Raw genomic sequence first — 72,089 nt, forward strand, 5'->3', positions numbered from 1 at the left:
CTGGCTGACCTCTACTTTTCCATCCAAGGTAACTCCAAGGACACGCTCCAAAATTCAATAATGTTTATGTCGGAGAGAGTGTGTGGAAATGCAATGTCTAATGAAGGCTAGAACTGATACTCAACGTTGGTAAATCTTTCTGAGCTCTGCTCCTGGGGACTTCATCTCACACACACACACACACACACACACACACACACACACTATTATTTCCTTTCTTTCTTTCCTTCCTTTCTTCCTTCTTTCCTCTCTCTCTTTCTTCTTCCCCTTCTTTCTTTTTAATCTGCACAGCTGCTTCCACATTGCCCCTAGGACAGACTCTCCCTCCTTAGCGTGGCATTCAAGGCTCTCCGTGATCCAGCCCCACCCCACTTTGGGTCCTCATCTCCCATGATTCCCTCCACCCTCTCCTGCAGCTAAACGGACTGCACCTCGTTTCTTGAGCATGCTGCAAACGCTTATAACTTGCTGGCTTTAGTAATTCGTTTAGTGAGCGTATCTTAGTGAAGTCAATTAATTTCTCAGTCTCAGTTTCCTTTTTGATAAAACCTACCTTGCTGGACTTTGCAAAGAAATACAGGCAAATTGCTTTCTTATTATTGCCAAGCACATTAGACACACTTAATAAACAGAAACAATTCTTTTACTATGATGATTATTATTTCTTTCATTAACAGAACTGTTGTTTTACACAAGTTTTGGCTTATGGTAGAGGTTAGGAAAATATAGAGAAGGAAATTAAAATGCCCTCTAAATTCCATCTCTTTGAAATATGCTGTTCATTTCCTCAATCATTTATATAAAATAGCCATACACAAGTTGATGAGTTCATGCTGTACACAATCTTATTTCTTGATTTTTCCATATAGTATTATATCACAAATATCTCCCCACATCACTAAAAATTTCTTAAAAATAAGATCTTTGGCTGTATATCATTCTACTTCATGGATTTGTTTACTCGATCAATCCTGAATCCTTGACTATGTAGGCTCATTCAGAAGTTCCTGTATAAATAAAGCAGTGATGGCCATATTGTTAGGAAAAAAAACTTCTTAACTTTGATTATTTTTTTAGGCTGATTCATAAAAACCAAATTAGTGGATTAATTCATATGGATATTTGACGGCTCTTTATATATATATCGGAAATTTGCTTTCAGAGGAGTGAGACTGGTCTTATACCAGCTCCTACCTCTGTTAGGGATCAAGTTTCTCACCACCTCTCCTCCAGCCCTGGAACTCTGGGAGGACGCACGCCTGCACTCGGAGATCGTGGCCGATAGCCTCGTGTTTCCAGGGAGCACAGATTGGCCTTTCCGGATGCCTACACAATGGCATGGACTTAACTATCCCGAAGGTCTCCCCACAGACCTGCCAAGGAACCCTTGTCCTCCAGGACGTGATGGAAGAGTGCAGGCTCTCAGCCAGGGCTCTTCTCCAATGTCACGTCACCTCTGCTCCTCACTCTCCTCGTCTATGAAGTGAGGGTAATAATGTCACCTGTCCTGGGATTATGGTGAGGACTTTGAGAGCTAGTTTGAATGCAGAATGATCAGAGCAGCTGCATCCTCTGGAGCTCAGTTCTCTTATTGCTTCTGCAAATGGCCACCACAGAGCGACTTTCTAATGGCACATCCCTGTCACCGTAGCTGCAGCCAGTAGAAGAATGTCACAGACAAAGCAAATGCCACAACTGATGGGTAGACTCTGTCTGCAAGAGGATGTGTGCTCCGGAAAGGAGCAGGGGCTGCAGAAGGTCTGTGACAGGCCCTGTTCTAATGTTCTTTGTCCCCTGAAGCAAAGCTCTGAATCTAAAATTAAACCCCATCCCCACTACCCCGAGCTACCATGTGCATTTGAGTGTCGCCTGCATTAAGGAACAGTTTTTCATCTGATCTCATTACCATGGTTACACCTCCAAGAGCAAAAATTACATGGCCGCTGCCTTTGTCAAATCAGGCTCCCTTTTCTGTGATTCGGGCCATTGCTGCAAAGTGGCTGACAGCTGCTCTCCAGAGGGGCTTTCTGTCAGGGCAGGCCCAGAGGCCGACTCTGACTTGTAATGAGGCCTCTGATATGACAATCAGTCGGTGACAGGGACAGACACAGAGTCACTTGGTAGCACAAGAATGTCGACCCCAGGCCTTGCATGAATCCATCAGCAGGTGTGAAACGCCAGCCCGAGTTCAGCAAGGAGACAGATACATAGAGGGAATCCATGGAGGAAATGGGAGGGGGGCTCCAGAAGTAGCCTCTAACCTTAATCTCAGAACCCCCAGGATACAGACAGAAGAATGTAGCAGAGGCCAGTCTGTCACCTTGATTGCTGGCAAAGTGGTTTGGAGAGTTCGGCTAAGATGTGCCAGAACGTGGTCTCACTTCACCTCCCCTTTCCCTCATCACTGCCTCAGCTGGACCGCCACAGGCCCAACCCCGCACAGGGGAGACCCCAACATGCCGCCCCCTGGAATACAGGCTTCCTGCAGCCAAAGGGCCGGGGATGGGGGGAGACGGGGTGAGGCTGAGTGAGCCTGGTTTTCTCTTCCAAACCATCTGTAAGAGAACTTGTTCTTCAGGTGGAATTCAGAAACCAGGGCAGCAGAAATAACTTTAGTCCCAGAATCTGCAGACATTTTCTGCAAAGGATCAGATAGTAAATATCTTAGGTTTTTAGGGCCTCAAATGATCTGTTGCATAATCTTTTTTTTTTTCCCATAGCTTTTTAAAAATTTAAGAACCATTCTTAGGTCATGGGCCAACCTCTCCTCCAGCCTCTTCTCCTCAGTGGGATCTCGGAACCAGTGGCATCGCATCACCTGACAAGCCGCCAGAAATTCAGAGTCCCAGGCCCCACTCCAGACCTACTGGAGCAGACTCTCCCTTTTTAACGAGATCCCAAGTAAAGTTGGAGAAGCACTGCTGTGGAAAATCCCTCATGAGTTGCTAGGAACAAGCGTTTCTAACAGCAAAGCAACGTGGAAACATGTAAGTGCTGAAGGGAGGCCCCTTTGACAGGTTCTTCATGCCTCTGTGTCGGCATGTATTACAGTCTGCTCAGAACAGAGTGTGTGTGTGTGTGTGTGTGTGTGTGCGCGCGCCCATGCCCCACTCTCTAACTGGACGGTGAACTTCTGGAAGGCTGGGAACCAGAACTCACCCACAGCCGAGTTCTCAGCTCCTTGGACTCCCATGTGCAGGGAGAGCCGCACAGAGATGTTCTGTTTGCGTTGCTTCACATCTTCTGGAGGCTTTGTTTCCTCCTTTGTACAGTGGACTCTGCATCCCTTCCTCCCAGACTGTTGAGGGGAGTCAACCATGTACATGTGGGGCCCCTCCCGGTGCCGGGTTCATAACCTGCTCCAACTGAGACCAGGAGTCACTGCACGGGGGTGGGCCTTGTCTGAGGGGACAGTCCTTCCTCACTGATTAGAAATTTCAGGGACACACTATCCAAGTCCTAGGATGGCTGTGTCTCACCTTGGTACCAGGGTGGTGGACAATTAACTCACGTGGCAGCGTAGCAGGATTCTGTGAGCACCGGGAACAGGAGATACAAGCTCTTGGTCCTGCTATTGGAGACTTGTTGGGAATGAGCGCCATCTCCTGGACACAGTTAGAAACACATTAAAAGGGTTCATTAAACGCCTTTCTCCAGTACTCCTTGAGCATCTACCCCAATATACGGCTATTTATTGTTAAGTTATATACATTATAGCATCAGTAATATAATGTGAACTTTATATAAAATACAGTCATTCATGCAATCCATTTCCCAATATATATCAAGTTCCTGTTATGTGCTAGGCACTGTTCTGGGCACTTGGGGTATTTCTATAAATAAAAAAGACAAAAATACCTTCCCTCATGTAATCAGATAATCAACAAACTAAATCAGTAAGAAAATTACACAGTATGTTCAAAGGTAGTAAGTACTATGGGAGAAAAAACAATTTGCATAAGGGGGTTTGAGGGTGAGGGGTAATGGGGGCAGGTTGTGAAGATGAGATTTAAACATGAACTGAAGAAGGTGAGGGGGTTGGGCATGTTGGTGTCTGGGTTTCAGGCACTCTGGCCAGAAGGAACAGCCAGTACCAAGGTCCTGAGGCAGCAGTGTTCCTGCATGTTTGTGGAGCAGAGGTGCCCCTGTGGCTGGAGTGCAGTCAGCCACAGAGGGTTAGAGGAAAAGAAATCAGAAAGGAACCTCGCAATGGTGGCTTTTGTTGAGATGGGAATTCATTGGAAGGTTTTGAAAAAGGTGTGACTTGATCTCACTGACATTTAAAAGTGTCATCGCAGCTGCTGAGAAGAGACTGGTCTTGCAGAGCAGGGGGCAAGGGCAGAGGCAGAGCCTAGGAAAGGGGCCTTTGCATTTTCCCAGGTGAGAAACTAGAGTGACTCAGAGCAAGGCGATTGCTGTGGTGATGCTACACCATTTTTAAGTAACAGATGAGAGAAGAATAGGTAATCAGAAGCTCTAACATTTTCTTTTCACACCTTAACAGGCCAAGAGAGCATGGCTGCATGGGAGATCACACCCTATGCAAAGTAAGTCCTGAAGATCAGAGGCTGCAGAAGAATTTTGCCAAGTATTATACAAGAAAAGCATTTTGTGTGGAAGAGTATATTTTTAATGCTGATAAGACTGGCTTGTTACATAAGGAAGTTGGCAAACAAACCTGGATAACGCAAATGGCATCTGAGGTGATGAAAATACTGTGAACTGAGGCTCACAGGAACCTAACCCCTTGTTTCCCTTTGGAGCAATCATTCAACATTCACCAAGTCAGTGTTGGTGGTGACTTCACAGAACATCGCTCTGCTGTGAGTAACAAGAGTTGACTGTGTATTTTCTGAATGCAAGCGTGACTGTGCTCATCCATTTTGGATGCTGTGGTACACTGACTAGGGGATGACTCTGATTTCCTCTTCCTTGTGTTATGCCTTCCTTCCATCTAGAGGTAGATTCTAATTTCCCACCCCTTGAATCTGCACTGGGCTCTGTCCTGCTCTGGTCAATAGAATGGGGGAGAAGTAAAGCTGGGTCATTTACGTACCTGGCCCCAAAAGGACTTACAGCTTTTCCCTCCAACCCCTCGCCTCCAAGATCATCATAAGAACATGCTGGTGGAAAAGAGGTGGTTCAGCCAAGGCCATTCTAGATTCAGCCAATAATTTACCAATAACTCGCCACACTCCCGAGTGAGCCTTAGTTTAAACCAGAAGAACTGCCCAGTCAAGCTCACCAGGATCAGCAGAACCAAACCACTCCACCAATCTGTAGATTCCAGAGCAGTAAGAAGAGGGTGTCATTTTAAGACACTGACCTACGGGGTGGTTTGTTACACAGCGTGATTGTGGCAATGGATTACTGATACAGACACAGAGAAACTCTATTGGATTTTCTTGGTATTTTGTCTCAGATGTAACTTAAGACAGCCATTCATTCAGCACTATAGGGAGACTAGAAGGGGAGACTTGAGTCAAAAGTCAGCTTCAGTTTCCAGTTACTTTATGTCCCAAGTTTTTGTATATGTCAGATCTAGTCTCCTATGGCAGCTAAGACCCCAGATAACCCACCACTTTTCAGAGGTGGGTTGCAAAGGCTTTATCCTACTGAATGGACAATCAGCTCATTTGTTCTGAGCAGCTAACATTTGTGCACGTCGTCCCATAGTAGACTTTTCATTTAGATCAATAACACACAGGTTCTTTAATGGCGAGCACCTGTTCAACCATCCAGAAGTGTGCAAACCCAGGGCACTTTGATCACTGACAACAGTACACTAGCGGGATGCAATCCTGTTGTATGAATGCATGCCATGACTTCAACATTGAGTAATTATTCATACTTACTTCCCTTCTGTCAGAAATCCTGCAAATGCCCCGGTTTTCATGATGTAATTTTAGTGACATTAGACTTGAACACTTCAAAGTTGTGTAATTAATTATATCCAGCTCCAATAAAGATCACTAATTGATTCAAGGCACCAGCAGGACACCTGGCAGTGTCAGTTACACATCACAGGTGGCCTCACAGGGCCTAAGTATGATAACTAATTAGATTTCCAAACTTTTTAAAAATTAATTCTGTTTGGCTAGGGTCAGACAGTTCACATTTAATCTACCATTAAATGTTTAATGTCCAGTTCCAAGTTAATGTTCATTGGAAGACTTTTAGTTTTATAAAACTAAGTATAATTAAGAGCTAAAATGTATTAAGTATACTTCCAAACCTTGGTCATAAGGCAAAATGATAATTGCATAACCTTTCGGTGTCATCTCAGAGCATCTGATAACAAGTCTGCCTGAGGGTCATCTCCCTCTCTTAGAGACTGGAACTTCCTTTGACTCGTGCTCCGGTCGCAGCTGACTGGGGTTCAGACATCTTACAGAGTCAGAGGCTAACTCATAGAAAGTTGACAAAATTGAACTTGGATATGTGTCTGCTTCTGGTGTCCCTGTTTGTAGGAGAAGGATGGGCACCAAAAGGTTGGGCTGGGGAGAGAGGACTTCGTGGGGACATGGGGTTTTGAAACATGAATACAATTTGGAAAGTCGGAATGAAGCGAGAAGGGGCTTCCAAAAAGGCACAGTCTGAGAGATGACAGGAAGGCAGCGAGGATCTTCTTGAGGGCATGAGATGAGTCCACCGAATCTCTGTATTTATTTTTCCTCCATGGTGTCCAGCTCACGCTAGGGGTACAAGTCAGTGCTGAATGAATGATCTGAGTAAAGCACACAGAGAAGGGAAGATGTCCAAGTGGGAGGAGTAGCAGAAGCAAAGGCCCACATAAGCAGCCGAGTAAGTGGGTTGAAGCAGGGGCCGTGCGACAGAAGATCACATGGAGTCAGCACTTGCGTTTCTCATTTGAGGAAATGGGAGTGTTTTTCGTTTCTGTATTATTTCATGCAGACAGAAGGATTTATTAGGCTTATTAGAGAAGCTGCAAGGTGGAAATAACTTGCCTAAAATAATAAGTTGTAAAAGCGCATTAGTTATCTACTGGTTCATAACAAATTAACCCAAAACTTAGAGGCTTAAAACAACCCACATTTATTCTCTCACAGGTTCTGTTGGCCAGGAGTCCAGGCTTGGCTTAGCTGAGTGCCCTGCTTCAGGCTTTTTCTCAAGACTGCAACCCAGGTGTCAGCTGTGTCTGCAGTTCATCCAGAAGTTCAACCGTGGGGTCCACATCCAATCTCACTCATGTGATGTTTGGCAGGATTTAGTGCCTTGTGGATGCAGGCTGAGGATCTCAGTTCCTTACTAGCTGTCAGCTGGAGGTCGCCCTCAGTTCCTTGGCAGGTGAGATGCTCCAAATGGCAGCTTGTTTCATCAAAGCAAGCTGAGAAGTCACCAGAAAGTGCCAGCAAGAGAGAGAGTCCTAGCAAGACAAAGTCACAGTCATGCCACATAGCGTATCATGGGAGTGACACCCGTCCCTTTGGCCTTTTTCCATCCCTTAGAAGCAAATCACTAGGCCCAGCCTACACCCGGGGGAAGGGATTACACAAGGCAGGTGCAAGAAGATGAGGATGCCTGGGGGCCTCCTTTGAAGTCTGTCCACCACAGAAAAGGATCTGGTGAGAGAGACCCGCTCATGCGCCACCAATAAAATCGCAGACGTGCATACTCCTTTGGAAAGCTGTTTGGTGATGTGTGTTTAAACAGTAAATATGTACGCTTTATAATCCAAATGTTCTAATGCCAGGACTGTCCTAAAGAAATGACTAGAGTGCATACCAAAAATCTGAGGACAAAAGTCTTCATTCTATTCTTATTTGAATACATCAAACATAGGAAACCACATAACTGAGTCCCACTAAGGTCAGACTGTGGCATATGTAAGTTTGGGGCTGCTATGCAGTACCTGAATACTTGAATTTTATTCACTTTTCATCATAGAGACAATTACCCAGCAGGACTTTCAGTCCTGCTTTAGTCCTGTTGATGCCCATAGAATATTCCACTGCACGGATATTACATCATTATTCAACCCAGCACTTTAAAAAAATGGTTGTTTCCAGTCTTCTGTTTCTATAAACATCCTTGTCAATAACATTATTCACCAGTTCCAGTTTATGCGGAGTGTAAATCCTTAAATGTGGACTTGCTTGGGCAAAGAGTTTATATGACTTTAATGTAACTGAGTTAAGTGTGTGTAGCAACTCTCACAGCCGTCTGTCTGCCTAACACAGGGTGATGGCAAACGCTCACTCCTAATAGCAACCTGAGACTGTTCTTTGTTTCTCAGCCACCATCCCCACCCAGACTCCTGACGGTAAGCAGACGGAAGGGAGACCGAGCTGCAGGGAGCCGGATACAACTGAGCAGACAGTCACCCACGACGTGCGGATGTGCATGCATGAAGGGCAGAGAGGCGTCTGGTTGGTCCTGACTTTTCTAGGCTGCCATGTCTGCTGACCCATGTGGGTGCCGCCAGGATTGGGCAAAGGCTCACAGGAGAGGGACGGCACCTTCCAAGCAGGAATGAGCAATGATGAACCGGAAGTTCCCCCGGTTCCCAAGTGAAATGGCAGTTGGATGTTCCAGGATTCCGCTGCCTGCATAGAAGACACGCGGAGCAGATGCAGGCGGAGGTCAGAGGGAAGCCCACCCTGTGCCCCCAGGTGAGATCAGATCGAGTGTTCACACCAGTCTCTCCAGGGCACCTCAGACGCCAGGGGAGATAACATAAGCCAGGCCTGAAACAAGTCACCTGTGTGTCCACATCACCCACTCTAACCACCCTTCCACCCCCCCGAGTTCCACATCCACAAACCAGCTGCCTCTGCTCCGATGACAAACCTGAAACTGCAGATGCCTCCTGACGCCCCGCCCCCACCCCGGCATGAGCAGGACAAAGCACAGGGCTGGAAGAGGGCCAGGGCCAGGGATGGAGTGTAGACCCTTTCCTCTCCCGCTCTCTCACGCACTGGTGTTTGCCATCAATATTTCTGAAAGGATAAAAAGGAACAGGCGTACCTGTATGATTAAATATCCAGGACCCGACAGGATAAGCGGGCAGTATTTTTTCTCTCCGTTGTCCCTCCCACCTGCCCTGTGGGCTAGGTCTTTCCCTGCCCCCAGATGCAAACCCGGGCAGATCACAAAGCTTTCCAGTCACACTCTCAGAAGGATGTGTCCTCAGGCCACTTGCACACATAACAGGCTCGTTTTGATCATTAAAAAGACTCACCCAGAGTATGAATGAAAACCTTAAGTATTTATATATATAACTTTGATAAATCGTGGTGTCCCTGTGCAGACCTGGCCAGGCTTAGGGGCCCGGACGGGTAAAGCAGGGCCGTGATGGGCGTACATGCATGTCTGTGCCTCCGCCTGCTGTCCCCTTGGCATGGAGGTGCCTCCCCTCGCTGGGCGTGGGGGGTCCACCTCTCTGCCGGGTCTCGTCACCCTCGCCTCCACCTCCTGGCATTCTCCCGGGATGTAGCTCTCCCAAAGGACCCCAACTTCTCCATCCCATGGGCCCACTGCTCTTTGGGAAAAGTCACCTGTCTGAGTCCAGCAGGGGCAGGAGAGCAGCCTGTGCCCAGGGCAGCCCTGCCTCCTCAGCTCTACTGCTTCCAGCGCAGACTATTAAATTGCTAGTACATTTCTCAGGCATGTTTCCGATTCAGTGACCTCTGCCCCTCAGTCTCCCGGGGCACAAATACAGCTCCCCAAGCAGACCTTGAAGCTGAAGCCTCTCTCACTAAGGTGAGGGAAGAGTACTTCCCTTCCTCTTGCTAGGCCGAGCAGGGAGGGACAGTTCACAGCGTCCCAGCGACTCCACCTCTCAGCTCTTCTGAGAGTGCTTGCCTGTCCCGGCAGACTCAGTCTGCAAACTCTTAGCGAGCCCCGGGCAGGTGACCTCATGCCTGGCTCTAGGTAGGGTGGGGCTCCGCCCCTGAGATGCTGCTCTCAGCTTGGGGCCTCTGCTAACCTTGACAAAGACCTCATTTTAGCATCTTATTCAGCATCACTACACTCTTCACCATAGCAGGAAGGAGGACTGGGGGTCTAGACTGGGAGTGAAGTCTACTTGATACTACAAATCTTTTTGTTCTATTAGATTTTTTAAAATCCTTGTACTGTTTATCTTTTAATGAAACATAGAAAAAAAAGCTTTATGAAGAGTAAGCTTTTTATTTTTACAAGGGAGAAGTCTTTGGATATAACTATTTTTAAATTTTTAAGCAAATTAAGAAGTTAATTTTTGTGCAGATAAGTGTAAAAAAATTAAATACAGATAAAACTGTATTTACTTTACAAAAGCATAAAATACTAGAAAGAAATGACCTATGATGTTTTGAGATCATCCATTTTTTTCACTCATTGTGTCCTAGTGGTAAGAAAAGAATTTCATTTTGTAGATTTCATAATGTAAATCATTTTCCCATTTTTACAATAATTAGAAATTTCCAAGTGCTATTTAATAAAATGTTCTGTTCGAATAGCTAGAATATCTAGGTTAAAAGATAATCATGGCCTGAAGGAGAGCCCAGCCTACTACCACCGCTCAAGGGACTCATCAGAATATTTAGGGCAGAGTCAGTCACCCAGGATCACCGCTGTTCTGGAATGATTACACATGACAAGATGGCGGCCTCTCCCAACGGCCCTGAGGGCGGATGGCTGTCTCCCTCGGCTGTGACAGAGCTTTGCTGTCCTTTCTGTGGAGCATCTAACTGAAGACTCTTGGACCTGGGGTGGTTGCCCTGTGTGCACATCGTGAACAAATTAACGTCTGATTCAGAGTCGGTACTGGCTTTTTCAATCTGGGGGCCTTTTCACAAGATGAATACCAGAATTTTGGCCAAATTTGCTTTGAGCTGTTCTACCCAAAGCATTGAGCAGGAAAAATGATACTAAATGTGGTCTGGAAAAGAATGTTTTTATATAAAGTTATTTACAACCTTATTCTGAAAAGAAATTAGAAATCTTGGTGAAATGTTTATGTAATTTTCTGGTAAATTTCAATTGGACTAAGATTTTAACAATCTTTAAGCAGAAGTTTTTTTCTTAAATCTAATTTAATAATAACTACATGACCGTATGTATATTTGCCAATAAAATATCCCCACCAACATGGAAATTTTACTGAGGTAGTTAAAGATCTCTAGCCTTGCAGCAAGTTCCTGGAAATAAAAATATAAAGTTTGTAGTTGAGGTGTTTAGAGACTATTTTTGATGAGCTTTAACCTTTTCACAAGACTGTCTTTCAGTCCTGCTTATGTAATTTGCTTTGTACTCAGAGCTGAATGCATGTAACCTATTTGCTTTACCAATGGAACCAACCTCCATCTTGTTTGAGAAACATGATCAGTTGTTTAGTAACTGAAGAATAAAAATAAAAGACAGTAGAGGAGGAAAAGGGAAGGAAAGGCTAGGAAGAAGAAAGAAAGGGAGGAAATTATCCCTGCTGATGCGAAACCCGGGCCCAAAATCCACCCCAGAGGCTCAGCATCCTTCCTGCAGGCAGAGCCTGGCAGGAACGGAAGAGGGAACCAGGAGGAAAAAAGTCAAGTCCAAGAGGTCCCTGGAGTCAAATCACAACGGGCCCTAGAGGCTGCTGGGAGGAGCTGGGCTCCTACTCAGACCCTGGGCACAGAAGGGACATGGAAGGTAAGGGTGAAGGCAGAGAGAGCCCTTGGGAAACCGGGGCTGATGGAGACCGTCCGGGTACCAGGTGGTGCCGGCTGGGCTGGAGGGCAGCATGGAGGTGCTGAGAAGCGTTGTGCCGTGAAGGTCGAGACCCCAGCCCAGACGACGTACAGCCAGGAACTACGTGGGCACGTGCTGCCAAAGACGGGCTTTACTCCCAGAATTTCAAGTTCACTTTCCTGCCAAGATAATCGACTCTTCTAACAAATGAATCGGGTAGGGCGGGCATAGCTTTGCCATCAGAACCTTGTAAAATGCAGTGCTTACTCTTTACTTGGCTTATTTTTTTAAATTTGTTTTGTTTTGACTTAAAAGTTAACTGTGGGACTCTATTTCAAGAACTCCCTTGTCCCTAGTTCCCTGGTATAATGTTTTGCTCTTTCTTAATAAGGTTTCCAACATCACTCTGGCGTAGTAAGAAGAATGACCACAACCACCGTGATTTTGGATCACCACGTGCTCTTCTAAGCGGTCCCAGTAACCCAGGAGGTAGGTACCATGACCATTCTCATCCTAAGGTGGGGAAATTAAACACCGGGAGTCAGCTTGTCTACGGCCACAGATCTTCTCATGAAGAACTAGGGATCCACTCTCTTGACCACCGTGCCCTGCCTATGCCTCCCGACACAAACCTGCCTTGCGTTCGCACACTTGTAATTCTGAAAAGGGGGCAAATTATCCATATTTTTTTAAAAGTAAGTTTTAATTCGAACATGATGAGAAATAAGTTGATAGAGTAAACTGCAATGTGAATGTCAGTTTGCTATTCGTTTCTGAACGTTACCTCCATTTGAGGGACAGAGCCCAAAGAAAGATGTCATAATTCTATCATTATTGTGTTACCACCTAGAGCAGAAAGCTCACACCTGTGCACCCGGAAGACAAATCCCACACGGGGAAACTCAGACGCATATGAACAGGGAAGACACAGCCGATGGTAGGATTTCAGATACCAGCATGATCATTAAGGGCAATAGATTTGCTTTTGGATAAGGCCAGCTGCGCCCCCATGCGTGATGCCATTTGGTTCACATCAAAACAAAACAAACAAGCAAAACTAGAAAGAGCAACCCTGGATTTTAGCATCAAGCCAACTTGTATATGAGTCCTGGATTCGATACTTGCTCCCTGGACCACCCAGCCAGTTACCCTCTCAGCCTGACTATAAAATCAAGATAACAGCCCTGCCTCCTAGGTTCGTTGAGGACTGTGCTTGAAAGTCTGCTCTCGACTCAGCCCCACCACCTCTCTCTTCCGAGACTGGGAAGCAGGTGCACCAGAGTTGCCTCCCCTACAGTTCTAGGTCAGCAATCCCAGTGAGAGGAACTCCCGCGAGATTTGCAATGTGGCTGTGAAGTGTTTCCACCACCTGGGGAGGTCGTGAAGGTGAGACACGTGGGTTCCTGAGCCCGTCCGCGAGCTACCACTTTGGTCACTGGACTCCCCAGCGAGCGCTGGTTTCCCCACCCACCTCACTGCTTCAGGCTGAAGTCATTGGTGACTTTCTCCCATCCTCTGCCTGCAACCGTCCAGGCCTCTGTCCTTCAGCTCCTTTCATGTTCATTGAAGCCCTGATTCCCATCAAACTTGCAGTGGCTGTCTGTTCCTGACTGTAGTCAGGCTGGACACACGGGACTCGAGTAATAGACAGTACACACCAAAAGTAGGCATCAAAAATGTACTAACCAGTGCTGCGAAGCCCACCGTGATCCTGGAGAGGACACTCGAGGTGGTGACTGGTATCAGGGCTTCCCTCCTGCCTGGGATGGCAGAAGACACCACCTACTCGTCAGAATCCAAAGGTGGCAGAGATGCCGGAGAAGACATGTGGGCTTGGAGCCTCGCTCCGGACCTTTCAGGCTGTGTGGATTTACTGAGTTACTGAACCTCTTAGAGCTTCAGTTAACTTCTCTAAGCTCTTCCAATTAGTACAATTAAAATAATACTACTTATTTTGAGATTTCAAGAGCACATACATGGAGAACTATGCACATACCTGACACATAGTACGTATTGAACAAATGTTAGCAGTAAAATGAGAGGTGTGTTCACAGACCAGGGAGCTGTTTGTGGGGGGCTGGGGCATCAGGAGTGACATGGAGACTCAGGCAGACATGTGTGAGCCCCACTGAGGGAGATCCTTGACCACGTAGCTTCATCTTTCGCCTGTGAACGACGGGGAGTCTTTGAAGACAAGTCGTAAATAGAACTGAACAATTTCATTCTGGAATGGTCCTTTGGGCAGCAGTATGAAGAATGGCCTGCAGAGGACTAGGCTGAAGATCAGGAAACCAGGGGTTCTCAAATGACAGAGGTGGTAACGGTGGTGGAGAGGAAGGAAGGCACTGGTTAGATGCCTGGGTGGTAAATCAACTGGATTTAGCATCCACTGCACAGAAGTGGCACCTAAACTCCAAGGCATAGGCAGAAACTTTCAGAACAAAGTTCAGGATCCAGGCTCTTGGAAAAGGGATTTATTTCCTCTCTAAAAGGTCCAGAATTCAATGTGTCCAAGCATAGTGTAGGTGTAAGCCTGGGCCTGAAAACTAAGCTGGTTATTTCATACTCAGGGGCCAGGGAAGTCACAGAGGGGGGCGAGGCAGCCGCGTGGCATCATCGTGCAGCCTCGGAGATGAGCAAGCAGAGATACCTGACCAGTCCTTCCCTCCTAATATAACAGAGGCCCCTCAGCGGCTGTCTGAGACGATCAGCACAGAGGACGCTGTTACATCCTGTAGATGGGCAGCCTGAGGGTCTGAAAGGTGACAGGGCATTTTATCTTTTCCCCGATTTGGCTAAAGGAATAATCAAACCAACAAATCACCCTGTTTTCTTCAGCCTAGCCCTCCAACCTCACTACTTGAACCTCTGGCTGCGCCCTCCTTCTTCCAAAGTCTCCCCATTGCACGAGCAGCACCACCACCGCCAGAAGCCCGAGGGGATGCTGGGCCCGACCTTCCCCGTGGCAGCCCTGAGAGAACACCCAGGAACGATGTCTGCTATTTTATAACGTGGTTACTTTGCACCTGCCACTGTTAGGAGATATTTTACACACAGTGTTTAACTATGGTAACAGTTCCATGCAGTATGTGCTGTGTCTCATTTTGCAGACAAGGAGACTGAGGTATAAGACAGTGATTAAGTCACCTACAGCCGTGCTGTCACTGAGCGGTAAAGCGCGTCTTTGCACCCAGGCAGTGTTCCAGATCTGGACCCTCTACCACCGTCTCCTACAGAAGGAATTTACTGTCAAGGTAAAGTAGAAAGACACATAAATCATTCATTCTAAACGGGGTGGTAGCAGAGTGACAGTGATGTTAATACCAGGTCCCAGACCGAGAGGGGCCTCCTCAACCTGGTGGATGAAGAAAGACTTTCTGCAAGTGATGGGAAGGTGTTGGAGCCGGGGTCCTCAGGCACTTGTGAATGTGAGAGTTGTCTGTGGTGTAAATAAGATCGTGGCACTTTCTTGCTTAAACCCTCTCACAGTTTCCATTGCAAACAGCAGACACACCCTGCTCACCCCCGAGATCCATTCTCTGCTTCCTTCCCTACTATCATCATCCTCTACGCTCCCCTCCTGTCCACTAGCTTCCTCCTCCCTGGCCTTCTCTGTGCCTGGACCTGCTAGTCTCACCCAGACTCGGGGCCTTGGCACTTACTATCCCTTTTGCTTGGAATTCTCTTCCCTCCTCATCCTCCTTTGCAACTGGGCCCTCTCCAGACCACCTTCTCTGGTCACTTTTGCTAAAGCTGTTCACTCAAAGTCTTTCTTCATCACATTGCTTCATTTATCATCTTCAAAGCACTTATTAGTGCTTGAAACTATTTAGCCATAATCTATCCGTCTATGTCTGTCTGTCTGTCTGTATGTATGTATCTATCAGCTATCCACCCATCCATCCATCACTGCCCCCCCCACTAGAATGTAAGCCCCGTGAATGTAAGACTTTGTCTCGTGAATACTGTATCCCAGACCCTCTGTGCATATTGAATAAGTGACTGGCTGCCTGTGGCACTTTAGAAGGGAGATTTCCAACTGCTCGGGGAAGACTTCTGGAGGGAGGATGAATACGGTTGGACCCAACTGGTAAACATTTGGAAAAGAGGAAGAAGATGTATATTGCAATATAGAGGCTGGCTCTTTTTCCCTCTGAAACAGCAATTCAGAAAAATATTGGACATCACAATGAGCTGTCCTAAATTACTAAAACGAATGATTATTAGTCAAGGAGCCTGCAAACCTGGACTCTGGTCCTGCCTCTTCAGCTAATTCACCACAAGACTTCCCCTCCTTGGACTTGAAGTGTGTGACTGATTCTTGATTGGTCTCTAAACCACCCTTTAGTTCTCAGGTCCCAGGAGGAGAAATTTTCAGCATCCTTGCCCAGTCACTGCCCACGTGAGGCGTGGGGCTGCTTCCACTAGCGTGGCATCACGCATTCAGACCCGCCACCATCGGACAGGTATCTCAGGGACAGCAGGGCTTATTCTGAGCCTCCAACAGGGGCGCCACAGAGAACCTGCCGTCCACAGCCTGCGTGCTGGGCAGCGGGCCTGGTACTCGGCTTCCTCTGGACTGAGAATTCGGATGTTAAGTCCCTGTGGCCACCAGGTGGCGCCACTCCCCAAAGCACAGCGCTTTCCTGCTAGAAGGTCGTTTGAATGCCCTTGGAGCTGGATGATATGCAAACATAGCCCGTGCTGATGTTTGGTAAATATGTTCGGGTGCTGGTGCTGGTTCCCAAGGGATGAGAAGGGATTGGCACATAACCGGATACAGGGAAAAAGTGAAACGAGGGAAGGGAGCTGAGGAGAGCAGCCTCCCCTGAGAGTCTTTGCAGCCAGACGCAGGGTGGGGGTGCCGGGCCTGGGCAGTCCCTCACGGCTCACTCTGGCCAGTGGTCCCACTTCCCCCCAGCACCCCCTCCCCCGCTCCCGCTGTTACCCCGTACAGCCTCCTCCCACAGCCGTGAACTCAAGGCCATGAGGATGTCGCAATCCTCATTTTTGGAGAAAACACAAGACAGTTGTTTCTCTGACCCAGGGGCTCTGGCCTGTGGGCCCTGCAGCTGTCTCTATATGAGGCAAAGGCAAAGGCAGGCAGGGGCCAGGGGGAGCCCTGAGCAGACCATCTCATCTGAGGTCCGGGCTCACCCTCCGGCAAATTCAACAGGCATTCACTGAACCCTTAATCTGTGCCCTGCCTCCCAAGACGGTACTGACCCAACCTTCAGGAACCCCTGATCAGCGGGCAGACAGACACGTGCTTCAACGGGGTGACAGGGCACTGCAGGGAGCGACAAATGGTCTACAAAGGGGAGGGGGGCTCACTTTAATTCTGATGGGACCTGGTTGGCCAGGAGAGTCTCACGGAGGAGGGGACATGTGAGCCAAAAGTGAGGAACAGTCTAGGAGGTCAGGGGTTCCAGGAGAGGGAGCAGTGAGAGCAAAGGCAGAGCTGGGTCTTGGATTTGAAGTGAAGAGGCAAAGAGCACAGGGGCAGGGAGGAGCCTGGAGAGGCAGGCAGGAAATAAAGCCTGGGGGACTGTGTGCCGTGGTAAGGAGCCTGGAATCATTCAAAAGCAACGAACGGTCATCAGAAGGCTCCAAGCAGGAGAGTGACCCGGTCAGACCATCTAGAAGCACGGCTGTGGCTGCGTGCACCGCTGAGTTCAACTGCAGGGCTGAGGGGGCAGACCTGAGCCAGGCCGGCAGGTGGGAGCTTTGCGGCAAGATGGTGATGCCTGATTCGGGCCGAGGCCACGAGGGCAGGAAGGAGGCCGAGAAGGGAGCACCCCAGGAAAAGGAGGCCTCCACCTGGCAGCAATATCGGCTAAAGAAAAATATGCCCTTTTGGTTGGGCAAAAATCCTTCTTTTGGTAAAACCGCAAGAAAGAAATCCTCTAGATGTAATTTGTGTGTAAATCAGCCTGCAGTTTCACCGGCTACTGGTGGAGGACATTTGAACATCTTGTCATCTTTCTTTGTTCACTGATTTTCTCTGATGAAACTGTTTGAAAATCCCAAATTAAAATGACCCGGGATTGTCCAAACCTCAGCTTGTATGCACAGTGTCATTTCCCATTTCTCGGGAGTAGCTGGTCTCAATGAAGCATCAAAAACAAACAGATGAGCTGAAGCCAGAATCAAAAGGCAGAAAAAATGTGATGATGAAGCAGCGTGGGTCTGGGAGCTAGTTCCTTCACAGTTGTTTTTGCTTACCGTTTGCATCAACCCTCCAAGCAGCGAAGATCGTCCTCTGTCCCCGCCCACGCCACCCGGCCCAGAGGCAGCCTGGACGGGGGAGATGAGCCAACCCCAGACACTAGAGAAGAGTTCCTTCTAAGGCCCATGGCTGTGCGTGTGCTGGATCCACCTGCTCCCTGAGCTCTTTACAAGACAGGCGCACGGGTCACGGCTGCCCTTCCAGCAGCAGGGTCCTCCAGGGAGGAAAGGTGGCGTCCAGCCTGAAGAACGTGATTGCCATGCCCACCTCTCTCCACAGCACCGCCATCCATGGCCACGTCCACAGCTCAAGAAGGAGCAAAGCCATGAGCCTGGCGAGCAATGGAGAACATAGTCTCTGAAAGACTCAAAGAGCCAGTTTGTGATTCGGGAGCAGTTGCTCCCCCCGTCACGGGCTGGAAGTCAAGGCTGCTGGCTGATGATCCCAGATGCATTGCCAACGAGCTATGCAAATGTCAACCAAGTTGAGCTTCAACCTGAAGTTACTTAAATTCTCTGTGCCCAAGGCTTTAGTCCCCCCCTCAAGTGATAAATGAGACGGTTTCATTGATGGCTGTACGTTCCTTCCAGCTGTAGGAGTCTCTGATTCCATCACAACATTTTTACTTACTGGTTCAGTGTGACTGCTGGGCTGAGCAGAGAAGATTCAAACTCAGACCAGTCAGCTTCTGCACTGTGCCCACAATCCAGGAAGGAGATAGATAGAGCTGAGGCTATGAGCTGTGAAGACTGCTGTAGAGCAGAGGGACAAGGGACAGGGGAACCACACAGGACGGTCAGAGAAGGTGCATTAGAAGCAATGGGCTGTCCACACTGTTTTGAAGGATGAAGAGGGTTCTGATGGACACCTCGGCAGGCTGAGGACACAGTGCGCGCAATGGCAGGGACACGTGGAAGAGTCCACAGTGGGAGAACTAATGAATTATCCATGCAGGCCACAAGGGCGGAAGGGAAGGTGAAGTAGAAACTGAGGAGAAGAAGGAACTTACATACGAGCCTGAGAAATCATGGCTCAAGCGGCCTGGGACTGGCCTGGAGAGCCTCAGAACGGAAGAGGAGGGTCACGGCGGGAGGGGTGGGGGTGGGGGTCAAAGCCACAGAGACACAACGGGAGGGCCTAAGAGCCCTCAGTGAACACAGCTTCAGATGAGGGTCAGGGGTAAACTCCAGGTGGCACAGACAATGATGATTGTGAAACCGAAAAGAGAGATGGGGCTGTGGTCAAAGGTGGACACAAAATGGGAGCAACTTGAGTGACAGGAAGGCAGGGAGGGAAAGACTGGAAGGCAAGTGATGGTGAGGACAACCCGGGAAGGAGGCGGATCTGGGGCAGGCCGGTGGGGCGGGGCCTGCCTTCTGCTGTAGAGCAGGGGTCGCGGAAGGATGCGCGTCGCTGAGAGCCGTTGGGAGGTGTGAAGCCAGGAAGGAGAGGAAGATGGTTTTCTCTGCGAAGTGGAAGATAAGGTTATCCGCAGGGAAGGAGTGGGAAGTGGTGGGTAGGCAGTTTGAGAACCGCTAAGAAGGATTTAAATAGCTGTCATGGGAAGCCGACTTGACTCAGGAACAGAAGGGTTTCTTGGCAGCCTCGGGTCAGAGACCGAGAACGTTCTCGAGCAGCAGTCTGCAGGGTTGTGCAACTTTCCCCGGAGGTCCCTGTGTGGCTCAGACAGTGTCATGGGTGCAGAGTTAGGGATATCGGAGGAAAATGTGACAACAACAGAAGTGACAGGACAGGGACTGAAGGTTGAAGGGATGGGCCCCGAGAGCCCATGTCGATGGAGGAAGGAAGGACAGAACAGACTGGACAGGAGGGGAGTGGGCTCAGGGCACTGGCGGTTCTGATGGACAGGAGGGTCAGGGGAGTGGGAGAAGTGGGCAGACAGGAGTGCAGGAGGCTGAGTAGACAGTTATATGTCGAAGGATCTGAAGGACAGCGGCTCCAGGTGATGGCAGTAAACAGTGTGACAAGCCGCAGCCCCAGGTGCAGAAAGGATGCTGTCTCATGTCAGGTTCCCTAGAAGCAGAGCCTGAGGTGAGAACTCTTGTGAAAGTGTTTTACTGAGGCTCATGGAGGGGGTGCGCTCAGGGGAAGGGGAGTGATGGAAGCAGGATAAAGCTGGGAAGAAAGCCAAGCAAGGATGTGGCCCTGCCTGGAGACTAGCCCCAGCCAAGGGATCTCTCAGGCACAGATGGTGCCATCGAACTGGCTCCAACTTGAGGCCGGGGGCCAGCCTCCTGGACCCCTGTGCCAGTCAGCTGCTGTCCACTGGCACAAGGTGACCCCGTTTGGTCAAGAACAATTCTGTAGAGAAAGAGGCAGCTGTGAGCAGTTGGCCACACACGTGTACAGCACTTAGGAGACTGTGGTCCCAGTGTGAACAAAGGAGTCTAGGAACATCTGCCACAGCTGCAGTCCCACCTCCAGAGCTGCCGCAGAAGGAGACAGGTGGGGAATGGGTGTCCTCTGGGGCAATCAAGCTGTGACACTTGAGGATACGGAATACCTGAGGATGGGTCCTAAGAGGCGGGAGGCACAGTTTCCCATGGATCAGTAGTCCTGGAAGATGAAGGGGCAAGTCCAGCAGAAGAGGGAAGGGGAGGGTGTTGAGCAGCACAGAGTAGGTGATGTATCTGAGAGAAGACAGGTGACCAGAGGCTCTGAGCTTAGGTAAGAAACTTCGAGACAGAAGGGCTTGTTGGTTTAGCCGCTTCAGGCTCTCTAGCTGAATTCACGCCAGCCAGGACCTGCCGGGATAAGGGGACCAGGCGTCCCTGAGGAGTCACCTCCACCCAGATTGCTGCTGCTCTGATGGCGCCCTCATCCTCAGGAGCATCATCCTTGGGCAGCAAGTCAGTGATTGGTTGCAGGACTGCTGTCCAGAATGACTTCTTCCCAAGAACCACTCCGGAGCCTGACATTCCAACCTGGACCAGTACCCATCTTCAGGTGTGGAGACCTCCCTTTGGAAGGGTGCACAGGCGGCTCCAGCCACAGAGAGAAGCTGACTGACCGACTCCCCAGCCCATCTCTAAGGCTGAGCTCAGGCAGGACCTGTCTTCCTGGGGTCAGTCTAGACAGCTGAAGATTTGTGTTCTAGTCTCAGCAATCAGAAGTGGCAAGAAATTAGCCTGAGGATCCCACAGTGCACCGAACGACAAGAGTGCCATTGGATGTGTCCAACCAGTGAGCTTTACCCTCCTGGAGAGCAGCCAGGCACGTGGGGAGACACAGACATGGGAAGACTGCAAGGGTTTGGAGGTTGGTCATAATATTTGTCTTCTCAGCATTTGAACTTGCCTCTAGGATTTGTGAGTGAGCAAATTTCTCAATCACTAAACAGCTCCAGGTTTCACAAGTGTGAAACAGCACTGCTCTTGGCATCGGAGAACGAGGGAACTCTAGTGTGTCTCAGGCTGTCTGAAACTTACTAGGTAGCTTTGGGCAGATCCCGTCCCGGAACACCGTCTTCCTCATCCGCGCGGTGGGGCAGGCTACTGCCAGCCTCCGGGGGCTCTTGCCTTAGACTGGAGGCATCAAGGAGAACTTCCTATCATAGCTTCTGGCAACACAGGTGTTCAGCCAGTGCTCCTGTTTGTGACTGTGACTCCAAGAGGACTGCTCTCAAAGACCTGAGTGTCTTTGTCCACGAGCATTGTGGCCAGAAGCAGTGCAGCCTGCGGTCAGGAGGGGATTCTGTTCTCCTTCCATGGCTGTGGGTCTGGTCCTCATGGGACTTCCCGACACTGGGCTCCATTTGACCAGGTCTTGGAGCAGAGCAAGAGCGGGAGATGGCACTGCAGTCATCTGGACCACACCTCACCATCATCCACCTGGGAATGCAGATTATTTTTCCTGGCAGCTTCCTTCCTTTTAGAAGCGGTCCTTGCACCTAGAAAGGAGTACTTTGGGAAGGCTCCTGAAAAGACAGAAATCCCATTTCTTGGCATATCTTGCTCCCTTTTTCATGCTTTATTTGAGTTTGGTAGACAAGTGAGTAAATGAGTAAAAAGGAATCCTGTACCAGACGTCCCGGTGATGTCTTTTTTCCCACCATTCCTCGTTAAAGACACTCGATGGATAGCCCCTCCCCCACCTCCCCTGGATAAAGTCTCAGGCTGGCCTCGGCTTTTCCAGTCTCCCTCAATTAATAAACCAAAGAAAAAGCCTATTTCAGTCTAAAATAAAAACTCCTCAACTCTTTGTCTGATCTAAAGCTTCTCTCCTCCTCTCCACTTCTCCTCCCATTATTTCCAGAACTCACCATCTTTCTCACCCTGCCCTGACCGCAGGCTGTAGCTCTCTGCCAGGACCCCCATTCTGAGGCAGGTACAGGCTCCTAAGGTTCCCCCACTTCCAGCTGGTCACGGTCACAGTCACTGTCATGGTCACGGGTCAAGCTCTCTGCGTCGGTTTATTGATGCTCCCCCCACCTGGGATGTGAGTTGGGAGGCGGGCAGAATGACCCAGTGCGCTCTCTCCCAGGAGCTGGGAGTGACCCTCAGCACTAAAGAAATCATCCCTGTCTATTCCCCAACCTTCTTTTTGGTTAAGGACCGAAAAACAAATTTTCCAACTTGACACATGCCCCGCATAGCTGTCTGTCACCTAGTTTATTGGTGTCAGCATTCGGGTCTCAGCGGAAACAGATACTGAAAGTCTCAGTTTAATATCCAGTAAGAGGTTTTTTCACATAATTTCAAAGCCAACAGATATCTTTTGAACATCTTAGAGATATAAACCAAGTCTCTGGGAGAGTGCACCAGCCCAGGGGTGAGTAACTGAACCAGGCTTACAGCTGCGACTTCATGCCTCCCGGGCTGTGGTCTTTCCAGCCCTCCTTAATTGTACTGAATCCAAATCAACGCAATTTCAGACCTTGTTTTCTTCAGTAAATGTACATCATTAAACATGTATTAATGCAATACGTTTGAATATGGTTAAAAAGTACCTCCAGCTCTGTATGTTACAGAAAGCTTTTGTCTCCATTTCCCTAGGAATGCTATTGTCTAGAAGGCTCTGACTGCAAGGGGAAGAGGGAAATAAATCATTATTGAGGTCAAGGAGAAGAGCTTGGCTCGGGAACAAAAAATCATGTCTTTGGTTTGTCCCCAGCACTGCAGTCCATTCCTGGCTAAGGTACTGTAACTTCTCCCTCCCCCTTAGCTTTCTCCTCCCTCCCCTTGTTCCCCCACTCCTCCCCCAACAGGAGGATGTTTAAATTCTGGAAGTAGAGCTCCCATCTGCTCACGTCTTCTCTTATCACCATGGTTACTGGGCCCAGAGTAGTCTCTGTGGAGACAGAGGCAGAACAGTAACCACGGACAACTACATTGCAAGAGGCTGTAAAAGTGAGGATAATTGTTTTAAACCCCCAGTTAAAACTGGCTTGCCCCTACTCCTATGATTTTTTTAAAATTTATTTATTTGTAGCATATTAGATTTTAAAGGCTTTTGATCCAGAACAAAATATCAAATATGATGATCCGGGTAATTCCCTACCACTACCTTGGAAAGTTCCACTTCTGGGGTGTGCTGCATCTGAAATGCTGGGCTGACTGGTGTGGGCGGTGGGAAGGTGGGGGTCAGATCTCAGTCCAGCTCAGCCGGCCCCCCATGAGAAGTCCAGGGTCGGGTCCAGGTGGGGGCAGGGAATGGGGAATCGGGAGCAGGCGAGAAGGGATGAATGACTAAATCTAGCACAGAGGACGATGGGCAAAGGTGACGAAGTTTACAGTTCCTGACTCCCAGGCGTTTGACTGGGCCCCCAGCTTAGCCTCCCTGCACTGGCAAGTCACGTTCTGTTCCCAGCTGGGTTTTGTTGTGTTGTTGTTGTCGTGGGGTTTTCTCCCACCCAGGTGGGATTGGACTTGCTGTGCTCTGGGCCCAAAGGGCAGAGGAAGAGGGAGAATGCTGATGCCTAGAGAGGTCAGGGAAGGCTTCCCATTTAGTGGGGATGAGAATGAGCCTGAGAACCAGAAAGACTTGGCTTCCAGGCTAAGCTTTGCTGCGCTCCAGGATCATTTCTCTTTCGATGAGATGGGTGGAGCAGCCGGATGCTGCCAGAACAGAGCATCTTAGCACTGGATACGCACTGGAACCACCCAAGAATATGTCAAAAGCACTGATGTCTGGCCCAGCCCCTGGACCATTCAATCAGAATCCCTGAGAGTGGAGCTCAGTGGTGTTTTAAAACTGTCCCAGATGACATTGATGGGAGGTCAGTTTAGAGCCGCTGGCCCAGAGGTGTTCCAAGATGCCTTCCAGCCACGAACAGGAGCTCTATACCAGGAAATGAGACAAACTGTGAGCAAGACGGAACACCCAGGGGAGACCAGGCACAGGCGAGGCCAGCGGGCAGGAGGCACCGCTGCAGGGATGCCTCCTGGCCCTGCCACCAGCCCCGCACCGCCGGCGTGGCGTGGCCGGGGTCGCGTGGAGCCCAGAAGCCCAGCTCTGCAGTCAGCCACCGGGACTGGCATCAGGGGACCTCAGTGCTGGCCTGCTTGGCCACAAACCAGCTGTGTGGCTGTAAGAAAGTCCCCCTCCACTCAAGGCCATAGTTTCTTCATATATAAAGTGAAGGAGGCAGGCTTTTATTTTTAAATTGAAGTATAACTGATCTACAATGTTGTGTTAGTTTCTGGTGTACAGCATACTGATTTAGTTGTATATACATATATTCTTCTTCATACTCTTCATTATAGGCTGTTACAAGCTATTGAATACAGTTCCCCATGCTGTACAGTAGGACCTTGTTGTTTATCTATTCTGCATATAGTAGTCTGTATCTGCTAATCCCAAACTCTCAATATATTTCTCTCCGACCCCTCTTCCCTCTTTGGTAACCAGTTTGTTTTCTATGTCTGTGGATCTGTTTCTAATTTGTAAATAAGTTCATTTGCATCATTTTTTTAGATTCCACATATAAGTGATATCGTATGATATTTGTCTTTCTCTGTCTGACTTACTTCACTTAGTATAAGCTCTAGGTCCATCCATGTTGCTACAAATGGCATTATTTCATTCTTATTTATAGCTGAGTAGTATTCCAGTGTGTGTGTGTGTGTGTGTGTGTGTGTGTGTGTATGTATATATACCACATCACATCTTCTTTATCCAGTCATCTGTCAATGGACATTTAGGTTGTTTCCATGTCTTGGCTATTGTAAACAGTGCTGCTATGAACACTGGGGTGTATGTATCTTTTTGAATTAGAGCTCCCTCTGGATGTATGCCCAGGAGTGGGATTGCTGGATCATAGGGTAAGTCTATTTTTGGTTTTTAAAGGAGTCTCCATACTGTTTTCCATAATGGCTGCACCAAACTGCATTCCCACCAACAGCGTAGGAGGGTTCCCTTTTCTCCTCACCCTCTCCGGCACTCATCATTTGTGGACTTTTTAACGATGGCCATTCTGGCTGGTGTGAGATACTTCACTGCAGTTTTGATTTGCACTTCTCTAATAGTGGTATTGAGCATCTTTACATGTGCCTCTTGGCCATCTGTATGTCTTCATTGTTTAGAGCTTCTGCCCATTTTTTGGTTGGATTGTTTGATTTTTTGTTATTGAGTTGTATGAGTTGTTTATATGTTCTTGTAATTAAGGCCTTGTCAGTTGCATCATTTGCAAGTATTTTCAAGGATGCAGTCTTTTGAAAGTGTTAAAAGGCAGACTCTGGAACCTGTGTCCATTCAGAAACTAGTAATGTACTAACTAGCTGTGTGACCTTGAGCAAGTTACATAACCTCTCTGGGTTTCCACTTCTTCACCTGTCAAATGGAAAGGATGATACTTTGAGGTTCAAACTATTGAGAGAGTCACTTAACTAATTCATGTAAAATGCTTAGCATGCATGTCTTTAGTAAATATTCAGTAGATGGTGGAATTTACACGTCGACGTCACAACACTGCAAGTTAGAGAAGCTGACCTAGGTGCTTCCCGAGAACTCTCTGTTGCCGACACTGGGGCCTGAGAATAGACTGCGCCTTTGGCAGAGAGGGAGGACGTGAGCGCTGGAGAGAGAAAGAAAAGAGGTGTGGGGAGCTGGGAGATGTGCGCGTGAGCGGGAAAAGTACTCGGGGTGCCCAGACCACTGGGAGCAGAGGCTGGAACTGGGGGATAAACGGGATTTGCCATCTGACCAAAGGGTAGGGAGAGATGTTGGGGGCCCTTAAATACCCAAGTGTAAAGTTTGGGCTTTTCCTGAACTTCAGTGAACCCCGCTGTTTTTCAGAAGTGAATTCCAACTTCAAACAAAACCAGGATTCTGGTGGTATACAACCGATTAAGGTAGAGGACTGGGGTCAGCCTCCCCGGTGTCCCTGCCTCCACTCACCCTGTCTAACCCTCCAGGAGTCCGTGGTGCACAGATAAAGGCTACCACTGTGAGGGGCAGAGTTATTAGGACACCAGAGCCAAGTTTTTTTATGCCTCATGCACTGTGCTACGTGCCATCTGTTGGTATGTGATCCTTTGGGGTCCCTTAAAGTCAGAGGCAGGATCTTGAACAATGGAGTCTTTGAACCTGAGCAGTTGATCTATTTTCAAGCTGGTTTCCGTCATGTACCCCACCCCCTCAAGGCATGTAAGGGGCTTCCCTGGGTTCACCTATGTTTGGGTCACACAACCCCAATCATCTTATTAAAACACATAGCTATGTCACAGTCAGAGGTGGACAGGTCAGCTGTAACACTGTCAGCACCTGCTGGGTTTGGTTCGGTTCCACTGGGATTGGCTGAGCTCGGCCCTAGATGATGGATTAAGGTCCAGCCTGCATGTCTGCTCATTCTGGGATCAGTAGCTCCTGAGGTGAAGTAGAAGGATGGAAGACACTGGTGGAGCCTGGCCATGACTCTTAAAACTTCAGATCCAATCAGGCACCTGTTGCTCCCACCCATTTCTATTAACTGGTGCACGCCATGTGACCGAGGTCAAGTTGGGGGACCAGACACCGTTCTGTCCACCAGGAAGAGAGGGAGGAAGAGGAAGAATGATCAACAAATGACATCACCTCCCCTGGGTGAGGATAACAGGAAAGCTGAACAAGCACCAGCACAGAAGCTGATCTACTCTGCTCGCCCTCCGAGCCCAGCCTGCATCCCAGCCTCCTTCCCAAGCTCCCCAAGTTGAGAGAGAACTCTGCTTCTGTGACTGTCCCCAGGCTTGGCTTCCGTGGCACCCACTCAGCTGTCTCCTGCAGGAGCTCGGATGCTGGGTTTCCCTCTCTGCCCAGCACAGGTGGGCACACGGTGGCGGTAGTCATGGTACCATAGACACTGCTTGATCTCCAGATGCAGGAAACATCCCTGGAGGAGGGAGGAAGAGTGATAAGCTCAGGGGTCATCCAGCTCTCTTTCTTCAGCCACTAAGAACTGCCTTGAAACATGGCCATGGGATGGAAAGAACGAAGGCTGTGGAATCAGAGAGACTCGGGTTTGAGTGCCAGCTCTACTGGCCGCCAGGCCTGTGACCTTGGACACGCCTCTTGCCGGACAGTGCCTGTGACTGCTCATCTGTGCCCTGGGAGCAACACGGACTACTTTGCAGGATGAATATTATTTTTCAAACTTACAAGACACAGGGCCAACTCAAGATTTTCACACTGGCTGTTCCCCGTTCCGTCTCACTCAGTTCTCTGCCGAAGGCCGTCTCTCAGAGGCCTTCTTTCATAATTTTACATAAAATGCCACCCGCCTGCTATTACCCTCCTTCTCCTTGCCCTGTTAGCTTGCTGATGGATGCTCAGTTTTGCTTGTCTATATGCTTCATTATTGTCTGTGTACCTTCTCAAACATAATGTAGACACAATAGGGAACTGGAACTTCATTGTTTTAACCATTTTGATAGTCCCCGTGCCTCCAGTGCCTGTTATGGTACCTGGAGCCAGTTCAGTAAACACTTCCAGGATGAACGGACTGTGCGGACTGAATGAGAGAGATCGTGTCTGCAAAGTCCTCACATAATGCCTGGTGCAGGGCACACGCACAGTAACCGGTCCCCACTCCAAGTGCAGCCTGGGTCTTCCTGTCCCAGGTCCGGGGACACCGCCAGCCGAGGGGAGCTCTGAGCCTCTGGGACAGCAGCCCACCATCTGCACTCTTTCTCATCCTCAGCAAACAGAAAAGCCTGAATCTTGAGGGGCCCAGAGCATCCCCCATCATCTTTATTTCTTCTGACGACCTGGACACATCACCCCCCAGATTCATCCTGTGAAACACACACTTTCAGCCTCTTCCTAAAAGCCTTCCTCTGTGTAAGGCAGAGAAATTCAAGCCAGAAAACTGAACTCAACTAAACACGCGTGTGATTCCATTTTGTCCCATTGGAAAAGTTCCTCTATTAGAATGTGCTAACAAGAACTGGGACCCCGAAACTATTTAGACAAAAAGTAAATAAATCAATCAACCCATAGTGGTGACTCTGGCCCCTACAGTCTGAGACTTCCAACCTCTGAAGAAGTGAGATAATGCTGTGAACGTGAGGGGTGAAACCCTAGACCGTTCTGGAGAAGAAATGTCAGGACTTTGGCTTAAAGTTCAAAAAACCTGTTTCATGGTTGCCTTTCAGATTTGGGGCGCTTTGCTTAAAATCAGGAATCATGATTCCACCTTATTAAAGTGAGGAGAGCTTCCACGTTTCAGGATTAGATCTGTTGATCTAAGTTTAGCCCAGCTCCTGTGTGCTGGGCAGTCGCCTCGACCCTGGAGAGACACTTAAATACAGTCCCTGCCCACGAGGACCTGCCCTTCGTGTGGCCCCCCGGCCATGCTCGCACATGGGGTGCCCAGCGAGGCTGCTCTGTTGGGGGAGACTCTGCCTTGTCCCAGCTCAAAGGAGGCAGGGATTAACTGTGTGGGGCAGGGGGCAGTGGTGGGAGCAGGAAGCCTTCACAAGAGGCACTTGAACTGCATCTTAAAGACAGCAGGGGTTCAGCAAACAAGCCAAGAAGGGTAAGGTGTGTGGGGTGAAGGAACCGGCTTGCACGAAGGCTCGGAGGGGTGGAGGGGAGCAGCACCAGCCCCAGGAAGCACACACTAGTCATTAGGGCGGGAGAGATGAGGGCTTCTGAGTGGGACTGCTCTGTCTCTGTCTCTGTCTCTGTCGAGAACAGTACTGAACATTGTCACGTATGATATCACAGGACAAAAATGTTTTAACTTTGTGTCTTTTTCACAAGAGTTTTCAGAGACTGTTCTGTGTAGCCTCTGCTCCTAAAACTGACTTTGTCAGAGGCTGTGCCTTTCAGACCCATGGAATGTTCGAGAAAGTCTACTCGCCTTCAAAGAGGCCCCAGTGGAGCAGAATCTGTGCTCTAGCTTCTCCTGAAATGAGTGTGCATAGGCGTGCACACACACATGCACACAGCCCTAACTTCCTAGCTGAGTTCCTTTTATATGTGGATTCCCAAATCTTTGCAGTCGGAAATCTGATCACACTATTGTCGTTCTGAAGTCTCTCTGTAGCTCTGACTGTCCATCCAGGACAAGGTTCATGCTAAACGGACCCATGAGATTCCTCACTGTCTGAACTGCTCGACCTCGCCAGCCCCATCTCCCACTGCCCATTTGGTACCGTCTGCTCCCACAGCTTCCAGCCCCCTGAACACACATTCCCATTTCTTATGTCTTCAGGTCATACTTCGTCTGCTCTTCCCCGAAGACCTTCCCGTCTCTCTTTCCCTGCTCAGCCTCAACATTTGGCAGGAGCTTCCTGTTGAACTGTCCCATCCTGGGCAGGGCCCACGCCTTGTTGAATTACAAGACCCTGCCCCGCGGTCCCAAAGCCCAGTGGGCTTCCCGTGGCCCTGCCCTTGCCGGGTAACTTGCTGCCTTCTGTTCATAAACCCTGCTCCCCGTGCCCGGGGCTCACCTTCCCATGAGGAGCAAGGCCTGGTATTTTCAGGGGTAGATGATAATGTTTTAATTTCCTTTAAAATCAGAAGAAAAACTGAACATGGTAATGATGAACAAGCAGGCATGAATTCAGCCCAGACTATGTTCATCTTTATACCCTTGCAGTCATAAAGTATAGATTAAATGTAAAAACATTAACAGGGGAAGGGACCTATGAAGGCAGAAGTGCCTGGGGCTTTGAAAGTCATAAAGCAGCCCGTCTTCCCATCCCCAAGAGGTCCTTGAGACCCTGTTCTTGTAGCTCCATTTTGCCTGGTGCCCATCTGAGCACCTAGGTGTGTGCTCATCAAAGATGTGTTTGCAAAAAAGACAAAACAAAACAAAACAAAACAAAACAAAACAAAACAAAACAAAACTGGGCTATCTGGGGTTGGGGAGGGAAGGGGAGGAAGCTGTCAGTGTGAGAGAATGGGGACATTGAGTTCTAGGATATCAATCTGTGTGACCCTAAAACTATTTTTAAGAGCTGAGGGAAGGGAACTAAGGACAATCTGAAATATTGGGGGAAATTTAAGTGTAACAGGTGCCCAGGTCTCATCCCTTCCTGGGTTGCAGAATCAATGAAATGGTTCTATATTGTGATTATGTAGAGGTTACATGGAAGAATGAGTTCTGGCTGGGTCTCCAAAAACAATGCATGATTCCTGAGGCAACCCTCATGATGGAAGGCACGAGGCGAACCTGATAAACCTGCAGGAAGGATGGGTACCGGCACTACCGTTTCATTTTGATGTGTGTTTCCCAGTGTCTGGCTCCTGGAACCCTAACCATTGGGAGTGAAATCTCTCTTCATGTCCACAGGTAAACCGTCTGATAACAGACTCTGAAGATGCACTCACATTATTTTTACCGGGGGACTGGGGATTCTGGAGGCCTTATTGGAAGTTATTCTGTCAGTTTCCAAAATAGAAGATAAATTGTGACCTATAATAAAAATCAAGAAGTAAAAAATTCTCAGTCATTGAACTCTGGGCTCAGTAAGCTAGTGAGGCCCTTAAAAAGCATTCTATGCCGTCCCCATCGTACAGATGAGGAAACTGCGGTCCCCAGTCAGCGAGTGACTGGTTCTGAAAGAGGAAACCCAGCAGAGACAGAGCTGAGATGTGGCTTCAATCCCTAACCATCCAGCCATGCAACAGAAATAAAGGAAGGACCTGCAAATATCTCTCCCCCTTTGAAGTTTTAAGCTATTTAGGACTCTTTGGTCGAGGGCAGGGGCAGCCATGGTGTATAGAGGGCTACTTCTGATTATTTCGATTGTGACATCAGATGGAGGGGGCTCGCTCTGTGTTACACTGGGATCCTTTTGTGTACACTAGTTCTTGGATTAACCTTGGCCACAACGGCTCCCCTATAGATGAAACAGCACTGTCTGCCAGCACGGAGTCTTCTGATGGGACTGTGCAGAAGAGGAGGTCACCGGCCGCAGAAGAGTCCCATTGTCACCTCCGGACGATGCTGATGGTGCGGCAGGAGCCACAAGGGCTCCCCTTGCTTGGACTTACCTCCGTGCTGTGTCCTGGAGGCTCCCAGCCCCTGTGAGAGCCACTCAGCACCTGCCTGGCAGACCCTCCCTGCCTCTCCACCTTGCAGCCTCCGGGCTCACCCTTGCCCACACTTTCTGCCACAGTCCCTGAGAGGTCCACATGCAAGCTAATTAACTCTTAGCCTGGTCTCAGACCCTGTGAATCTGCTACTGGCTCAGAATTTCTGAGATGACTATGATTGTTTTAAACATCCAATTTATAGCCAATCAACATGGAATATCAAGGTAACCAAGTTTAATAAGCTCATTCCACTTGGTGTGGGAACCCTCCGGTTATTGCAACATCCGTTTTACACTGTGCTGTTTCATTCACCCAGCCAACTCTGACTGAGTCCCCACTTGGTGTCAGGCACTGGAATTGAAGGTAAAGAGATCACAGTTCTTGCCTGTAAGAAGCTCTCAGGAAAGATCAGACAAACCAGCCATGACAATTGTCATAAGTGTCAAGACTGAAGGATTTTCAGGGCGAGGATTCTATTTCTCAATAATATAGACTAGATATTTATTTTTTTTAATCTTCAATAAAGCAGTTAAAATATTTAAAAAGTTATTCTGATGCATTGCTGAGGTAGAAGAAAAGGCAGCTCCTCCGGAGCTAGAGATGACGAGGAAACACGCATGAATCCACAGGCTAAACCGGGACAGGAGCCAGATGCTCGGGGATGGACGCTGATTTCTGGAACTCAGGTTTTAATGAGCAAGCGTGGGTTACACCACATAGGAGGGAAATCTGGGCCCTCAGCAGGGCTGACTACATCAGAGATACCCACAAAATCCAGACCTCTTGGCGGAGGAACATGTTGAGAAAGAGAGGAAGGAGATAAAGTCCACCCTGCAAAGGTGTACAGCAAGGCTATGTTCTGGAAAGACAGGAGGGAAGGAAGGAAAGAGAAAGAGAGAGAGAAACTAAAGAAAGTCATCTCTTACCTAAAGTTGGGCTAGCCCTCCTGTGGGTTTTGGGGGTTTTTTTTGGTGTCAGACAGGCTGTTTTTTGTTTTCCACTAGTTTTCTTTTTTTTTTTTTTTTTTTGGTATATATATATTTTTATTGAAGTATAGTCAGTTTACAATGTTGCATCAATTTCTGGTGTACAGCATAATGTTTCAGTCATACACATATATACATGTATATATACCTTTTCATATTCTTTTCATTATAGGTTACTATAAGATATTGAATATAGTTATCTCTGTAAAGAAAAAAAAACCCTCTAGGCTTTATCTTTTGTTATGGTTATTGTGAAGTTTATTTTTTCCATTGCGTGTATTAAATTTAATAATCCGAATAGAATACAGAGCACATAGTTTGAGGCAAAGTTAGTAACTATTAGCTGTAATTATTTCATATGATGATTATTATTCTCAGTATTATTTGATAACTTTCTTCTTTCCTTGTTTCTGACTCTCCCCCAGGACCATCAATTATCTATAGGCTGTTTTAGTTTATTTTCTGGCCGTAACAATCATATTTTTCATTTTTTATACAAAGTTGCCTTTTTTTCTTCTATCTCCATTTCCATCAGTCTAATTTCCCCTTATGACGTTCACGTCCATTTTCACAGAAGCCATGTCTTCTTTGAGTCTAATGAATATCTTAGAACAGATTTGGCTTTATCTTTTAATGATGTAGATTGCTATGCTCTGAAGAAATAAAGGGCAAATCTTATTTCTCTGGATAAGTATATTTTCAACCAAAGCCTCAAAAAATTCCTCTGTAAAGATCTGAAGAACATGAGTCCACAATCAAAACTCTCTACAAGGAAAAATACCACCATTAGAGTTGGCATAAATAATACAGAATTAGACCAGCAAAGGCTGTAAATAGTTCAATTATGGGGAAGAGAATATGAAACAAATATCTTGAATTATTTTTAAAATAAAAGGGGAATTAAAAGTATAATAAAAAATAAGATATTATCAAAACTGGTCAGGCAGATATGAAATAGAAAAAAACAAATATATGTAACTTCTAAAGCTAAAATAAAATGAAAATGTGTGTATTAAAGTAAAAATTTTATAAATTTTTAAATTCATAAATATATTAAGATAAATTTATCTGCAGATTGAACTGAAAAATCTGTGAACTGAAAGATTTATCTGAAATTATCCAGAACACATCCCAAAGAGACAAATAATAGGAAAAACACAGGAAGAGCTAAGAGATAAGCACAGTAGAATGAGAAGATGTAACATATGTCCAATTGGACTTCCCGAAAAAGAAAGGAGAAAGATGAAGACAGAAGCAACATTTAAAGGGAAAAATGGCTAAGAATTTTCCATAACTATGAGAAGCAACAATTCTCAGATTCAAGAAGTCTAATGAATCCCAAGTAATACAAATGAGAGCAGTTTCACACCCAGAGATATTGTTCAAACAACAAAGGCAAAGAGGCCATCTTGGAAGGAGGCATGAGGAAAAGCCAGAATACTTAAAAGGGAACTCATTTAGTCTAAGTCTGACTTTTCAGTAGTAATGATGAAAATCAGAAGAGTATCATCAAAGCTGTATAAAACAAGACAACCGTCATTCTGGAATTCTACACCCAGTTCTTCAGGAAGAAGTACAATCATTCCAAAAGGAAAGCTGGAGAATAAACGTGGAGTAATAAACAAAGGAAATGTTACACACGTGGGTAAACGTAAAAATGGACTGTATTAAACTATTGCCACGTGTATACTTTGCACAGCTCAATAAACAAGAAAGACCTAAAATTCAGCATATTATTTAGAATTGATATGCTCAGAGTTGATGTTATGAAATTCTTGCATTATTGGGAAGAAGTTAAAGATATGGACTAAGTAGAATTTAAGTTGAATATGGATAGTAGATAACTATGTAAAAGTATGTATAACTTCCACAATAGTTGATGAAAACTGAAGAATGAGGGGGGGGATATAAATCACTCCGAAAAAAGTCAAAAAAGATTAAGAAAAAGGAAAAAGCAAAAAACTAAAAAACCCTGGGTTTTTTACAAATGGAACTGAAGGAAGGATACATTGGTGTAATCACTTTTGCAAATAACTTTGCATTACCCAGTGGATTGAAATGTGCATATTCTTTGAGACAAGACTGCCATTTCCAAGTATATATTTTACAGACACTTGCAGTCTATATCAGAGAAAATGTTCAAAAACATCTATGAGCATTTCTTATAAAAATTTTAAAAATTCTATCATCAGGAGAATAGATGCACGCATATATTGTGATGATTTATATAATGGAATACTATACAGCCCTGAAAGAACTAACGGACTTTAGCATATGTATTAACATGGGTGAATCTCAAAATTATGTTTCATGAAAAAAAGCAAGTCAGAAGAATATAAGTTATTTGATATTTTATATATATAAAACATTCAAATACAGGCAAAATTATGTAATATCTTATTTAAGCATACATATAAAAATGGTCAAATTCTCTAGAAATAAAGAATAGAATTTAAAAGTTCAGGAAAGTGGTGACCTCTGGGGGAAATGGAAGGAAATGGAATTGGGGAAAGGCACACAAACGTTTTCTAAAGAGTTGATAATCAAGCCAGATGATTGGTATCTGGGTGTTTATTTTCTTGCTATTCTTTAAAGGATATGTGACTATTATGTACACTCATCTGTAAGTTTTTAAAAGGTTTTAAAAATAAGAAGAAGAATGGGAGAAAGATGAGTGTCAAGAGTGCCAAGGGAGAAAATGATGGGACCTCTCTTTTAAAGCAGCAGAGTTGTAGGCAGGTTTCTTGAGGAATGGGATGCTGTTTTTGAAGGATGAGTGGAAGATCTTCAGATGAAGTAGACACTGCTGTGTGCAAGCTCAGAGGCCACTCAGACACAGGACAGTGGAAAACTACAAGTCCTCGTGTGTCTGAAGCAAGGGGAGCCTGTGGGGGGAGCTGGGGGAGGTGAGGCTGGAAAACGAGGCAGGCGCCAAGGCCTGTTTGGAGCCTTAAGTGCCTGTGTCATGAGCAGGAAGGCATTTGGCAGACTTGGAATTTCTTCTTGGTGATGACCCGAGATGTAATATTTTATGTGGGTGACAAGGATGAGATTCATTTTAAGTGAAGTACAAATAAATCTTTATTCTGAAGAGCCTTGCAGCACTCTCTTGCAGGAGTTAGGATGTGAGCCTCAACCCAGCGGGGACGGGAAGAGTCTCTTGGGGACCAGTGTCTCAGTGGACACGGGCTGTCGACATTTCAGCAAAAACAAACATACAAAACCTTTTTCCCTGTGGTTGGAAAATCACCACCGCAATATTAAATACTTGCACTTGAACTTGGCTTGCTGCTTTCAAATACAGCATCAAATAAGATTTCTTCAAACTCAGAAGGAGAAATCATGGTCAAGAGAGAGAAACAGCCCGGGATCCCTCACTGTAAGTGCATGCCAGGGCGGCGATTAGAGCCCAGGACTCTTAGAAGCTTGAGGAAGAGATTACGAACCTGCAAAACTGAAGTCAAGAAATGTTGAGTGTGGGCCCGAGGGCCAACTCTCTCCACACTGAGATCTCCGGCAGAGACAGCTTCCGTTCTGTGGTCACAGTGCTTGTCAGTGTGAAATCCATCTTCTAGGATGACCTCAGAGGAGGAAGGAGAAGGGGGTCCAATGGGAAGGGAGGGTTGGGAGAGGGTATCCCAAAGTCTCTCTAAGTGGAAAATGATGGAACACCGGTCTCTTAAAGGGTTAGGGCATCCACTGCCTTAAAGAGAGCCTGAGATCTCTGTGCAGGAGATACGTGACAAACAGGTCCCTCCTATTGACCAGGTTTACCAAGCCCTTGTCGGATCTCATAGACAGCTAGAAATGAGAGAGCAGATTTCAATACTGGATGTCCCCTCACTCTACAGGCAAATGAAAATGCAATGCAATTCTCTTTTAGATGTTCTGTCCAGGAATTACATTTGCCCGTGTCCAAGTTAAGGATGTCCTGGGTTGACTTTCTTTCCCTTATTTGGGCCATAGGTGGTCTCAGGTCTATTCTGGCTTTGATATTTGTGGTCCATTTATGTTCTGAGAAAGGTGGTTACGTGTGCAAAACAGACACCCCTTGAGCTTTTGAGAGTTGGTGAACAGATAGCTGCTTCATCCCAAGAAAACTGTTAGTGGGACCGCCTCAGAATACACAAGGATTTCAAAGATGGCTGAGAATCGGTGCCTTTTCAGACTAAATATTTTCTTATATAAATTCAATTATTTTTAGTATCTTGGAAATCCATTTAATGTTGAAACTATTCTTCAAAAAGGACATGATATATGAAGCATTTCTGTTCTTATCAAGTTCCTTCCACTCTCCTCTCCCCATTGGTAAAATCTCCTTAGTGCCCTTGCCCATCTCCTAAGTCAAGTGCTCTCCTGGGGTTCATTGTTGGATCTCTTGTGCTTTTAAATTATGGAGCAGGACTGCCTTCTTCGTAATGCCTGGGTCCCATTTTACTGATCTCATGTGGATAACTGTATTCCATTCCTCACCTCTGTGTATATTTCACAGTCTTTCTTTTGGAAAAACTTCCTATCTTCTGGGCATTCCATGTCACCAGCCCAACAATCCTTTTTGGTTTTCTGGCAGTTTTTAACCTCTCCCTTGGCAATGTTGATAGGAAGCAACACCCAAACAAGCAAATCTTGATATGCCTCTAAATCCCCAGAAATTGACATGAAATACTCAACAATCTGTGGGCATCTGGGGGTCCTTCCCAGTCCAGCTAACTGCCTTGACTGTGCTCTGCCCTCTTGGACATGTAAATGTTATCCTAGGTCAGAGGCAACTTTACTTAGGTCACCCAAGGAGTTAGTTAGAAGAACTCTTGACTCCCGGCTGTTGCCACACAGTGGTGCTTAAGATCATGGGCACTTGACTAGGGAATTGGGTTAGTCATGTCAGATCTGATGTTGAATGATCCACTCTTTGGTCTGGGTTTTTGTTACCCATAGCTTCCTCCCCTCTCTGTGCCAACAATTCTATGTCCTCCATTCAAAACAAAAGCCACCTGTGCACACACGTATACACAAACACACACACACACACACACGCATACACCTTCTACCCCCTTTGACCCTGCTGTTGTCCTTCTCAAACACCAGGGAAGCATAGCTAGACGAGCATGGCTTCTTGGTGGCCCTTTCCTGGAGTTACTTGCTTCCCATCCTCTCTCTGGGGCTCAGCGCTCCACACAATTCAGTGTTCGCTGGAAACTGTAGTAAGTGCTGAGAATACAAATTGGAAAAAAACCAGTTCCCCTGCCTGCTGTTTGTTCACAGTCTAGAAGGGGAGGCAATCATGTAAATAAATAACTGAAAGTGTGACATGATCAGTGAGAAAGCTGAGAGATTATCTGACTCCTCTGAAGTCACAAAGCCCATGACTAAGACAAGATGACTAGACTGCAGGTTCCTTGCCTTTTAGCCAGGGATTTCAACAAATTCTTGCAGAAAGAAAAATAAATACGCATTCATTTTCATTGCGATAAAACAAAAGATGACTTAATGAATGCATTTAGTCACTTATGTCTGTGAGGAGCTTGAAAATGCTTCAAAGAATAGACAAGCAAGGAGGAGGGTGGGGTGGGGGAGGAGGAGAAAAACTGTAAAAAAAAAAAACAGAACAGAGTATACTCTAGCTTTCTATTTTAAGAAGATGGATACCAAACAGTGCTTGTCAATCAGTCTTGGTGCAAGCCTCTGTAGGAGGCTCCCTGAAGGTCCTCTGGGTGGGCATGGCTTCTGGAATCGAACTGGGAAGCATGAGCCATGAGAGGTCAGATGTTGGACATCTCAGGAATAACAGTTCCTGTTGGATTTTCCTGTCAGGGAAAGTGGGGTCCTTTCAAAAGGATCAGAAGAGGGAGAGATCAGGCACTAACAGAAATACTGGGCAAATCCGAAAGCTAGAAAGAAAATGGAAACTGATGGGAAAAGATCAAATGTGATAAAGTGGAAAAAAAAAAACCCCAACCTTTGAGTCGGAGCACCTGGTCCCACCTCGACCTCCTCCACCTGCTGATGGACAGCCTCGGTCAGGTCACCTCACTCTCAAGTCCCTCCATTTCCTGTGCACAACAGCGACAGCTTCCCCTGCTAACCTCCCCGGTCGGCAGCGGCTGAAGATATGATCAAGGATGCGATGATGGTCAGGGAATGTTGAAACGCTCCGCACATGTGAGGAGTTATTGAACCTGAGCCTGCAGGGCTGGAAAGACTGTTTCCTCCAGCCTCTTGGGAGGAATGCGGGCCCAGCTCCGAGGATGGAGGAGGTGGCGACATGCAGCTGCCTGGAACAGGAGACTCCAGAGCAAGAGGTCTGGAAAGGAATCAAGAAATGGTAGGGAGACTGAAGGTGGCAGATGTGTATTTTTCGAGGCATCCATCCATTCATCTGATCTGTAAGCTTTCACTGCGGGTCAGGTCTACCCTTTGCCAAGCACCAGGCTGGATGCTGGGCTTCGGAGAGGAATAAAACATCTCCAGAGTCTAGTGGGGGAGACAGACTCTCAGACAGCCAAATACTGAACGAAGGGCAAGAATGAGACACTGAAGAGATTACGTGAGCTGTGGGAGTCAGGGCCAATTTCTCAGATGAAGGGAGAACCACAGGTGGGTCTTGAAGGGTCTTGAACCCTATAGGGTTGAGGCCAGGTTTGGGATTAGGAGGGCAGAAAATTCAATTTAGGCAGGTGGATGAGCCCAGCTTCTGCTTGAACTAGAAGCCAGTAAGCCCACATGGGGACTCCACCCCGGGGGCTCCATCGGAACCACCTGTGGGGCTTTGCTATCTTTTCCCCAGATTCTGGCTCAAGCACTGAGAGATGTGTACCCTTCCATCCTCTCCCCCTGAGACTGGGGAGAGAGCTGACTCTCCGTTATTGGTCCGAGTGTGCTCCACCCCTCAGGAGTGCTGGACGGCGAAGGTATTTTGGGAGCCACTGAGCTTAAGTGGTTCCCATGCAAAACATCTGTGAACGTGTTTCTGTATATGCTGTTAAGGGTTACATTCTTATCTACCTGCAAAACTAAGCAGCGTCATCAGCCAAAAGAAGAGTATGGAAACTGTGCGATCACATGTCAAAAAGTCAAGCATCAAGTTCCGGACGAGGTTCCCCGCACGGGCCATGTTTGTGATCACTGTGAGCAAGGAAGCGCTGCTCGCAAGGCTGGCTTCCCTAATCCCAGTGTCTCTATTAATGGCACCTGCAGGTTCCACGGGGCACGACTGATGCTCTGCGAGGTCAGGCCCCCGTGTGCTGCAGACAAAGGCTCAAGTGGTAAGTACGTCTGAAATCGAGCTGTCTTCCAAAACAAGGGCTTTACGCCCTACCTCTGACAGCCTCTGTCTCCTTCCCTGCTTCCGTTTCCTCTCGTCACACCAAAATTCTCTGTGCCCCCTACACACATACACGCGCGCACACACACACACACACACACACACACACTCCCTCTTCATATGGCTTTAACAATGCTTACTTCTCTGGGTCAGTTTCTCCAAACCCCACCACCACTGCCTCCATTCTCTTGGCCAGGCACCAAACTTTCTAGTCCTCAGTATTGCATCCTTCTCCTCTCCGGCTGCCCAGATCAGTGTCCCATCAAACCTTCTCCCACCCCCACCTCAGCACGTTCTCCTGAAGGTCTCCATGGCACAGCCTCTCATCCTCACCCAATCTGCCTTCCATCAGCTGCCACACTGACCTTCCTCAAAGACAAGCATCTTAATGTCCCTCTGTTTTCTCAAAACTTAACCGGGTTCATGTCGTCTGATGTCAAATTCCACTGTCTGGCATCAGATTCTCCCCGGTTGGCACCCTTCCATCCACATCTCCAGCTCCACTGCAGAACGGACAGGCTGTTCCAGGCTGTTCCCTCATCTCCCTCAGTCTTGTGTCTTGCTTATTCCCATCGTGGTTCTGTGAAGTTGGTCCTATTCTAATTTAGGATGTCCTCCTCCCATCATCAGAATCTTTTCCTTCCCCCAAGTCTCAGCGAGGGCCTCACATCCTTGAAATATTGCCCTGATTCATGGTGAACTTCCCTGGGGTGCGAATTCCTGCTGGTTTGCTAAGTGACTGGCATTATTTCCTGGGCTTAGAGGTCAGGTTTTTAGCTGGAAAATGAAATCGTCAAGGAGAGGAATAATAAATTCTAGGTGTGTCCCACTCAGCCTGGCACATAAAAGACATTTAGCAAGTGTTTTTGAATCATGGAATTTTTAAGACAACCAACCTAAAATAGATTTTAAAATAAAAAAGAGAAAGGCAGACATAGTATCCTACAAAATAGGTGACTTTGCTATCAAAATGATAATTATAAATTATAACAGATCCCCAAACCTTAAGCCTCAAAGCTTAACTTTTGTGAACACTTTATGTTACAGACATTAAGGACCCAAAGAGACTAATGATTTCCAGGACTAAGATAAAGTATTTACAAGTATGATGAAGAGAGGAAGGTGGGAGTGATGAAGTCTGTATGTACTGATCAGAAAGGATTTCACAGAGGCGGTGACGGACAGACATGTGAAGGGTGGTCTCGGCAGAAGAACCAGAACGTGCAAAATATGGGAGTCCAAGAAAAGACTGCATGTTTGGGAACAGCTTTTCAAACTTTATCTAATCAACAACTCAGGTTAAACTCCTATATGCCTGCTGAAGCCCTTAGTTTGCCTCATTTAGGAGAGTCTGAAGACAGCTCATACATTGTTCCCTTGTGATGCAGAATCTTACATGCCTGGAGGAGATTCTTAGGGAGGACCCGCCCAGACCCTGGAAGAACACCGCACACAGTTTTTCCTCCTGCCAACCACAGGGGGAGCTGAGTTTTTTAATTGCTAGGAGCTTGTCTTTCATCCTCATTTGCTTCCTTGTCATGCCTGTGAGATGAGGGTGTGGGAATTTATGTTAAACAGAAAAGAGTCCAAAGTTTCCAAGCTGATCAGTCTACTACGGAAAACTTAGTTGCCTCCTTCAGATAAGCATGCTCTTATTAAGGTTCCCTAACTGTGTGTGATCCATGTGGTTTGCTCACTCGTAGAGTCACCTGTCTGTGAAATCTGGGACCACGTGCAGGAACAGAAGATGCAGCCTGAGAAGGAAGCTCATGCAGCGTCTGTGTAACAGACGCGTCCCTTTGGGGAGCTCTGGGACGTCGCCAGCAGCTTCGGTGGACAACTCCCCACATGGCAATGACTTCTGCCTGGAGCAGCTGTACCTCTGCGTCTGAGGGCCCACTCACCTCCCAGCAGGGCACTGGCCTTGCAAGGAGCAGACAGATGCATTGGGAAGTGAATACCCCAGAAGCAAGCCCTCACTGACGAGGAACAAGCATTGGTAGATGAAGGCCTCGGCTGCCTTGTTTTCATCGGACAGTCTTGACCACAGATCCCATCCCAGGGTCTGCTTTGGGGACGACCTAAGCTGAAATAACCCCATAAGCGAGACGGCCACACTTGAGAGTCTAGATTCTACCTTGTGGAGCTAGGAAACCAATGAAGTATTTTAATTAGGGAGTGACATGGTTACACACACACGTATACAAATGTATATATATATTCATATTTTTAAAGTAAATGTCACTAAGATGGCTGCAAAGAAGAGAGATTGTAGAAGCAAAAAGGAAGACGGAATTCCAATTAGGGATTTGCGGCTGGAGTCGGAGGCACATTCAAGGTGATCACAACATAAAACAAAGTTCCTGACCTTCTCTGGCCTCCAGCTGCGCAGCCAGATGAACAGCTGAGCCTGGAAATTTCTATTTCCAAGGAGCTGCCCACCCACTTTTACTGGAACCACTAATTGCAGAATTACACCCATGTTTTCCAAGGAGAAAATGCTGCCTCCCCACTGACTCATGTTTATTTATTGAATAACTTCTTATCCTCGGCAGAGCAAGGCTTATTTTGGTCCTTTTCCACTATCCTCATCCCCAAATTTATCTTGGGCCTCTCACCAAGCATTCCATTTGAGGCACTGTGATTTTTTAGGGAAGGACATTATCTGGGGTGAGAAGAGTTTATTTCTAGTCTTAACTATGCCACTAACCAGCCTCTCTGAGCCTCAGTTTCCTATTCAGGAAAATGGGTATGAAAATCCTCAGAGACTGTTGTGTGGATGGAAGGGAGTAGCTGGTGGTAAGTATGACTCTCATTAAAATCTGGCTTTCTACGTCCTCAGTTCAGCAACGAGCTAGTCAGGATTCCTCGGGCCTGGGACGGGTTCATTCATTGATAATTTTCCAAGATCCAGGAGAGTGAGAGCCAGGCCCATGCCTGCTGACCTCTGAGCTGCCCCAGTGCCCACCTGGGCTCTCAAACGGGCCTATTCCTGTTGAATGGCCTGAATATACCTAGGAAAGAGGCTGATGACAAGCTGAGGCTGAGGCTTCCCCAGGACCCACGGGGAGAGAGACGGGAGCGGGAGAGGGAAGCATCTGTGAGATGGGGCCTGGCTGGGCAAAGCATCGCAGGAGACCAGCGGGGGGCGTCCAGGAGGTGAGGCTGAGGAGCGGCTCGGGAAGGGATCCCCAGCTCCTGCAATGCACGAGTCTGGTGCTAACTAGATGCTTCTGAGGAAAAAACCCAGAAACTGGCAACTCCAGCATCTCTGAGGGGCCTGTCCTGGGGCTGGGGTCAGGACTCACATGTGTGAGAAAAACAATGATCCCTTGGGCTGAGGGGTGTCCGAGAGGAAGTTCTGGGATCAGGTAGGGTCGGAGGGGTCTCCTTCGAGGGACACTAACAGATGACTTCTCTGCCTTCTCCCATCCCCCACATCCTATGCTTCCTTCCTGGAGATTGTCATCCTGGGCCTCTCCATACCCCTCTTTCTCAACTGCATCAACAGGGCATCCACCAGCCTCGCTCAGCCCAGACCATGCTGCAAACAGTTTGACAAACAACATTATGCACGTAGTTCACAACAACCTGTGAGACTGGTAGGGTACGTGTGTTCGTGATCCCCAATTTACAGCTGATGTAGATGTACAGCAAGGTCTGAAAAGCACCACCCCTGAGGCTATGCCACTTAGATGTGGGGAGTCGGGACTTGGACTCCTGATTCTGCCTCCTATCAAGGGGTTTTCAGGCTGACAGTTCCACAGTGAGATCAGATTAGGACACAAGAGAGCCATGCCGGCCACCGTGTAGACTTCAGTAGGTAAATGAGGCACCGGGTGCCCCTCGTCAGGGAGGCTGAGCGGGGAGCCCTGTTCCAACTGGACAGCGGGAAGTATGACCTCAGGGCGCTGTGGTCTCTGATCCATGGACTGCTTGAGCTCAGAGCTGCCAGCTTGGTTTAGCTCGTGGGAATCCTGAATCAAGGATGCAAAGAAGGCAGTGTGAGCATCCTTATAATCTGGTGTCGCTTTGCTTTGCGGTGAAGTTTTACAGCCGAAAGGTCTAGGAGACCCTGCATGCAGCCCCAGGACATCGCTGCATTGAGGAGGGATTCTGAGCATCCTTGGCCCCGTCTCTAGATGGGGACGCCAAGATGCTGTGCTCAGTGACTTGTCTAGCAGGGAGCCGACGGCTTTTCAGGGCCCCCGCCCTCCACTTCAGAAATTATTTTCTTTAACAGAGAATTATCTGGGAAAAAAAAATTAAATAAACAATTACTCACACATCCCATCCTCCCGGGAGCGCACTTGCTGTGTGGCAGACGGATTCTATTTCTGTTCCTGAGAGCACGCGGCAGAGTCAGCAAGAGGCAGCAGCGCCGGGAAGGCGGCCTGTGTTTGCATCAGGAGCAGGTTTTGGGGAGGGGCTTGGAACCCCCCACCTGCCAGTCATTTCTGATGAGCTGACACTTCACAAATGCTGTTTCTTTCTGATTCTGGGAAGCTTGTGTAGCTACAAATGTCGTTATGGCAAGCTCAGAGTGTGGGAGTAAGTGTGGCTTTTGTTAAAAATAGACCCATAGAGGGTCAGAATTGAAAGGCACTTTTCAGTTTGTGCTTTTGCAAAGGGAGACCCAGAGAGGGCAAGGCACTGGCCCAAGGACACGGGGCGCGCTCCGAAGAGGCTGGGAAGCAAACACAGACACTGGCCCCAGCCCAGGGCCCTCTCCTGCAGGCTACAGCCCTCTCTGTTTTCTTTGAGAAAGACAAACAAGTGCTTTGGTCAAGGAATCATAACCTTGGAGGCTGCATCCTCCCTCCATCCCTCCCTGTGAGATTTCTGACTGCAGACGTGAAAAAAGGAAGAACTTTATAAAACAAAATCATCTTCTATTTTCAGAGAACATGATATCTTCATGTGTGTCTCTGTATAAATTCTCTACCTTTGCCATAGTCTTCCTCTTCTCCTTTTTAAGTTTCTTTTTTTTAAAAATTGAAATAGAGTTGACTTACAATATTGTGTTAGTTTTAAGTGTACAGCATAGTGATTCAGTATTTTTGCAGATTATATTCCATTATAGGATATTACAAGATTTTGGGTATAATTCCCTGTGCTATATGGTAAATATTCGTTGCTCATCTATTTTATATATAGTTGTGTGTATCTGTTAATCCCATACCCCTAATTTGTCCCCCTCCTCCACTGCCTTCTCCCCTTTGGTAACCACAAGTCTGTTTTCTACATCTATGAGTCTGTTTCTGTTTTGCATATTTTGTTTTCAATTGTATTTTCTTTTTAATTCCACATATAAGTAATGTCATATAGTATTTGTCTTTCTCTGTCTGACTTACTTATTATAGTATTCTCTAGGTCCATCCACATTGCTGCAAATGGCAAGATTTCATTATTTTTTATGAGTGGATAATATTCCATTGTGTGTGTGTGTGTGTGTGTGTGTACATATATATCACATCTTCTTCGTTCATTCTGCTGTTGATGGGCATTTGAGTCGCTTCCATGTCTTTGTCATAGTAAATAGGGCTGCAATGAACATTGGGGTACATGTATCTTTTTGAATTAATGTTTTCACTTTTCCTAGGTATATGCCCGGGAGTGGGATTGCTGGAGTTCCTCTGACTGCCCTTGCTCTAGAAGCTCTTGCTTACTGATCTATTCAGTGATGAAGACTGTGGCTTATGGCTCGGTCCCCAGGACACCCTAACAGACCAAGATGGCAAAGGCCTGTTTGTGGGGCTCCCAACTCAGTAGGTAAGCCCCCTCTCAGATGCTGCCTTCTCGGGAAGGCTTCATTAGAGTCCAGGAGAGGTGAGTCATTTTACAAGTGGTAGTTTGGAGCCAGCTTTCGTAAAATGAAACTAGGGACAACTCACCTCCCAGCTTTGCCGTGAGCACCGGGTGACACGCAGCTTGTGGGTCCACGGTCAACGGCAGGTTCACACTTGAGCCCATCTGATAAACTGTGTCAGTATTCTCTGTTTCACCTTCCCAAGGTCACGTGACAGCCAGATCGAGATGGTGCTGACAAGCGGGCAAACTGGGGAGCGCTGGTTTTGATTCCATTCCCAGCTTCTGGTTCCACCCTCTCCCATCGTCTCCTCCACTTCAGGCTTCCACACCTCTCCTCATTCATTTTCCCCCGTCACTGGCACATCCAGCTCCCAGGAAGGACCACGACTCTGACCCGGGCCCCGAAGAGAAGGTCAGACACTTCCCCCTCTCCCCGACCTCAACAATGTTCTCTGCTTCTGAGGTTTCCTTGAAAAATGCTGTCATCTGCTAAAGGGGAATTCTGGTATCAACCAGCAGGGGTTTCAGGGAAAAATCCAGAAGGTCTTTCTGGAGACCCTGAGATTGCTCAAGTACACAGCAAGTCCTCCTCCCCCAGCCTGGCAGCCTGGCCGGCAGCCTCAGAGGGCGGCCAAATTCCGCAGACTCGCAGTCTAGCCGGATCGGGGAGCCCGACCCCTCTACTGGGGAAATGAAGGGAGGGCGGTGCGTGAGGACGGACTCCTGGGGGAGGGAAGCCCTTTCACACCAGGCCCTCCGCGTGACCTTTGGAACATGGGAGAGATCTGTCCAATGATAGAACTAGTAGTTCTATCACTAGTAGGGCCAAGGGGGTCATGCCCTATGGCTTAGATAATCAAGTGCCCAGAGTCTGAATTCAGGGGTCGGACAGAGTCCTCGGGAAGCCGCTGCGGCGTGACCGCTGACCCTCCGTGCAGAATGGAGCCACTGTTCCGGAACAGGCTCCGGCCTCTTAGCGTCTGGCCCCTGAAACCCTCACTGCCCAAGCAGCCGGCCTCCTAGCGGGGGCCTCCCCGTGAGAGGTCCCAGAGGGCGCAGGAGGCCTCAAACCTGCCGAACCGAGTCGCTCTTCCTTGGGCGGAGGCTTTGCTCTTGGAAGTGTTGGGCCAGGTCCCCGAGATCACAGGTCTGGGGCCCAGAGATGCTCTGAGCACAGAAACAGAGCAAAGCTGGGGCGGGATGGCGTCATTTCTATCCCATTTTTACATGGCAGTCAGGGCTGCTAGGAAATACTGAGCTCCCTGCCTGAGAAACCAACACAGAAACGAGCCTTAGTCAATGCTGGTGAGAAACACACACACACTCACATTCACATACATGGAGGCAATATCCAGAGCGTGACCCCAGGAGGAAGAGGGGCAGGGAAGGCGGCAGAGTTCACAGATCTCGGGTGGCCAGGGCAGGAAAAACCAAACCTGCTGCAGGAGAACTCGGGGGTAAAAGAACAGGGAAGCATGTTGCAGGGAAGAGTCAATTTCACAAGCCCTTCCTGACTGTTCTGTGGTGTGTCACCCAGATCTCCCAAAGGGCTGAGTCACTCGTGTCCCCAGCTGCTCGGAGTGCGGGGAACAGATGGCTCAGAGCTGAGTTCCTCTCCTTGAATCCCTCAATCGCACTTCCTTAAAGGGAGCCACTTTGTCCAAGGCCACGGCCTTCGCAGGGGCAGCGCGCATCCAGTGATGGGCACTAACAGGGCACAAAGACCCCTGGCTCCACTTTTCTGTTTAAAACCACTCAGGGGCCATCCCGGCTCCAGAGCTGCCCGAGGCATCTGCAGTTCAACCTCCCCCTCCGCCTGGTCCTCCTTCTTTCTTTCCCGGCAGGTACTGATCCCAATCAGCTTCCTGTACACAGACCTCAGATCCCAGGGGACCCAACCCTAGACACCAGGCCAGGCCCGAGCTCAATGGTGAGGATGCCCCTGCCCTGAGGAGCTCCTGGCCTGTGGGTCAGGCAGACACATGAAACATAGCCACACTCAGGTTGAGAAGACCTAGATTTGAGCCTTCAGATCTGGTTTTGCCACTTACTAGCCTCCTCTTGGAGCCTCGATTTCGCCATCTTTATTTTATTTTACTTTTTTAAAAATTGAAGCATAGTTGACTTACAATATTATGTTAGTTTCAGGCGTACAAAATAGTGATCTGACATTTGTATAGATTATGCGCCATATAGACTTATAATATTACTGACTATAGTCTCTGAGCTGTACATCACGTCCCTGTGACTTGTTTACTTTGTAGCTAGAAATTTATACTTCTTAACCTCCTTCCCCTGTTTCATCCCTTTCCCCCCTCACCTCCCACCCCTTCTGGCAACCATTAGTTTGTTCTCTATACCTATGAGTCTGTTTATGTTTTGTTATATTGGTTCATTTGTTGTATTTTTTTAAATTCCACATACAAGTGAAATCATATGGTATTTGTTTTTCTCTGTCTGACTTATTTCATTTAGCATAACAGCCTCTAGGTCCATCCTCATTGTAGCAAAGGCAAGATTTCATCCTTTTTCATGGCTGAGTAATATTCTGTTGTATATGTGTATACTACTTTCTTCCTTTATCCCTTCACCTACTTCTAATAACCCATCTCACATGAGGTGTGTGAAGATCACTCAACAGTTAGCATTGGTCCAAGTCCCTTGGGAGCTGGAAAGTACCACACAATGTGTTATGGAGTTCAACTTGAAGTGATCCAGGAACTCACAGGGCAGCCCAGGAGGCATTTAATCAGCCTGGACTCTGTGGGGGAAAAAAGTGATCCGAGTGTATATTAGTCAGGGTTCTCCAGAGAAGCAGAACCAATGGGATATATGTGTATACAGATAGGGAGATTTATTATGAGAAGTCCCACTACCCACAGTCTGCAAGCTGGAGCCCCCGGAAGCTGGTGGTGTAACTCCAGCCTGATTCCCACCGTGGAAGAACCAGGAGAGTCGGTGGTATAAATCCTAGCCGAAGGGTAAGAGAAGACTGAGGTCCCAGCTCAGCAGTCAGGCAGGAGGGGAAGGGGTGAATTTCTCCTGCCTCTGCCTTTTGTCCTTTTCAGGCCCTCCTTGGATGGGGGAGGGCAATCTGCTTTACTGAGCCCCCTGATTCAACTGCTAATGTCATCCAGAAATGCCCTCACAAACACACCCCGAAATAACATTTAACCCAGTCAGGATGACACATTATATTAACCATCACATGTAGGCTTGAGGTTGAAAGATCCTGAACTGGGAGGCCTGGGTCCCATCACAGCTCACCCGGAGGACCAAGGGCGGAGCACGTCTTCTTTCTGGGCTCTTCTCCTTTCCCCTGTCGAAATCAGTGTGAAGAAATCGCCTCTGCCTAGTTCTGTAACCGATGCGAGTGGAAATAATGAGCTTTCTCTCTGTTCCCTAGAGCTCTCAAAAACACTGCTTTGAAATAACTGGGCTACTACCAGTCTTCCTAAGAGAGTTCTGTAACTATAAACACACAGTGGCAAAGAGTTAGACTGTCTTGTAAGTTTAAAGACACATTCTAGGGCCTACATTGTAAGGAAGGAAAGCTGAACCCATTGTCCAGGGCCATGCCATCTTGAACTGCACCAGAAAGAGCACAGCTGCTTGGTGCCACTTCTAATTAGGGAAGAGGAGGTCCTACCGACAGGAGGGACAAAACATGACCTTCTGCAGCAGCTTGGTGGGTATGCCCTTGGAGAGCATTCAAGGGCATCACTGAGCCCCTGGGCTGCCCCCCGAGTGTCCATGGATGGGGATTTTGCCACTGCACTGCTCAAAGCACACCAGCAAAGCCAGTTTCTTCATCTCTGTTTGGCCCAATTCTTCCTTTGACTAAGTCCGTGACCTCACAGATTCAAAGTCTGGCTTTCTCATGCCCTAAGTGAATATTTCTAGAATGAACGAATAAATGACACCTAATCCTCAGCTGCTCCCTTCCTCCTATAGAAACATACAGAAACTACCCATGTATGCATTTACTAACACAGACGTAAAAAGGCACACGGTAGGAACACACAGACTTCCACGCATGTCCACGAGCCCTAGTCCATAAGGTCACGTGCAGACTCATAAACTTCAAGACACCAGTATACAGACACAGAGGACCTCCCATGTTCATATTCAGACACACGCACACATAGAGAAACTTACATACACTCAAATTTCCACTCTTGGGCCCTCTGCCCCACTCCATGACTTATCCACGGATTTAACCAAGTGTGACCCTATGACTGGGTGAGCCGTGATGACAAATTGCAGTGTAATCACTCATGTAATCACTTGTTCCAGTGCACAGCAGATAAACAAGATTGATGGACAGCTGACCATGGCAAAGGCAGGCAGAACAGGAACTTGGACTATTCAAATAAGACAGGCAAAGCCCTCTGTTATCCAGATTTTTTTTTTGTTGTTTTCCTTTTGGTGGAAAATGAGAATTTCTTATCCTTCCACATATACAAACAATCCCACATATTTTCTCAAGCACACCACCACAAGTGTTAACTACAGAAGGTGGAGGGGTGGGTGCCTGTCTTCAGAGAGACCCTTCTCCATCTCCATTTCCACTCCTATAGAGGAGACCCTGGTTCAATTCAGCATCACCAATTTTATATGCCAAGCACCAAGGAGAGGAGCACATTGTCAAAGCGTGCCCTCAAACTGACGTCCCTCTTACCTTTTCAAAAGTAAATTTGAAATATTATATGTTATTTAACACAACTTTATAAGAAGGAAATTATGAAAGTAATGATTGCCTCCATTTGATAGAAGACACGGTGGCTCAGAGATGGCAGGTAACTGCCCTCAAGTCATAGTTCTGAAGTAGCATAAACACGTTTGATTCTCTGTTGAGACGTGACACCTAAGCTCTTTCCATATCGACCTACAGCATCCTTCACACTTCAGACCATTTATAAGAGGACGGACAGATCAACGTGACTTAAAATAAACAAGAAAAATCAGTGCTCTAAAACAATTTCAGTTTGGGCCAGACTGATTCAAGCTAGTGACAGGAAATTAGAATCCTGCAGGGCTGCCAAGGGACTTGGAGTCCTCAGACACAGAAATTGGTCACGTTGAATTCTGTCATCTGATTCCGGGTCTATCAGTGGTGCTTCATTTACATTAAATGAAAAGGAGTCCAAAAATACACACTGTTGCTAAGGTTACATCTTGCTGGATGCAAATGAAGACCAGTTAAAAATATCTTGGCACTATCTCGTTTTCCCATTGGTGTACAGGGAATTATCGGTCGTCTATTGAACTAAGAGGTTAGGTTTACCTTACTCAGCGTTAGGGGTCTGGAAAGAGCATTATTTCTGAGTGATATTTTTAGAACTTGCAGAAACTACTCTTCTTTAGTCATTCAAGTTTAATTTTAATAGTTTTTTTTTTTAATATAAATATCACCCAATCACAGGACCTACTACTGCAAATATGTAGATATTTCCCCGGGTTATGAAAGACCCATCTGCATTGATATTTTTGGAATCTGGGAGGAAATGGAAAGAAGTAAGTATAAGGGTTGCTGTCCAGTGGGATTCATACAGCAGAAAGCATAATTTTCACCTTGCTGAGTCTCTTATGTACATTATTTTACTTAATTCTCACAACTCTGCAAAGCAAGTATTATTATTTTTCTTTTAAGTTGGGAAAACTAAGGCGCAGAGGCACCCAGCTCCCTGTAGTAAGTAGAGGGGCTGAGAGTTGAATTTAAAATTAACTCTGAACCTGTGATATCTTATCTATAGCATTCTGCTTCTGTTACTAAGCATAAATTGTCAAAGAAAAATTTTAAACCCAAATAGGACACATGAACTCAGAAAAGCAGCTAAAGTTTTGATATTTGAGAAGAAAAGGTATTAATCAAAACTGAAGCGGTTTTGACTTTTTAACCCAAATTTGTAGCTCTTCCCGAAAGTGAGTCAGAGAGCTACGGTCTGCTTGCCCTCCACCTCTGGACACAGCCCACCCCCCAAAACACTGAGTCTCACTGGTTATCAAATCCAACATGTCAGTCAGAAGGGACCTCAGAAGTCAACCCACACCTCCCTCATTGGGCGTGAGTCTCTGGTAACCCATCCTGGAAGGGAGGCCATTCAGCCATCTGCTGGGAATCCTCAATACAGATATGGTAGCTCACATTTAATGAAAGCTCACTCAGTATTGAGCACGTGACACTCTTCTGAGCCCTTTACCTATTTTAATTTGTGTAACCCCCATAACAATCCTGTGAGCTAGATTCTACCCCCCCCATTTTACAAATGAGGAAAGTGATACATAGAAAATGTGAGTAAGCTGATCGAGTTCACGTAGCCTCTGAGTGGTGGAGCATGTAATATGCTTCAAGAGATTGAGTTCTTAACCTCTGCCCTTGACTTCCCCAAAGTAGCTCCCAACTTCACGAAACAGCTCCTGCCATTGTGTTCATAGAAAGGTATCACCTACATGGGTGATACTTCTTGTTGGCTTTAGAACTCCTTGAGATCTGGAAAGCTGGCCAGGTATGGGAAGAAGAAGTCAAAGGAGAGAGAAAGGAAAAGGGTGAGAAGGAAATGATAGCTTAGAAAATCTTGGCTGCAAAAGGACTATGGGGGTAATCAACTCTTTCTAGGGCTATTGTAGAGGGAAGGGGACCAAGCTCATAGTTACTTCAATGTGTGGAGCCGGTATTTTAGGCTAGGTGTGTGATGTGCACTGTCACCAAACTCTTGTCCACAGTCACACAGCTCATCAGGGGTGGCCCCAGGATTCAAACAAGAGTAACTACAAAATGCGTTCTTTTCCCGCAATGAAACATTTTTTTAAAAATTTCCTTTGACTTTTTTGGTATGTTTTCCAGAATTCAGACCAGAGACCAAGTCAGATTTCATTTTATCTGTGAGAAAGAACTTCTACGGCGATTGGAACCTCCTTCTGAAAACATCACCACACTTTTCAGTGTTCTTCCCATCTCCTAGGTGCTTCCTTCCTGCCTTCTCTTCTGGTTCTTCTCCTGCTCTCTGTGTCCTGTAAGCATGAATGCCCTGTGCTCTTCCTCTCTGAGGTCTAGTTGTTCCTGTAGCCACATTTCCCTCCTGTCTAATCTTTTCTTGTCTCCAGGCTTTGTGTGTCTAACATCTAAATGTTGACTCACACATTTATATTGCTAGCCCTGACCTCTGAGCCCACTTCTCCCGTTGTCTGTTCAACATCTTCACTTAAATGACTAATAAACACTTAAAATACAATAAATAAATAAATAATAACTCCTATGATTCTCATCTTCCCCCCAAACACCCTGTCATTCAATCCCAGCCCTCCCAGAATGCCACTCTTTCCATCTGAGTCAATGACACCACAATCCACCCAGTGGCCCTAAGCCAAAACCTACACATGCCCTTGGATTTCACTCCTCCTCGTGGCCTCCAGGTTGGATTTATCAGCAAGTCTTAATGGTTCCACCCTTGAAAGACATCTTGCATCTCTCCACTTCTCTTCGTTTAAGCTATCAGCACCCTGGCCCAAACCATGACCGCGAGTTGCCCAGATAACTTCAAAGTCTCATCATGTTTCTCCCACTTTCCACTCTTGCCCTTTAGCGCGAGCAGAATGATTTTTCTAAAATGGAAGTCAGATGACGTCATTTCATTAAAAAAAAAGTTCCAGTGGGCTTTCAACTGAATTTAGAATAAAATCTCACCTTTGTGCCTTATCTCAAGATTTCTCCCTTACTTTTCTCTTCTACTTGATTTTGTACCACTTTCTATGTTGGCCACCGTCCTCCAGTCACCCTGGCTTCTGTTTCTTCCTGGAGTACTCCAAGTGTTTGAGTGCTCTCCCTTCTGTCTGCAAACCTTTTCCCACTTTTTCCCCACTTCTTTTTAATCTCTTAGGTCTCAAGCCAAAGGTTCCTTCTTCTAAGACAAGCATGTCTTCATCACTCAATCTAAAGGAGTATTCTTCATAACACTCTATTATATTACTTATTTGACTTCTCTATCAAATTTATCAAAATTGAATATTTATCAACATCTTTGTATCATCATCAACATATATTTTTGTTTGTTTACTATTCATTACTGCTCCATAATGACTATGGACTAGATGTTTGTCCCCTTGAAATCTGTAGGCTGGAGCCCTAATACCAAGGTGATGGTATTTGGAGATGGGGCCTTTGGGGTATGATGAGGCTTAGATGAAGTCATGAAGGTGAAGCCCTCATGATTGGTGGTGTCCTTACAGGAAGGGGAAGAGACTAGAGAGCTCTCTGCCTCTCCATGAGCTTGCACCAAGGAATGGCCAAGGGAGCACACAGCAAGAAGGCAGTTGCCCATAAGCCAAAAGCAGGCTTTTCACCAGACACTGAGTCTGTTGGCACCTTGATCTTGGACTAGTCCCCAGAATTGTGAGAAATAAATGTCTATGGTTCAAACTACTCAGTCTGTGGTATTTTGTTATGACAGAGTTGTATTTAGGGTCCACAAGGATATCCAGGATTGAATCCATTTCAAGACGCTTAACCACACTTGCAAAGCCTTTGCCACTGACTCCGGTCAGTGGTCTTAGTCTTCAAGTCCTCCAAACCAGACACCAGCCACATGAGAAAACGAGCTCTTCCAGCTACTATAGTTGGTGACAAACTACCCCAAAACTTAATGGCCCCAAACAATCACTTACTATGATCACTGGTTTTACACGGTCAAGCACATGGACGTGTCCCAACAGAGCGCGCCTCTGCTCAGTGAGGCTGGGACATGGGCTGAAATATTCAAAGTCCGGGGACTGCAATGGCCTGAAGGCTTGGTCACTCACACGTCTGGAGGTTGATACTGGCTGTTGGTTGGGGGGCCTCGGTTCCTCTCGATCTAGACGAGTTTGGCTCCCTTACAGTGTGGTTTCTGGGTTCTAAGGTTGAGGGTGTTGAGAGAGAACAAGAGAAAGAGAAAGTCTGAAGTCCTACTTCCTTTTTCTGAGCTGGTCTCAAAAGTTGCACAATGTCACTTCAGCCATGTTCTGTTCTGGTCCTGGTGAGCTTCCAGAGGAGGGGAAACAGGTCCTGCTTCTTGATGGAGAGGGACGAGGCTCTGGAAGAACATCTGGGAAATGTCTGCCACAGGAGTTTTCAGATGTTCCCGCCTTCTGCACAGATACCATAGAACAGGAACACGCTGTCTCCATTGTGCACTTAACGAGTTTCTGACCCTCAGAATCGGTGAGTTTAATTAAATTGTTGCTGTTTTCCGCTGCTGAGTGTTGCCCACTCACAGGCAATTTCTTAGACAATATTAGTTACCAGAACTGTGTTACCAACTGAATTATGTCCTCCCCAAATTCATATGTTTGAAGTCCTAATCACTCCCACCCCCAGTACCTCAGAATATAAGCATATTTAGCCATAGGATCTTTGAAGAAATAAGTTAAATGAGGCCTTTAGGTTGGGCTGTAACCAGCACAACTGATGCCCTTATAAGAATAGGAGATTCGGACACAGACACGTGAGCCCAGCATGCAGGCGGTCCGTCACCCTTGGGAAGCAAGGAGAGTGGCCTCCGGAGAAGCCAACCCTGCTGACGTCTTCATCTTGGACTTCCAGCCTCCAGATCTCTGAGAAAATAAATGTTTGTTGTTTAAGCTCCCCAGGTTGTGGTATTTGTTATGTCAGCCCTTGCAAACTAATAAGAACAGTATCTCAGAAAAAAATATAGTTACCCAAAGAATTGTATATGTCTTTGAAGCAATGTTGCCACAGTCAACATTTGGAAACAGACTTAATTTTCCCTCAAAAGAGAATTATTTACGTAAACTGGGGGTGATACACCTATATCATGGAATAAAAGTAACATTCAAAAATATTTAGATGTATCTTTTTATTAACATAAAAAAATCAACTTATTAAATTAAAAAAGCAAGTTACAAAACAATACATATACTATAATCACATTTATATGTTTTTTAATATGAACATCTGTATACGTATGTATGTTGCATGTAAATGACTCATAATGCCAATCTCCTGTTTGTTTTGGCTCGGCCTGCCCTGCCCAGCCCCGCCGTGGGCTCGGATGCAGCCCCTAATCCCCTTCAGCTATGTGGGAAGCACAGCTCAGGTCTTAGAAGTCTTCATATGAGTAAAAACGCTGGGACAGCAGAAACATGATGGAAATTTCATTAGTGAACTGCATTTCCACGACCAGCACTGTTAGGTTTGGAAGCGTCCGCACTCCTGCCTGGGAATGTGGGCTGTAAGTTTGCTGCAGTGGCTTGAAGAGTTGTTTCCAACTTGCGTGCCGCTCAAGCCAAAGAAAAAAGAAAGACATTCTTGAAAAATCAATTCTTTGAATTTGAAAAAATACATATTTACCAAGTGCCTCCTCTATGCTGGGCCATATATGAGAAAACGTACGTACACAAGCCCGTTTAAGGCTGAACACCACGCAGAAGCAAGATCATTGTTTCCATTTTACAAAAGACAAACTGGAGCTAAGCTAGTTTGCTTAACTGGAATGATTCTGAGATCCTTTAATGAATCACTGTATTCTCTCAGGAAACAGAAGAAAGTAAAAAGTACACAGCACCCTTCTTCTTCCCTGATATTAATTCATATTTTCTGCTTTACCCCTTATCCCACTGCCCAATTCTCCCCAGAGTGCAACTGATGAAGCAGCTGAGAAGTGGCCATGAGGCCCCACCCAATTCTTTCTCCCCAGTAAGATTTCCGGAGTCATTCCTTCCTGCCACCACACTGGAAAGCCTGGCTCTCCTGGGTCTGACACAGGAGAGGGAGGGGTCGGGAGGGAGTCGGCAGAGGGAAATCCAAGCGCGCTCACCTTCCAGACTGTCAGCTGGAGCAGATGTCAGAGACAACAGTTTGCTTGAGACCAGAAAGAAAGAAGCTGGAACAAAGTGTGGGGGAGGGGGAGTTACTGGGGAGCAGAGTCAGAAGTAGGAATGTGGGTGCATTGATTGTATTTTCTTTTCTCTGTACTCTGGATGCTGTGGTAGCTGGGGCCTCACTGACCGGAGAGAGGTGCCCTGCCAGGCCTAGCTGATTCTCTGAGATAGCAAAGCTTGGCTGGAAGTGCATCTCTCCTGTGCATAATCATCAATCCAGAGTCCACACTCCCAACTGCCTCCTCTGTCTGGCTCTTACACTCCAGCGGGGAATGGCCTTGAGGGAATTGCCCTCTGTCCTACTCATCCTAGGGCCAGGCCTCAGACAGCTAGGGACAGCCCCTGTGTCCCGGAGCCTGCTGACATGATTCACACTAGTCAGTTCTAAGTCTGCTTACCCTGCCTTACTTTGCCTTTCCTTTGGAAACCATGCTAAAGGCTCTGGCCCGCTTTCCCCCTTGCTCTTTCTGCATCCTGACTGACCCTGTGCCTCCCCGTGCGGCCCCATGTGGCCCTGTGTGGCAGGCCATGCTTCCTGTTTCCAGGGAACCTGGAGTAAAACAATCTTCCTTCATGACAATTTTTCCTATGTCTGTATGTCTTACCATACCTGATTAAAACCAAACCCAGGGTTTATTTTAAATAGTTTGTCAGGACAGAAAATAAATACCAAGTTGCTTACGATGCTTGCTAGCATAAGCCACGTGGGACTGTGTGGAAGGCCTGTGACTGGCCACAGAGTAGCACTGTTTGTCACTCAGAGCTCTAAGTCTCTTCCCCCTCCCTTTGATCAAAACTGAGTGAGAAGTCAGCATGTACTCTCTCATCTTGATAGAGAATCCTAGGAACATGGAAACTTCTGTCTTCTGGAAGAGAATCTGGAGCCCTCAGTACAGGCAATCTGGAAAACCCTGAGAGCATACCCCAAGGGCACAACCAATATCCACACGAAGAGGCTTTTATTTTTAACCTGGTCTCTATGCACGGTGAGGGGGTCACAAGGAGGGTCTGCTTTTCTTTCTCTGGGTGAGTGGTGAGAAGAGGAGGTGACTGAGACACAAAGAAAGAAGTTGCCACAAATCTTTCCAGCTGCTGTTTAACTCATCATACTTCCCAAGTAGGATCTGAGTACTGGAAGGCTCTTGTCTTTTCTTTCATTACAAGCAAACCTAGGTGTCAGCCTCTTAGGACCTGCAGTTCTTTCTCTTCTCTTTCCTTGGGTTCCCCATCTATGCAGTCAGATTTCTGCGTAAGTTGATCTCTTAGTTCATTTCCAGTTGAAAGGACCCACGATGCCCAGCTGAAGCCTTCTGAGACAGGCTAAGCCTTGAATGTACCCAAGTATTAACTCGAATGATAGTCCCAGTTGGATCAGGAAGTTCTAACTTTATCACAGGTGCCAATTACTTTAACAGTGCGTGACTGCTGTGCAGGTGCATCCACACACACACACATACACATGCACACACATGCGCACACATACACACATATACACATACACACACATATACACATGCAGACACATACACACACACATACACATGCACACACATGCGCACACATACACACATATACACATACACACACAAACACATATACACACATACACACACATATACATATACACATACACACAAACACATATACACACATACACACACACACATACACACACACACACATACACACATGAGAAAGGAAAAACCTGGTTTACTTATTGATCCTGGTTTCTTTGCATTAATACATCAGACTCCAGACGGCTCTTCCTGGCTTGTAGACCGACCAGATGGTTCCCCAGACCCTGATCAGCCCCACTAATTATGAGCAAGGTGTGCCCCTAATTCTGAATAATGCAGGAAGCACGTGAGTCTTCCACAGGGAAAAAGACCCTGGGCCCAGGACAGTCTCTCCAACACAGGTGCAAAATGCATTTCAGAAGGAGGCGCTAAGTGAAGGAAAGCTCTTTTTATTCCTGCAGTTTAAGGAACTTTTCTTGGAGCGTTTGATTTTAAACATCCAGAACCAAATAAAATCCCCATTAATTTTTCACTTCAAAGTCCTTTTCTATAAGCTCTAATGGGACTTAGGAAAGCATTGATGGCTATGAATTTGCTTTTATTCCTTTGAATGTTGTGCATCTGATGTGCTAAATGCACTAAGTACCTAATAAGCTATAAACTGAATTGAGAACAATTTCATTATCTTGTTCAGGGACTGAGATATCTATTAGTTAATTCACCCACTTCAAAATAAATCAGAGACATATTTAACAAATGGGATAAGTGTATTTTTAAATAACATTTCTTAATTCATACAGCTGATATTCAGGCAAGATAATCAGCCCCATCACACTCCAATGCTTTTCCCAGCATAAGAAATAAAACAGAAAAAAATTCAAATTTTCATAACTATGACTAAAAAAATATCAAAATTAATTCCTATGAATATCTGTATTGGACATATGACTTAGAAACTAAGATTCAAATACCTGGGGAAAACTGAAAAGATATGGCTGTGTGTCTGCAGGGGATCTAGAAATGGCCTCATGGCATAAAGCCCAGAATCACACAAACTGTACTATGGACTGAGGGCAGAAATATGCTAACCTGTGGACAGGAAGCGGGATGACTTAACCCAGGAGGAGACAGAGGCAGAGCTGCCACAGAGAAATGAAAGCTCTCAGACTACAAAGGATACTGTCACATGGCTGTAATAAACACTTTTTAGAATGTAAAAACTCCTGAGTTGGGAAACTTGTAAAAAGTGACCTGGTTCTGGTCAGTCCTCTAGGTCTCCATCTGATGCCTCCACAAGTCAGTCCACTGCAGGATCCCACCAAAAGGAACCACACTGAGTACGAGAAACTGCATGAAGAAACAGCCCTGTGAGGTAATCAGTGGTTGCAACAAAGAAGGGAATTTATTAAAGGAGAGACTTCCCTCAAGAACGTTTACAATGTCCTAAGAGACAAATGGAGGGAAAGAAAATCAAGAATAAGACAGAATGAAAATATAATGAGCAAATTTCAAAAAGAAAAAATAGGTTCTTAAAAAGAACAATAGGGACTAAAATCAGAGGGGGAAGGAAATTCAGTGAATTAGCTTAGTGGTTGATTAAATGACGCAAAGAGAGAGACTCAGCCAGAATGCAGAAGAGAGATGGAAAACAGGTAATAGAATCAGAGGAAATTGAAGCTAATATATGAAATTCCGACACGTGTTCAAAGGATTGCCCTTTACTTACTGTCCTGAACAAGCTGTAACCAATTTTGGTTTCAAGGTTGTAACGGCCTCATAAGATGTGCGGCTCCATTTCGCTTCTCTCCCTGTTCTCCGGAATATTTTCTGTAAATTAGGGATTGGTTGTTCCTTGTTTCCTGACACTCGGTAAATTGTCTCTTTAGCCAAATGGATATGGGGAATACAGGGAATTATTGGTGGCTGGGCATTTCAACTATGCTTTAAAGTTATTTGATGGTAATTTTATAGGGTTTTCACTTCTTTTCTTGGTGGGTTTTTTGAGATATAATTAACATGCAAAATTACACTAGCTTCAATACACAGTGACTTGATATTTGCATATACAGATGTCCGTCAGTATCCTTGGGGAATTGGTTCCAGGAACCCCTGCAAATTCCAAACTCCACGGATGCTTTAAGTCCCTTATATGAAACGGCACAGTATTTGTATATGCTGTACACGCGTCATTCTCATCTCTAGATTACTTATACAACGTAAATGTTATGTAAATAGTTGTAAATACAATGTAAATATTATGTAAATAGTTGCTGACCTACTGCAAATTCAAAGTTTGCTTTTTGGAACTCTGAGAATTTTTTAAAATATTTCAACCCATAGTTGGTTGAACCCATGATGACAGAGGGCCAACTGTATTATGAAATGATCACTGTGGTAAGTCTAGTTGACAACCATCACAGTACATAGTCACAAAAATTGTTTTTCTTGTGCTGAAAACTTTTAAGATCTACTCTCTTAGCAACTTTCAAATATACAATGCAGAGTTATTACAATCATGATGCTGCACATTTTATCCCCATGACTTATTTATTTTATTATTTCATATCTGTAAGTTTATACCTTTTGATCCCTTTCATTTCTTCTTGAGTCAATTTTTATGTTTATATTTTGCTTTAAAAATTGTATTTTTGTTTACTGGCATAAAATTAATATATTTTAATGTGCATTTGATAAAATTCACTGCTCATTAATGATATTTTTTGCAATGTGAGGAATCATCCTTTATCTTAAAGGCTTAAAGGCATTCAACTAAAATACACTAGCAAGCAACACATTTAATACAGAAGTATAGAACAATTTCCCTAGACAGAAGGACTGAGACAAGGATGCTTACTATTGCCAGTTTATTTAACATTGTATTGGGGCTCCTGGCCAATACCTTTAGGCAAGAAAAAGAAATAAGTAATGAAAGGTTTGAAAAAGTAAAAATAAAACTTATTATTTGTAGCTTACAAGAAGATGTAGATAAGATAGTCAAAAGAATCTACATAAAAACTAATAGAATTAGTAAGTTATTTTAGCTAGGTGGGTCCCTGGATAGATCAATAAACAAAAATTGTATTTTCATATACCAACGACAAAAAATTTGCAGATGAATTTAACAGTGAATTCCATTATAAGAGCATGAAAAAATATTAAATACCTAAGTATGTAAGGAGGTCCCCCTTATCCGTGGGGAATTAGCTCCAAGGCCCCCAGTGGATGCCTAAAATCAAGGCCAGTCCTGGACCCTATGTATGAGGCTTTTCCTATACACACATCCTTATGATAAAGTTTAACTTATAAATTAATCGCAGTAAGAGATTAATTGCAATAACTAATAATAAATAGAACAATGATAACAATATACTGCAATGAAAGTTATGTGAATGTGCCCTCTCTCTCAAAAATTTTATTGCACAAATTTAATACCTTTTCCATCTAAACTAAGCACTTATCACACGTTGTGATAGTAACTTTTATAGTCTGAGATACGACAGCAAAACTAGCATGAAGTTCCTTTTCCTTCTTCACAATTTCACAGATAGAAGATTTGTTCTTACTAGATCTTAGCAACCTCAGCATACAACTTTTTCCTTTCTTTGTTAAGTCAAAAGCTGTCACCCTTTCACTTAAAGGGAAAACTTTATGACTTCCCTGTGGCACATCTGAATTGGCAGCATCACTATTCTTGCACTTTGGGGCCATTATTAAGTAAAATAAGGGTTCACTTGAACACAAGCACTGTGATACTGTGACTGTCGATTTGATAAGTAAGATGGCTACTAAGTGAATAACGGGTGGGACAGAGCAGGAGGGCACAAGATTTCATTATGCTACTCAGAAAGGCATGCAACTTAAAACTTAGGCATTGTTCATTTCTGGAATTTTTCATTTAATATTTTCGGATCGCAGTTCACCATGGGTAACTGAAGCTGTGAAAAGCAAAACTATGGGTAAGGGGAAGCTACTGTATCAAACAAAAGATATAAGAAACACTCTGTACAGAAATATGCAAAACATTATTGAGATAAATGAAAGAAGACATAAATAAAGGGATATAGCATATGATGAACTGGGAGACCCCAAATTATAAAGATGTTAATTATCCCCAATTCGGTATAAAGATTCATTGCAAAATCATAATACCAGAAGAGCTTTTTGGTTTCTTTTCTTTGTATTTTTTTTTTAAACTGATGAATTGATACTGAAATTAAAATGGAAATGTAAAGGACCAAAACAAAAATAGCCAAAAGAATCATAAATACTAAAACACAATTGGAGAAATTGCACTGCCAGATATCAAGACTTATTAGAAAGTAAGTAATTAAGTAATACAGTAATTAAGAGGGTACAGAATTGGCTTAGAGACGGACAAAGAAATTAGTGGAGAACAAGAGAGGATTCAGGAAGAGATTCACATATATATGGAAAGTTCATTTATGATAAAATGCTTCTGCATAGTGATGGGGAAAGGATAGCCTTTTCAATATTTTTTTTCTAGTTCAAATCAACTTTCATATTGAAAACCATAAATCTTGACCCGTACTTTGTATGATATAAATCACACCCAAACATCAGATTAAAACTGTTTATCTAAATGTGAAAGGTAAGACAACACAGTTTCTAAATGATAACATATATCAAATGATACATATACTTAAGAATATAATTCAGCAAAGAGAAAAGACCAGAAGAAAAGCAATAGGGAGTTAAGAAGCTGATAAAAATACTTTAAAGAGTCTAAATTTTATTGATCATAAAGAGTAAAGCTTAAACTAAAAGTAAAATGTATATGAAACTGGATACTATTGACTCATTTTCAAATAATTCATGATTGAAAATAAAATAAAAATGGAAATTACTTAATATTTATAAATGAACAACAGACTACACCTTGAAATTGAGAGATATAGTTAAAGGGGTACTTAGAAATATGAAGCCAAATGTATTAATTAGAAAACAAGAAAAACTGAAAACAAATGAGGAAGGGCAAAGTAACAACATAAAAAATCAAAGTAAAAAGAACTTTAAATAAGCAAACAAAAAATAGTAACAGCAAACCATCCATCTGCTTAAAGGTTAATGTTCAAAATATGTAAGAAAGAAAAAGAAGAAAAAATGCATAAGAAAGTCATACAACTCAAGAGCAAAAACATTAACAACCCAATTGAAAAATGAGCAAAGAACCTGAATAGACACTTTTCCAAAGACGACATATGAATGGCCAGCAGGTACATGGAAAGATGCTCAACATCACTAGTCACCTGGGGATGCCAATGAAAACCGCAATGCTTTATCACCTCACACTGCTCAGAATGGCTGTTGTCAAAAAAACAAGAGATAAATGTTGGTGAGGAGGTGGAGAAAAGGGATGTGTAGTGAGAATGTAAATTGGTGCAGCCACTGTGGAAAACAGTATGGAGATTCGTCAAAAAGTTAAAAATAGAACTGCCAGGCATTTTCAAAAGTGAGCATGTCAGGGGAAAGTCCAGGCAAAGTCCAGACCAAAAGGAAACTGTGAATGCCTAGCAGTGCCCCTCCCTTAGTAAAGCTGCTGTTTTTTCCCAACGACCAGAAGTCTCCATGGGAAAGTGGTAGTGGCAGGTGGCCATTAGGAGTCCCCAAATAATATTCCAGAAGGAAAGTCCTGGTGTGAAGTTTTTCTGTGCTTGATCCAGCATCTCTCAGTAACAGAAAGACGAATTTTTTTCCCTTTGCTAAAATGACCACATTTGCTTCTTAAGCTTCTTAAGAAATGCCTTAAGGTGGTCAAGTGGACACACTGACAGAACATAGGAAACACCCAAGAAAACGACGAATTAAGATAAAATCAAAACAAAGTTTCTGTGGCAGACACTCTTGTTGCTGCACCCAGATCCTCTCCAGTCCTTGTACTCTTTGGGGGTGTCTATTTCTCCCTCTTTCTTTGCTTTATAGGGTCTCACCTAAGACTCTTCCTTGAGTCTCTGGATTTGCTTTACCTGAAAGCACACAGAGCTAGAGAGCCTGGGGGTTTACATTCTCCCTCACCTCCCTCCAGCCCCCCTCCCTGAGCCTGCAGCCCAGTGGTCGGCGTGGGAGAATGAGGCTCCCTGCAACTCTAGGGAGCTCAACTCTGAGGCATCATTTACACTCCAGGGCTCCCCTGGGGAGTCGGGCTGAGGCTAGAGCTTGGCTGTAGTTTCATGTTTGGTTGATTTCCTCCTCCTTCCTCTTTCCTGCTCTGCTCCTATCACCCCCTCGCTGAACCCCGTAACACATTCTACATAAATCATTTGCATACATTTTCCTCTAACAGTCAGCTTCTGGGGAACTCAGCCTAAGTTCCCCAAAGAAGCTTGTAACTGTATGAAAATGGATATGAATACAAAGGTGTTAAAACATATTCCATCCACTGATAGTCGTGGGCATCTGTTAAGTGAAAGCCAGCAAGACTCCAGGGTCTTCCACATCCCCATTTCCCTTTCCAATTTCTCACTGAAGGGAATCAGCCGGAGAATAAGATATAAGACTATGAGAAAATAGTGGAGGTTCCTATCTCATACCTGAAGTGACAGACATGAGTGGAGAGAGGGCAGCATTTGCCACCAGCAAGGTGAAGCCATCCTTGGCGGTAAGGAAATGGAGTCAGTTCCACCCCCATCCCTCCATGCATCTCACACCAAGATCACAATATTTCATGGATCATTTTCCAGGATGGGAAACAAGAACAGAAGAGGAATAAAGTCACATGTCAGAGCTCACCAGGACAAGATTGTCTTCTCATGTTGCTTTCAACACACATGCACAGGCAGCTGGGGACACATCACAGCTTTGATTGACAGGATGGACACAGAGAAGAATCTCTTCATGGAAGGAATTGCAAGATTCCCTCCACAGTCTCTTGGGGGCCCATCTTCATTATCAACATCTAGCAAGCTTGACCTCCTGCTAGGAAGATGATTAGACAGAAATATCACTGGGTATGCGACAATTTTCAGGCAGTTAATACAGGTAACCAAGCCCAGCACTCAGAGCAAATGGGACACAGGGAAACAGAATCTCTGGGAGAAAAAGGAGAACACACTTGAAAACAGAACAGAACAAGCAGAACCCCTCCTTGTGTTCTGAAGTCTCAGGTTTTCATCTTGCTTGGGTTGAAGGTGGTAAATAAATATGCATATTCTGCTTCATTCTTGACATTGATGGAGAAATACAGCTTTGTTTTTTAATGTAAAACAATCATGAGAAGACTTGAAATAGGATTAACAACTTCCAAATCAATATAGGAAAAAGCAGACAGGGAATAATAAGAAAGCACAGGCAACAGGAAGCATAAAATAATACGGCAAGAATGAGGTCAGTGTATCCATCATCCGTAATAAATGTGAATGAGTTATGAAGATGAAATGTATCAGAAGCTTAAAACAAAGCAACAGATCAGATTATACCAGAAAATACAAACAAAATGCAAGTTGTAGTGGCCACATTATAAAAATGAAGTGGAATTCAAAGCAAAAAGCACTGAGGGGGAGATTACAGATTACTGAAATGTATACCTCATGGTGAATCTGGAATACCTATGAACTCTTAGATTTTCAACAAAAACCCTTCAGAATATGCTGTAACGAGGAGAAAATAAACAATAACATGAGACCAAAGTGTACATGAAACAAGCTTAAATACCCAACCATTTTTCTACTGTACACAGACTATTGACCATGTCAAACTCAGCAAAGAAAAGAGTTCCCTAATAGAGATTTATAGGCCACAGTCACTAACCACACTAACGAAATAGGAAATTACTAGCAAAAAAATAGCAAACTTAAATTTTTAAAACTTGAAACATTACTCTTTTAATTAACTTCTGTTTCAAAGGGAAAATCCCATTTGACATAAAATTATTAGTAAATCTGTAATTAATGACAATAAAAACACAAGATAGCAAAACATGTATTTATATAGCTAAAGGAAATCCTTCATTTTAAAGGTCTCTTATTATTAAATTAAAAAGACCGAGAATAAATAAAATAAGCATCAGGCTCAAAAAGTTGAATGAAGGAAATCAAAACTAGAAATAAATTCATAAAGATAAAAACACAATATACTGTGAATTAGAAAACATCAAAATTATATTTAGACATGTTTTAAAAAGCAGAATTAATGGACGAAAGCAATAAAATGACAATTCTCTAATTATACCAGAGAAAAAAGTAAAAGAGCAGAATTAAAAAGCATCAAAAAGCAGACCTTTGAAGGATATTTTAAAACTATAAGAAAATGCTATGTATAATGGATGCTAATGAATTTGAAAATCTTTTTGATGTTAATGAAAAACAAAATCTGAGTGGACCAGTAACTGACAAACTCTTAAAACCCAGTCACCTAAAACTGGCCCAAAAAAATGGCACTAGTGCAAAATATTTTAAAAAATAGACCTTTAAGGATTAAATAATTTATATGCTATTATGAATTTTAGAGCACTGAAAGAGATAGAACATCCCCTGATTATTTTTATAACTAAATGTTAATATCAAATTGTTATAAAGGCACTCAAAATAAAACCACAGACCTAATAAATTTGGGGGAAAAAACCTACGTATATAAATAAATTACATATTAGCAAACCAACCCTGTATTTCATGATTTAAAAGCAAGACTATTCTGTGAGATTACATTTATTTTCAATTCCATATAAATATTTGAATCCATTTGTCAAGTATCATATTATAAATAGGGCTTCATTAAATTTTTAAGTTGACCAGTGAAAGTGATATTTTTTAAAAATATTAGGTCTATTCCACTAGGGAGTTTTTTAATATCCTTCAGTTTTCTGATTTACTTCACATAGGCTGTGCATATTTTTGTTAGGGTTTTCCCAAGGTATTTTTAATTCATTTTTGTAGCTATAGAAATTGCTTGCTTTCCCTTATAATTTCCAAGTAACAGTTAATATATATTGGAATTTATTGAGTTTTTATGTTGGTCTTGAGTCCAGTCACCTAACAAAATTTGTTATTCTTGTTATGTTAGTTTTAGCATATAAAGAATTAAATGGTCTGCAAATATCTTTTTTTGCTTTCTAATATTTATTCCTCTTATCCTTTGATTTCATTGAGTAAGTTGTGTAACTACGTAGATTTACTTTGTACGAGTCAGGATGTTTCCTTCTATTGTTAGCTTCCTGAGGAGAGAATGTTTGCACTTGGGTGTGTGTGTGTGTGTGTCTGTGTCTGTGTCTGTGTGTGTGAGAGAGAGCGAGAAAGAGAGGGAGAAAGAGAGATCAAAAATGTCTCTGGCATCTATTAAGACAATCCCCATGTCTCTTGTCCTTCTATGTGCTAAATAGTGAATTTCATTGTTTTCCTGATGGGGAACCATTATTACATGCAAGAGTAGAAGGGAGAAGCTTTAGTTACCATAATTCACCGCAAAATTCAGTTTTATAAGTGTGCTGCTTCTGAGTTTCGCATATCTGTTTGTGAGATTGGCCAAGACTGGTGAATGTGTTCGCTAGCCTAGTTCAGATTTTAGGATCAGGATAGCATTATATTGGCTGTGAAGTGTCCATCTTTTTCTGTGCTCCAGAGCAGTTAACATAACAGAAATTACCTCATTTATAACATCAACCTGGATTGAACTCTTTCATAGGGTAAGATTTGGGCTACTTTTTTCCATTTCTCCTATGTTAATAGAGAGATGTGCTAACTTACATTGATTCAATTTTGCTAAATCGTATGTTACTGGAAAAATTATCTATGTTTTCTAGTTTTCAGCTTCCATCAAAACAAACCAATGTATTATTCTATCATTTTTAATCACTTTCATTTTCCAATATTTATTTCTTCCTTTTTTTTTTTGTTTTCTGGATTAATTTATCAGAGATTTTCTGTTTCATTGATGTTTGCAGAGAACAATCACTTCATTTAATTATTGAAGTTTTTTTGTCACTTTTTTAAAATGTCCATATTTTTGCTTTTGTCTTTATTAAATATTCTTCTATCTTATTTTGATTTGTTTTGATGTTTTTCCTATTTTTCTTAATTGCATGCTTACTTCCTTTATTCTACACCTTGCTTTTTTCTTTTATATGAAAGTAAGACTATATATTTTGCTATGGATATTACTAAACCAACATTCTATAGTTTTAGAATGTAGTGCACTCAGATTTCAAGATAGATATGTTTATTTTCTCCTTAATTCAAAACATTTAAAGTAGCCTTTTTACTGAAGTATAACATACATACAAAAAAACACACGGGAAGTGTTGCTATGGTATGTAAAATTTTTAAAATTTAAATTAATATAGTGTTAGTGTAAGCCAACTTTTGATATATATTCTAATTTTATTACATTATAGCCAGAGAATAAGATCATTTTTCATTTTCATTTTTTAAATTTCATGAAGATTCTCTTTGAGATGTAACATACTGTCAATTTTTGTTTTTGTATTTTTGGAAAAAAATGTGTTTTTCCTCTTATCGGTCTAGTTTCACAGAAGTTATATGTAAATGCATGGAATACAAACATGTATATAAGATATCATACATACATGCCTCATCATATGTTTCAGATCCTAGTGAATTATTCTCAGTCACTCCTAGATTTGTTTAGGTCAGAGCACATCTCACACAGAGATTTGCTGGGATGGCACCTTCAGAAAAAGAACAAAGCTGCCTGAAATCGGAGGTAACTGATTGAAGGCTGTGGCCGCCTCGGGTCCCACCAGCCCACTCCGTGGCCACGTGGATCAATATCTCAGCACTTCCGTGCCCATGTGCGGCCCACCACTGTGGGGAGGCCTGGGAAGCCGGCCCTCAATCCTTTTTCATGGTTTCCTTGATCTGCTTATTTCAGAACAATGGGCATTAAAACGTCCTACATGAATGTGGATTTCCCTTATAATTTGTCAGTTTTCCTTCGCAGATTTTGAAACAAGATTATGAAAGGACTAAAAACCCGTGGTTCGGAACCACTTAAGGATTATAATTTTTATTAAATATTTTCCCTCTGTGTTGTCTTGCTTAGAAATCCTCACTTTAAATTCTCTCTTGCCTAAAATTAACATTGCTGTTTCGGCACTTATACCACAGCCATGTGCCTGGTGTAGACACAAGAGTCACTTTAAACTGTGTCTTCTATGTTTCTCTCTGTTTTAGGTGTGCTGCTGGTAGGCAGTGCAGAGCGGGGCTCTACCTAAGGGTCTTTTCTGTTCATTTTCATTGCAATTATGTCTGCTGGAATGGTTTTGCATGCGTATTTTCTATGTAGTGTTTCTTGGTGTTTCTTTGTATTCCTCTGTACCGTTTTTGTTTTAATCAATTGAGTTTCCGTTATTCATTTTGTCCCTTTAGTATTTTTTTAATTGAAGTGTAGTTGACTTACAATATTATGTTAGTTTCAGATGTACAACATAGTGATTCAGTACTTTTATAAAATACACACCATACAAAGTTCTTATAAAAGATTGATTATATTCCCCATGCTGTACATCCCTGTGACTTGTTTATTTTTTTAACTGGTACTTTGTACCATTTATTCCCATTTCACTTACTGCCTCACCCTCTCCCGTCTGACCACTAGTTTATTCTCTGTATCTATAAGTCTGTTTCTGTTTTGTTATGTATGTTCATTTGTTTTGTTTCTCTAATATTTTAATATGTGAATTTCTTATTTAAGTTTTGATAATGAAAACCCTTAAATCATTGCCCTGCATATCAACCTCTGAGCCTGTTGGTATTTATATCTTTTACCCCAACAAGATAAAAACTCAGTGAAGCTTCACTCTCCTCCTCTCTCTAACCCTAGCATCCATCTATCTTAAGATCCAGATTGGTGCTAAAATATTTTTAAATTATGCCAAAATAATCACTTCAACTATAAGTTTTATTGGTTTCCGGTGTTTGGGTGGTATTGTTTCATTTGTTATAAGTTATTTATCTATTTATTCCAAGGCCCAACTTCTTTAAAAACTGTATCTTCCTCTTTCTTGAATCTATTACTTATTTTGCCAGAATCTATGCTGAAGGTTCTGAGTGGTAAAGTTTATGAGTCCTTGCGTTGCCCCAAACATCTTTACTTTGCCCTCTTATTTGCACTTAAGTTCTAAACAGTTTTAGGACTTCAGTTTCAAAACAATGTTATCTCATAACTTTGAAAAACTGTGTTCCTTTGTTTTTAAGCATCCAACATTGCCAAGGAGAAATTCAGTGATAATCTAATCTTTAGTTTTCTGAAGATACCCTGATTACTTGTTTTCTGTATTTGGAAACTTAGAAGAATTTCTCTTTTCTTTGATTCTGAGCTTTTACCAGCATAGGTCTGGATGTCTTTTCTTTTCTTTTCTTTTCTTTTCTTTTCTTTTCTTTTCTTTTCTTTTCTTTTCTTTTCTTTTCTTTTCTTTTCTTTCCTTCCTTCCTTCCTTCCTTCCTTCCTTCCTTCCTTCCTTCCTTCCTTCCTTTTTTTCTTTTCTTTCTTTCTTTCTTTCTTCCTTTCTTCCTTTCTTCCTTTCTTCCTTTCTTTCATTAAATTCATCCCAAGCAGCACTTTTTGGGTCTTCAAATTTAAAAATTTTGTCCCTTCTTTGGCTTCTGGAGAGTAAGATGTGACCTACTTCTTGGACATCCCTGCTGACAATTTCCTGGTGAGGGGCAACTCCTTAGATAGGACCCAGTGCAAGCCTGAGAACCAGAATAATGCCGAGGACCTCAGCCCTCCCCATGCCAGGGCATTAACATTAACTTCCCCTACATGCCCGGACTCTGTCCCCAGCAGAGGAGTATGGAGGGGAGCTCCCCAAAATGATGGCATAGTTTTTATCCAAGAGATTGAATAAACCATCAAGAGACGGTTTAAATTTCAAGATTAGACTAAGCTTTACACCAGATTGAAACGTGGGGCGGGATAGTTTTCATTTTGTTCGCTAAGGCGTGTGTGTAAAAATGCATGTGTTTGGCATGTGTGTGGTTTGTTTTATTCTGGTGAACCGGCACGTGGAGGTTCTGGAGCAAGGCCATTCAGTTATATGCAAATTTTTTTAAAAATTACCATTTTTCTCTACAAATCCAAGTTGTGAGAGTTCACCTTGTGACTTTCTCCTATAGTAGCCTTTCAATAAATTATAATGAGGAGAAAGATGAGTAGGAAGAAGAGGAAACTGGGATAAAATCCCAGGAAATTACTTCCCCTGACATTTAACTGACTCCTTGGTCTGTCCCAACCTAACTTCAAGTATTATTTCTCATTTCTTCCTTTAATCTACCCAATCCCTTTCCAAGGATCGTTTCTTCCAAAACCAGACTCGGAAGATGTGGCACAGCTTCGTAATCAGGAAATTGCTCTTTTATTTGAAGCAGGGGTCTCCCCTTCCCCCCATCTGTCCTAATGCCTCTCCCCAACCCGCTTTTCTTCCCTTCTTTGTTCCGGGTTCTTAGACTCTGAGCATCCAGGGCTGAGCCTCAGTGGGCACAGAGAACAGGAATTGAAAGTGGAGATGAGAGAAACTGGAGCATCAACCTGGCAGAGACATGAGATCAGATAAAAACCAGCAGGCAGAAACGAAAAGAACTGTCGCCTTTGTGTGGAACCGCCATTGCTGGGGGTTGAGGAAGTAGCCCCGGCCTGGCGTTCTCAGGAATTCCAGAACATCCCAACTATGGCCTCTGGTCTTGTTTGCTTATCAGCTTCCTCTCTCCACAGGTGTCAGGCTCCAGGCGGCTCAGCCACAGCACCTATGAAGAGGGGAAGAAAAACTCTGGTTATAAAGCAAATTTCTTTATGGAGACAATTCGAGAAACATCCACTGAGTGTTGGCTGCTGTGTGCCTGGCAGGGAGGTTTCCCTGGGAGGCGCCCGGGCCTGTGGGACTGTGTGCACTGAGGCCAGAGGGCACGACTGCACACATCAGAATAAACTGGCAATGTCATGGGTGCCATGGTGGGAACAGAAAATTCCTACCCAGAGATGAGTTTCCATGAACTCTCTTCTGATTTATTATTAGGTGAGCCTCCCTGGGCCATGCTTTGTTCTAACCACCCCTTTCTGCCTTTCTGCCTCTTTCCTCTGTGCCCCCGGAGAACCCTGCTCATTCCTCTTCTGTTGTCTGTGGTATTTTGTCATGAGGATTACAGGTAGTTCTTGAGACTCCTGAATATTATGTGGTTGCTTTAACACAGCTATTTTGAAAGCTATCGTCATGTAAGTTGTTTTCCTTA

The sequence above is a fragment of the Camelus dromedarius genome, chromosome 15 (assembly GCF_036321535.1).
Source record: "Camelus dromedarius isolate mCamDro1 chromosome 15, mCamDro1.pat, whole genome shotgun sequence".
Lineage (NCBI taxonomy): Eukaryota > Metazoa > Chordata > Mammalia > Artiodactyla > Camelidae > Camelus > Camelus dromedarius.